The sequence below is a fragment of the Accipiter gentilis genome, chromosome 1 (genome assembly GCF_929443795.1).
Source record: "Accipiter gentilis chromosome 1, bAccGen1.1, whole genome shotgun sequence".
Taxonomy (NCBI): Eukaryota; Metazoa; Chordata; class Aves; order Accipitriformes; family Accipitridae; genus Astur; species Astur gentilis.
The window spans coordinates 48763670-48835758 of record NC_064880.1 but is presented as its reverse complement, the minus strand read 5'-3'; the positions used below and the strand labels follow the sequence as shown (position 1 = coordinate 48835758).

The 72089-nt window shown below is 40.3% G+C and overlaps 1 protein-coding gene across 1 annotated transcript; it reads left to right on the top strand.

The window, feature by feature from the left end:
* Window positions 1-30693: 30693 nt before the first annotated feature.
* Window positions 30694-71136, top strand: NXPH2 (neurexophilin 2). Its single transcript, XM_049801150.1, has 2 exons — window positions 30694-30983; window positions 68391-71136. The coding sequence occupies exons 1-2, from the start codon at window positions 30930-30932 to the stop codon at window positions 69132-69134; spliced, it is 798 nt and encodes a 265-aa protein (XP_049657107.1). The 5' UTR covers window positions 30694-30929; the 3' UTR covers window positions 69135-71136.
* The last annotated feature ends 953 nt before the right edge of the window (window positions 71137-72089 follow it).

Below are 72089 nucleotides of genomic sequence, written 5' to 3'. Positions count from 1 at the left end.
AATAATTTCACTCCATTACCCTCCAGATCTGATTCTCTTTCATAAGTAGTTTAACAGATGCCAAAAATAAAAAATAAAATAAAAAAAAAAAAAAAAGAAAGAAAAAAGAAAGCTTAAGAGTCTTAAGTAATGCAGAAAATGAAGGCTGTTAAAAGACAAGGTTGGGCCAGTCCTGCACCAGTGATTTGGAATTTGTTGCCCACCACCTCCATCTGCTGAAAGTTAGTGTCTATACCAGCAGAAACAGATTAAATCTTGGAGGTACCACTGTTCCCGGACTGATAAAATTGCTTAAACTAGATCAATAGCAGTTTCAAAGGACACATTAGACTGTTAGTTGTGGTGGATAAAGATCTGGTTAATTTTGCCAACTCTGCTAGCCACTCACTCTGCCACAGGAAAAGACATACAGTTGGGGCAACAGCTTCTAAAACTGTACAGTCAGGAATTGCTGGAACTTACCTGCCAATATCCAAATTCATTTGAATTTCAACAAGACTTGGGTCTTTGAAAATGAAATTAAGGTTTTATGAAAAAAAAATTGCCAGTATGCAGATGCTGATTAAAAATGACAATGCATACAAACATTTAACATCTACATACATCCTAACATGCTTCTGTGTATGTACTTCTAGACCAGCCATTACCTGAACAGTGCTAAAATTGACAAGTGTTGAAATGAGCAGGAAGACAAGAGACCATCTTTGTTTATTCCAAATTGAGAAAATGATCAAACTACTGCAGAATAATTTATAGGGGTGAACATCAGCTGAGAAGTGATGAACAGAATGTATGACCTCTACGAGGTTGCTAGCAGCTTACTTCCATGAAGATACTGAAAGAGGTATAGTCCATCCCTGATGAACAGGACAAGCCATGCAGCCAGGTCACAGAGAGGAGTCGGGAAAGAAGATGCTCTGCTGAGTTTGTTTGTTTCTGTTTAGAGTCCAAAGACATACAATTGAAATACACGTTTCAGTAACTTAGCTCAAACCAGCATATTCTGCAGTCTCCACTGAGAGGGTCCCCAAATGCATAACTGCTGTTCTACAATCAAATGTCAGCAGAGCAGCCGAGCAACATACAGGCCTAGAAGAAAAAGGGAGAGCTCAGTGCCAACTGGGGGAAAAATAACAAAAAACCCTTCTGTGTGGCTACTTGATCACATATGGTACATGGTTTGAGCTTTCTTGTGAATCCCTGACAAGTCAATCTGCTAAGTAGAATTGGAATATTATATCAGATAATGTCCAAGTCCCCATTTTTTTCAGCATTGATACTCCATTATGTTCCCATTTCAGGCAAAAATTAAGCCTACAGCTCAGTTTGCCTCAACATTTAAGGGCATGTTTCAGTTTCTAATAACTCTGTGTCACCTTGGAAAATTAAAATAGTACCTCTTGTTCTGATTGTGCATGAAAGTATAGCTAAAACAAATTTCATGGCACTGATTAAGTGTTGTGTTCACTAAACTTTAGAATCCCATCATGGATCTTTCTATATTGGTGTTCACATATGCTGCATGGTGAGTAAGAAAAATCAGATTTCAGGTGCTTACAAGCATGACAAATAGGCACTGAAGTGGCCTTGAGCACTGTGATGTAGTAACGCAGAGGAAATTGAAGCATTCAATATTCTGAGGTGCCTGAGCCCTCTGCAAATGGCTCTTGGATAATTGTAGCAATCTAGCAAAAAAAAAAAAAAGTACCCAGTTTTGTTGGGGCTTGTTTTGTTTGTTTTGGTTTTTATACTGACAAAATAAATAGTTTTAATGCATGCAATATAATGTGAATAATAATAATGTGGACACTAACTTGCAGCTATTACTTTAGGTGTTAATCTCTAACTGAAGTTAATACTTGAGATTTAGCAAGTCCCTTGTACAGTAACAAACCTCCAATTTCATGAGGTTACCATACATGTGTTAATTAGGAACTTTGTGGAATTTAATTCAAGATTGCTGACAGAAAGGCTTGTGATGAGGAGTATTTTAAACTTGTGACTGACAGTAACAGCAGTGCTACGGTCTATTGCCTTAGTTGGACTACGCATTCTGCTCATCTTCATACCCCAACATTTCATTAAATATATAATTAAAATGCAGAAATCACATTATATACTTTTATTTTTGTGCCTGTTTCCATCTGGCAAGTAGACCTGTGGAAAGAAATTAATTCATAGATGAGTAGATGACCTGAAATATTTATATATTATATAATCCATGTAGACATTCACTTTCAGTGAGTGAAGACAATATCAGCAGGTATCTGGTAATTAGGTGCCATTAGCACATGCATAAAGATAAATTTTAATCTGTTCTACTGCAGTGAAACTATGGAGGTTTAATATTTTTAAATTAAGAGCTTCTCTAGTTTAGATTTTTATATATATGGAGGTGTTACAATTCTGAAATAAAGTTAGTGTTAAGAAAGTCCCAAAAGATTAAACTAGTGATACTTCCTCTAAAGATTGTCAAGCACTTGTGAGTCATAGCAAAAATTTCTGATTTCTTAATACAAACCTCCCTAATCTTTCAGCAAGAATAATTCTGTATCTTTAAATAAAATTAACTTAAATTGTTTGGGTTGTAGGTCCGATCAAATGTGTAGAGACCACATAACAGATGAGAACAACAAATTGGCTATTACTCAGTAATACACACAGGTGTGACCCTGCAAAGGTCAATAGCCAACCACTTTGTTCAAGTATGGAAAGTTAAAAATAGACTGAACAAGTGTAGTTTATATAAATTGGTGATGTACAGTAGCCTTTGAAGGCCAATAAGTTAAAAAGTATATTTAATTACCTAAAATTGAATTGATCTGTACATGAGAAAAATATGAAATATGAACAACCCAGCAGATTTATGAAAGAAATGAAGTGGTAGATTATTAGAATTTCTATTGATTTTGTGAATAATTGTGTCCTTGATTATTTTAACTGTCTTTCCACACATTCAGTCATCCCCTACAAATGAAATGTAATTATTGTTTAAACAGAATCTGAGCACATCCTCAAGCAAAATAATGTAACTAGCGATAGCACAATAATTCAGTAGCTCCCTGCAGCAGTACACAGAATCCATCCAAAATTAGATTGTGTCCCAGCATGCTGCAGAACTACACTTTCCTGGCTCTCCTTATGTTATCAGACAAAGCCAAGTCAGCCACAGGATGAAATCAGGTAACTGTTGCTTGAATTCTTATTTCTCCCTTAAAGCCAGCACTCGCATACCTCCAACGCCTTATGACCAAGCCTACAGACCGACTGTACAAGGGCAATGATTCCTGGCTAATGGCCAACCTGATGGTTGTCTCCTTCAGGAGCACAGAGGGAAGAAAGAGGACTCCGTTCTTCCTTACCGAGGAAGAACTGAATTAAACTGACAAAAGAAGAGTAGCACGTAGAGGATCGTTGGTTGGTGGCAACCAGGACAACCCTATAGTGCAGGTTTTGTGTAATGCAGGTCACAACACTGAGTAAATGTTTCAGACTGGGTGAAGACTCAGGCAGATATCACAGCACCAGTTTTGTCTGGATTTGGTCCAAAGTGGTAGAACCAACTTTATTTTGAGATATTCTTCATGACTCCTTTCAGTGGAAGAAGGGTTCTTTGAAATTTGACATCAGTGTAAATATAACCAAACACCATACCCAGCCATGACATTTCTGTAAAGGTTGCAGAATCACAAACAAGATCTGGACTCAGCAGCTGTCTGTCATCTATGCCAGTCATAGTTGCCAACATAGAAGACTGATTTAAAATTGCATGATGCACATCAAAAAAATGAATTTATACAGGCTGGATTCATCACTAATTTTATAAGTACATCTTGTCACATTTTCCATGCAGCTTAACCTTTTGAAAATACTAGCTATTACTGGGCCAAAAACATCTTCTAGGTTTAGAAGGTTCTTAAATTAAAAATATACTTGGCACTTGTGTTTCAAGTAAAGATTAAAAGCTGGTAAAAAGAGCTTCACACTGAGCTAAAATGACCCCAGAATGGTGTTATAAATATGCAGAGGCTACAGGGAATAAAAACAAAAAAAGACCATTCAGCAAAGAAAGCTTCTTCCTTTTCAGGATCAAATGTGATCTCAAGCTCCAAGAGAAAAAGGTGAAAACTATCAAAAACCACACAGAATGAGAATCTGCAGCAAAATTTAGAACAGAAGTGTTATTCAGCAATATGTAAGGGAACAGGGAAATAAGCATCAGGGATGCAATAAACTGTGGTCAGGCATAAATTAAAGCTAATATACCTGTGACTAAAAATTCTAAAAAATATATTTAGATTGTCTGTTAGTTCCTGCCTCTAAATCATATAGGACAGCTATGTTCCCAGTTTAGGCTTCTAGACTGAGACACCCAAGTTAGTCTCTGTGAATACTCACTGAGATGACTACTCTCAAGCTTTCCGTAGAGATGAGACAGCTAACTGCAATGAGGTTGAGGAACAGATGTTACTGAATCCAAAGTAAAAGTAAAGCTTGATGTTCTCAAATTGAATATGCCCAATAGTTACCATTAACAAAGAAAGTCTGATAGCATGATTTGTCCAATAAATCTAAGAAATTCAGGCTTAAAAAGAGAAAATACACTGTGTATGTTTTAAAAGGTTGGATGGAATAACTTGGGAACTACAGATTCATTAGTCTGACCACAATAGTATGTAAGTCTTTAGAGCACACTTTGAAGGATTTTATTTAATGGAAATAAATGGAAACAAAAGTAATGGTCCCATACACTGACCAAAATAGCTTTTGCCATGCCTGTACACTTTCTCAAGAGAGAAAATAGAAAAGTAAAAAAAAAAAAAGAAAACCAGACCAAGACTCTACACCTATTTGTAGGCAAATGAGCATATGCAAGGCAAACATGGAGCCATCATGTTTTCTGTAATATTCCATGTGCAGCTGTGACTGCTTGCATTAATGCCAGTTAATCTGCAGAGCTATGAAGTGAGGGAAGGGAGCATTGGCCACGGTACTGGAGTTATCTACTACTCTTCAAACACTGTAACCGAATCCTTCACATCCTCCTGGACTCTACCAGAACTGAGCAGATGGAGCCTCACTAAGCTGCTCTTTCAAACACAAATGCATAATAAAGCAATAAACATTAAGGGTTTGACATGAGACCAAAGCAGAGGAACAGGAATAGTTTTACTAAAAGTGCTTCTCACTTAAATCTTTCTGTGGTGCTTGTAGTAGAGTGAAGAGTTCATGGCTTAAACCAGGACTAGCAGCATACAATTAAATCTAAGTAAATCTGGTTTACATTAAAAAACAATAAAATGACAACCAAAGAAAAGACCCTTTGCGACAGCACAGTCTGACTCTGCTTTTATGTGATGCATCAACTTCAAGCAGCTCTGCAGTTTTCTGAGTTTTTGCATCCTTGCAATTAAGGCAGAACTTATCCCTTACATCCTGCACTAAAACGATGCCTTTCAGCTTGCTTTTGGGGTTTTTTTGAAAGGCCTGACACTTTTCTCTTTCATTCCTACTCCAGCTGAAGTTTGGATATATTTTTTTTCTCTTTCCAGCAGTCAAAGCTTTAGAGAACAAATAAAGCGAGGATGAAAAACTCTCTTGCTCAGCTTTTTAATTTAAAGATTTTTGTGCTCTCATTTTTTTTCTTTTTTTTAATTCCTTGAAATCTTAGGGTCAGTAGAAAATGTGCCATTTAAATATCTCTTTTTCCTGAAACCATAGCAGAAACCATCCATCCCTTTGGGATAAACAAGCTGAGAGAAGACTTTCTTTTGTTCTCTTTGCCATGACTGAAGCAAAATTGCTTGCACAACTGGGTTATAACTTTGTTTTAAAGGGATTTTCTTAATAAATGGAAAGTAGGAGCCAGACTATATAGAAAGATAGACAGGGGCAGAAAAGGAGAAGAGATCTGCATGAAGAATAAACTTCAAAAGTGTTTTCTCCTGCTTCACGGATATCATATTCTAATTCTCACATATACTTCCTCCTCATAGAGTAATTCTGACTGCAAACTTTTTCATATCAGCTCTTCTGAGTTTAAGAACGTTTTCACATAATTGGTGATCTTGTGCATTCCAGCCCCTTACACATGGCCCTACTGTTTTGTCAGGATGCATTCCTGCCTCATTTTATTAAATACCCTGAGGAAAATATTAGTTGCAACACAGTTAGGCAAGGAAGAGAATGTGAAATGGAGTCTTAATTCTGAATTCCCTGACCAATCTTGTTGTTCAAATAGAAATAAAGAGTACGGAAGAAATCCAAACAGGAGGAGAACACAGTTTTCTGTGCTTATTCAAAGGATAATGATGTCCTAAGGGAACCAATAAAAGAAAATGAAATTGTACAAAGGACACCTCCAGTACATCTAGTAAATCTTGTAGGAAAACACAACAACAGAAATCAATAATAAAAAACTATCCACAAGGATGCTAAATAAAGCAAGCCAGGAACAAGCCCTTTTGAAATGCATATATTGTAAGCTGAGTTCTAAGACTTCAAAATCATTATTCATAATCCAGGTTGAAATTCAATCAAGATATTTACCCAGGGTTTACCTTTTCTTTTATGCAACCTGAGTTTATATAAATTACCAGGGAAAAAAACATGGCAAACCTCTTCAGCATAGTACACACCATGTACAGTTTCTGCTCAAAACCATTTCTGCATTTGCCCAAAAGATGTATGCATGTTTAAGGAAGGTAGTCCATATGCTATTTTGTTCCATTTGCATAGATGGTTACTCCTGTTAAAGCTTGTTGATTTTTATGTAAGAGGAACAGCAAAACAAAAGCATGAGTTCAGAACAACAAGTAGCAAGCTGCACCGCTTCACAAATACACCCACTACACATAGCGCAAGAGTATTCCAAAATCAGCCTGACTATTCTATGTAGCAGGCATAATAGTGTATTTTTTATATTCTACTCATTTAAAAGGGATAATCAGATTTTCATCAAATTATTGCCACAATTACCTGTTTCTATTGAAACTAAGCACAATAAAAATAGAGTCTAAATGGGTTTTGCATAAATTTGGAAAGAGTGGGGGGGAAGTCACTGAGTGAACTGTAATGATGCTTGACAGAATGGCAGGAATGAATCTTCAGATGTGCTATAAAATACATGGGTAAAAAAAAAAAACAACCCACCAGGAAACACACATTCTACTAGCCCAATACTTATGTGCATAAACTAACTTATATTCATTAATGATCACAATACACCTCTGTCTGTTTTAAGAGACAAGTTCCTATATACTTATGCAGTGCTTTGAACTCTGCAGTTTTTTAATTTAATTGTTTTGAAGGAGTCCTGCACACTTCAGCAGTACTTATGTTTTCAGGTAATCCAAAATTCATCTTAAAGTTTGAAGAGAATTCATACATAAAGTATTAGCAATTCAAGTGGCTGACTCTTAATCTGTCAAATGATATATCTTCAAAATTACAGCAAAAGCCTGTTTTTAGAATATTTAAGGTCTGGTCATTCATTCCAGTTTATCAATACCAATGAATCTTGGCAAACATAGAGGCTATGTTTGAAGTTCGTATTAATATAGCACAAGGTCCCAAGGAAGACTTTCCATCTCACTAAAAGCTTTTTTAAAGATTTAACTAGGAAGATGCTAATCATGTTGTAAGATTTCTGTGCTGGACCCACATTTACCCTGGAAGAGTTTCCCACACGTTGTCACAGTTATTAAAAATGAATGCAAATACAGAATATACAGCGAAAAGTCCTTTTTCAGTACTACAATAAGCATGGCATTTACATTTCAGGAACTGCTGAATAATGGGAATGATAATTCTGAAATGATTTGCTGCAATCAAACTTTGTGCCACTAAAATGACTCTTATTCTAAAATATGCAACACTAAAGTACAGGAAAGGTTCAAGGAAAAAGCCCTCAGTACTTACTGCATCATATTTTATAACTTAAAGACTAGCTGTATCCAAGTCTTAGAACATTTAATACTTGCATTTCCACCTTCTGTTTTTCCCTTGAGGTGTGCTTTATCACATGGGTACACAACTGAGTAGGGATGGTCTGACTGACCTCACCCTTCTCTTAAAAGTCCAAGATGAATTCCCACTTACTATAAATGATCAAAGTTTTATGGACTAATGACAGTTTAAAATACTTTTTTTCCCACTTTTACTGCAATCCTGTCATTAAGACTAACAATCTAAAGTAGCTAAGAGAATGAGTAAGCAAGATGATTTACACAGATGATAGTGCAATGGTAAGAAGTGGGGAAAGATTCTTTGAAAATTTTGTAGCTGAACCATTAAAAAGATTTACACCAAGGTCTTTAAGTGAAAAGAGAGCATTGCCAAAGAGGTCTGGCAAGCTCTTCTATCAATAAAATACTCTGCCCCATAAATTTAGCCAAACCCTCAGCTTAAAACCTGATTAAAAGCTAGAAGGAACTTGCTTTGTTACCAAAGATAGCCCACCGACCCAGTGTCCAAAGATACTGCCTATAAAAATCAGACAGGATAGCAACTCTTTTATAAAATCTTCACCACCATTGCATCTCCTATACTTTTCCGTGAGGCCATGTACAAAAACTGAGGAAATATTTAGCATGAGAGAGCACAGGTTCTAATACAGGACAAAGTTGTGTTGAAATTATTTAGGGCTGGGCACAGCATAAAAACCTTGTATGTTTCTCTACCTGGCTGATCCGTACCTTATGGCAAGACTTACAAAAATCTTGCCATACAGAAGACTCATAAAATATGTATGTATCCTTAGAAGGTTTTGGGTTTAACTTATTTCAGAATATTTAGTTAGAGGTTAATTTAGAACAAGCTTGTATCTTTTTCACATGCCACCTCATACCATTTTTGTTTATTAGAGATAGCCTCAAGAGGCAGTCATCAGATATGGATTCAGGTGTAGGGCAGGTTCAGAGTCAAGGCTTGATTTTATGACTGTACCAGAACATACATTTGGAATCTGAAAGCAGCAGTATTTGATATGGTTTGCAACAAAGTTTCAAGACAAAGCAACAGAAAGAAAACAGGAGGTTTTCTGTTACTCTGTATATCAGAATGTTATTATTTGTTTGGTGCTAAAAATGGGCTTAAGGTTATAAACATGAGTGTTTTGACAGTCCTTGCTTCAGGATCAGCTGTTCATGACATTTCCATCAACTTGGATTGCAGCCCATCCAGATCTAGAAAACAGGTGCCATCCAATTTTGGACTTCACCCCAAATCAAGGGATAGATACTTATATGCACTCACCCTCACCCTGAAAGTCTGAGTAAAGTGACAAACTTTATACAGGGTACTCCAACAGTCAAATTCTAGTAGGAAGAAAAGTAAGGAGACAAAGTGGTGGACAAGGAAAAGAGCATGTTGGTTGCTTGGTCTTTTTATGCCATAGTAGTTCACGCATCTCTGCTGTCTGAGGGCAGGAGGTTGCCACCATTTAGACATCCCTGAGCCAAATTCTTTAACTTCCAAACAGAAATACATAGAAAGAAATCCACAGGGATGGTAGCCAGGTTGGCTTGCTGACCACTGCATACATCCTGTGCAATTTTAATCCACAAGCTGATTCCGGACACAGCCTTGGATAAGTGGTCCATCATACTAGCCTTGAGTTTCTATGGAAATGTATAATAAGCAGCTGAATATCATTCAGGAATTGTTGTGCTCCTTTAGCCAAACAAGGATGGAAGAGAAAGACTCTGAAAAGGGGAGAACCCCTGCTGCCACCAGCTCCATAAACAACAACACATTTTTCAGATCATTGCTGCTATTTGGCAGTCTATAAGCAGGCAGAAATGTCAGGAAATTTCAACCACTCTGGTTACACAAAGATTACAAACACTGCTAGCATCGTTTACATACACATCCTTAGAATGAGGCCGATCCCACTCCTCTTTCTGCTCAGCCTTTCCTCAACCGAACTTTGAGCACTTTGAGGTCCAGCTTCTAATTCTCCAGCTTTTGCCCAGGTCTTGGACTACATACTGGACAGTATCAACACCCAGCTGTAAATTAGTGTCACAAAATCCAGTTATCAGCATAGTAAAATAATACAAAAAATTCATAGGGAGCCAACACTGCATCAAAGGAAAGTCTGCCTACAAGTCTTATTGTCAATCTTTTATCTCCATCACAGAATAATCTCCTCTATCCAAACACAAATATTATCTATTGCTTTCTAAAATACATTTAGTGTCTCTGGTAGTATTCTGAATAAGATAGGACAAAACCCACTGAAGATTGCTCATGAAAGTTCTTGTCAATTTTTTCCTCATTTTTTTTGGTCAGAATTCTAAGTTTTAGCAAATAAACTCACTATTTTAAATAAGAAGAGAACCTGTCCCAGCATCACATGCATTCATTCAAAAACATACATTCACATGTGCATAAGGAAGACTCTAAAGATGGGTATGTCCTATAAACAAGAAAGAGGACAGAATGTGAACTTCATGACAACAAAGTTTTAACTGAACACAGAGATTTTGAACTGTTTTAGGAAAGTGCTTGGTTCACATCCATCAAAAAAAGCCATTTATCAACCATCAACAAGGTGGATGAGTCAGGCAAAGCTGGGAAATGGGAGATGACTTCAGGAACAAGAGGATGAGGTGTTTGGGAAGACGTGATGGGAAATAAGTGGAGGCACAGTTTGTACATGTTCAGATAGGTAAGCTCCCAGCACTGGGAACAAGGGCTCACATGAGATGCTTTGGACAGTTTATGTCATTTCACTCCTTAAGAGTCAATACTTGTTTCAAAAAGCTAAGAGGCTTTAGATGTTTCTGCAGTTTGGAGAGGGATACCTCTTCTGTAAATGCAAATACATCAACTCACTAATGGCAGATGGTAAGCTTGGTCATAAACAGAATGATTTTACTCTCTGGCCAACATAAAATCAAGTTGTCAGGATTTTTATATAGGTTCCTTTCTCATGGGAACGAAGGAAGAATTGCATATATTTCTTCATCCATGCACAAAATATTAAGGAAAATTTAGCAGGCAGCTTTCATAGAAACAGTATCTTTCACTCCCTGCCCCTTCCCCGCCCCCCCCCTTAGCATGTTGTATAGCAGTCTGGGAAACCAAAACAGATCATGCATTGAAAAACAGTTTTCAGAACAATTCATTAAAAGCACTGAAGAATGCTTGTTGCTTACATATTCTCCCCAGATGATGTGTTGACTGCACATATACAAGCCCTCATTCCTTACAGACCTGGTCCCAAGAGATTGAGTGAGAGAATTAAAAGTGGTAACACACATTACTCATTCAAGTATGTGAAGTTAGATAGGTTCAGAGGGGATTACAAATGTCATTTTTTCTACTGAATCTCTTTCACACTAAGTACTGTTTACTGCACACATTCACACAACATTCCCCTTTGACTGCACAATCAGTAGCTCTCAGATTTGTAGAACCATTTCAATCCCAAGTATCTTACTTGCGGGAAATGCTGCATATTTCTCTTGTTTTCAGCATGCTGGGAAAGAGATGAAACTTATTCATAATGGTTTCTTTTCTCCCACATTTTCCCTCTAATGTGAAATACAATTTTTACCTACTGCATATTGATGACTTGGGTACTATTGTGATTTACAGTACTTGTTTCACTCATTTTCATTGCAATTTGTTGTTTCTGAGTAAATTTTCTTTTGCTCGACTTTGTCTTTCAATTACTGGGTTGTCTTCTACAGCGTATCCATTTAAAGAAAAAGTTATGAAATAAATTTGATACTATTTACTAGTATTTGTTCCGGAGTACCTATTGTGCCTTTTGCCAGTAGATGGCAGCATGTGGCTGCTGAGCTCGTACGGGCTCTGTGCAAAATGCCTACAGGGGACACAAAACTTCAGTGAGGAACAAGTGGGTCTTTTTAAACTCACATTCCTATATGTTCTCTCACAGCAAAATGCTGTAGTCATGTCTTTTACAAGTCCTTCAGGGGCTGAGTCAAACAGTGAAGTTTTCCTTGATTCTTGGTTTGGTTTTGCAGTTTAATTGTGGGGGTTTTGTTGTTTGTTTTGGTTTGGGTTTTTTTCAAACGAATGTTTCACAGAAATTAAAAGATTTCTGGAAAGCAGAGATAAGCTGGATGAAGTCTCTTGGTACAGATACTTGGAAAGGTTTGTAAATTTGGAATTCCAGCCCTGTGTCTGCAGTTCAGGACATCATTTCTAGCAACAAAACTAGCTCTTCTATTTCTGCCTCTTCAGAATTCTTGACCACACAGACATTTTCCTGCCATCAAACAATATACCACATACATAACAATTTCTCCCTTTCCTATCTGTATAAAAGGCAGCAGCAGTGTATCTATGAGTATACACCGAACAAATTTAAAGTAATGAATTCCAAAATTTTACTACTCTCTTCACTCATTTCCATATGATAATTCTAATAGAAACAAAACCCAAGTAAGTAGCATGTACAGATTTAAGTCATTCTAAATTCCTAATTCTTTGCATTTTCAAAACCAAAATGGGCTTGATGTAATGAGCACTGTTATTTGCACTTGCAGTCTACTGTTTGTTCCTATGAGTAAGCAATTATATTAAATGCTGTGGGCAACATAACAAAAGTGCATTTTTCTCTGCCTTGTGTGCAAGGTTTATTTCAATTCATGTGATGTGGTCCTTTCAGGTTAGGAAGTTTAGAATGTGTTTATAACAGAGTTTTCACAGTGTATAGGCAGTCTTCTCATATATCCTCTTCTACCCTATTAACAGAGCCTGGATATATCCTTTGCACTTTCTGACAATATAGCAGCTTAACAGTATATTTGACTGGTAATTTTATAAAAGTGCAAAGAATCAACAACCAGCTCATGCATCCCCTGTGTCATGTTGATGCTATAGCCAGAATGGCTCAGCCATGTCAAAATACATGCTAAGGAAACAAGAATCTATTTTGGATTGTTAGTGGGTTTTTCTTACCTGAAATGATCTCATTAGCCTTCTTCTGTCCCTCAGAAGCAGCTAAAAATCCACTTCTTCCATGTTGCAAGTAGCAGCTGCTTCAGCACTGTAGTGAAAGAAAGGCCTTCTGTCAAACAATATAGTGCCCTTCTGTCAAACAATTGATCTTAATAAAGCAAGGTCTCAGGAGGGCCTTCTAACATGTGAAAGCATATAGATTTTTTTAAAGCAGCAAGTCCATTTGGTTTGAGCTTGTAAGGGTAGTCTGCATGGCTCCCACGCCAGAGGTATGGTCAGAGCATGCAGCATTGATGGAAACACTGGCTGTGAAGCCTATGCTCCTGGTGGACTCATGTGCTAAAGCCACAGGATCCAAGCCTCTGAGGTCTGGGCACCCAGATCGGGGCCTCTCCCTACCCAGCTCCTGCTGCCCCAGGACTCTCAGCACCTGTCAGGAGGAGCATGTGGTCCCCCAAGCTTCTCCTTGCAGCTCCTTGGATTATATAGTCTCTAAAAGCCCATCTGTCAAGGAGAGAATTTGAAACCAGCTGCTCATTCATGGAGAGTATCACCAGGCAATTATTGCCATAGAATATCTCAAAAAGCCCAAATTTCAATATGCCTTCGAAATTCAGTGTGCTTTGAGTTGAAACAGATGAACTGCAAAGAAAGATGTAAAAATCCTTTGTACTGCTAAGCAGTATTAATGGAGTAAAATGATGATGAGATTTAAAGACCTCTAAGGTAATGACAATTTAAATGGTAACAATTATAGTGATGAGCAGCAGTAAAAGGTCTCCATCAACCCAATACTGTAAACACAGGCAACAGATTTTCCACTTCCCCAGCTTCTAACTCTGCCCGAATATATCCTATTTGCAACTATTGCTTCTCAGTTTCTGAGCACACTTTATATTCAGCATGGCAACTGGTGACACAATTCTTTACCTCTTTGATAAATACTCTTTCTTATCCTCTGATTTCTTTTTTATAACCTCTTTTTCCTTATTACCTTACCATTAATCTCTATTTCCTCCCTGACTTATCTTTCCCAGTATTTCCTCCCCTGTTTCTTCAGGTCTTAATAAATTTGATGTATCATAATATTGGGGGGAGGGAAGAATCTTCTCTGAAGTAGCGTTTAACAAAGATAAGGTTAAAAGAGGGGCAAGAGGACCTAATGTCATTATATATTTAAATACTGCTAATAGTGTATGAGCAGGCACGCCAGAATTCACCAGCTGTCCCTAAAGGTACAAGCCAGCTTTCTGTCTCCTCACATTATAGCTTAGTTTAACCTCTGTTGTAGCATATCTCAGCACAAAAAGATTATAAAATCTGCTCCACTAGGACTAGAGCTCTAATTTATCTGCTTTCAGAAATATGTTGTTCTGTAGAGTTAGAAATGTAAAGATTACATTCAGTGTTACAGATAGCTAACACAGCAGAAGTTTAATAGTTTTATAGTATTTGTTAAAGCAGAGTGGATGAGCTTGCATAACAGGAGAAGATTCTTCAGAGATATCTATATAAAAGATATCTATATAGATATATCTATCTATACAGAAATATGTATATATAAAAATATATATGTATATATAATATACATATATAAATAATATTTTATACGTGGATGAACTATGATACCATAAAAAATAAGCAGCATTTGGCTTAAATTTGAGTCATCCATGGGAAATAGTTCTGGACATAGAAACATGCAAGAAATTAAGCCACAATTTAGCAGAGACAAGAAGATAATTGTGCTGCCTCCAGCTAATAGAACAGCCATTGAGTTGCAGTTAATAATATCTGATCTAGACAGTTTCAAATGTTTAGCTTAATTGGCACCTAAATGCAGTTAGAAAACAACAGACCAAAATTTATGAGGAGCCACATTCTCACTCCCTTCCCCCACTATTAGGAAGCAAAAATAGGTAACAAATTTCTACAAATTAGAAAGAGAATGAAATTCTAGGTAAGTGTGAGGATACAAAGAATCTGGATGCTCAATTTTGGCTATGTTCATCTGGGTGTGCAACTTCTAGTGCTTGCCTTTGGCTTTTCCATGCTACCACATGTACCATTTTTCTTGATTTATTCAGTGTCTGAAAAGGATTTAGTCTTGTCTTGGATACCCATCTGGGACAAAATGCTCTCTGGCAGCCTGCTGTGCCTGTATCTCCCAGGCTTCCTTCAGACCTTCAGCAAAAGCAGTTTTACATCGTAAAAAATTTCTCTGAAATTCTTCTCAGACAAGCTGGTATTTTGTTAGGGCTTTTTTCACCCAAGAGAGATTATGTGACTGCTCACTTATTAGCATCCTTTAGCTACACTGTATTTATAATTTGTCTAGGTTAATAACATATACTGGGTACTACATCTTCAGCGAGCTTCTACAGCTATGCCAAATGCCATCAGTGGAAGATTACAGCAATGAAGTAGGCTTCAGTTCAGCAATTCAACCAGATTCAGTAGTGAGTTCTGTTCTGATGAAGTCTCTGTTACAAACACAGAAGCCCCTGGCAGCAATTAACTTTGGCAAATTTTTGGACATCTGGTTTATGTGGCTGGCTGCCAGAGGTAGAAACATATTTCACACATTATGCAATACATAACCAACATCACCACAGCTAAAAGTTTAGAACTGCTCCACATTAAGAAAATACTTTACTCTTCTGTTTAATCCTTCATAATTTTACTGTTAAATAAAACATCTCAGATTTCATCCAGTCTTTCATATTTTCTAATATTGCCTGTATTAGGCAGCCCTTGTCCTTATGTAAGTTCCTGTATGTACAAAACTGTTTCACTTAACTGTTTATAAAACAACTTCTCAGTTCTAACACTGCCAGAAAAGTTTTGGTTAAAGTGTCTGTCTCTCTCGTTCTTTCCTTGTATGCACCAATGTTTTGGAAATGAAGCCAAGTAACAAAAATTAGACCTAGCTTGCGACGAGACAGTACATCTACAGTAGCCAGCTGTGATGCACAAGTGAAGCTCTGGCTGGTGAAACTACAGCTAAATTTCAAAAGTCTAAGCACAAAAGGTCTGCAGATTTTTTTAATAACCTGGCCTTATTCTGAAGGAGAAGTAGGAATTAGAAAGAAGAAAGAAAGTTGTGGGCACGTGATCAGCTGAGGGTATAAGCCACACTCAGGCAAACCAAAGGCATGATTTGATGTGGTTTCCTCTGCAGGCAAATTCTTGGGTATGTAACACTCCCGCTCTGGGTCACTTTCGGCAACTTCTACCATGGACAAAGAGATTCTGGATGTAGGGTACACACATGTAAAAGTACAAACCAATTCATTATTGTCCAATACACAAAAATGATTGATAGGATTAATGAGCTACCAATCCAATGGTTGAGAAGTTCCCTGCTCCAGAGATGACATTCAACCAACATTTGCCAGCCAGGCAAATCGTGAGAGGAGGCTTTCCTCTATTTGTCCTTGGGACAGGCTGATCTTCAGTGCTGCAGTGTTGCCATCCTCAGTCTCTTCTCCTTAGGAGTGTATATCTTTCCATGTTTGTTTTTCCTTTTGAATCCTTGAGCTGCCAACTACACCCTTCTCACCAACCTTATTCTGCAGTTTCACCTTTCTTGTTTTGCATGGCTCTATTCTATGTAGGCTTTTATAGCTTTCTATCAGGGTTTCTCAGAAGTCTAAGCTGGGGTTACACAAGCATGCTGTGTGCAAGCTGGGTCTTGGATCACAGACAGCTGAACTGCTGGGAGGAGGGTTACAGGTATGACAGGCTATTCTGGAAAAAAACTATTGAAATTATCTTATGAAAAGCCATCTCTTTTACTGTCAGATCATGTTGCTGCGAGGGAGCAGAGAGCAACAACACACACTTAATAAAATAAAAGAACCTCTTTGCATCTCATTCAACTCTGACACAGCAGTGATAGCAGCAGAGGATTCATTGTTTAGGAGCACTGATCACACAAAAGCAGATAGAAGTACATAACAGACCTCTTCATTTGTACTAAGAACTTAAGCAACAATAAGCCTACTTATGCCTGCAGATGGTTCGTTGCCTATAATGTTTGGCTTGGGTTTTAATGCAGAAATATCAAAAGCTGTTAGTGGCAATGCTGAATGACCTCCTGCCTACAGTCAGTGATTTTCTTTTAATACTGAACACATACTACAGAGTGACTGATCATATTTTGAGTCTCATTAGGCAGTCACAAATGGAAGGAAAAGAGGCACTAGATAACTGTCTCTGCCCTGACGAGCAATTGCAGGATACACCACTGTCAGCCCTCATGGATAAGAACTTGCACACTCTGGGAACACATCAGCATAGGAAAGGTTGCTGCGTATAACCAGCCTATGCAACAGTGCCAGATGTGACACTGCAGGAGAAACGCAGGCAGAAACAAAAAGACATAATGGATAAAACAGCCTTACATGTAGCACTCTGTCTCTCTTGTGAGATGAAAAAATTTCCGTATCTTACCACGTAATCACATCTAACTGCATAGACCCACTGCTTTATTAAGTTGAATAGCTAAATCAGTCTTTTCCATCTTTTCTCAGTTGGCAGGCCCTTAAAAATGTTCCAATATTCCAATACTGCAAATGTAAACCAATTTATAATTAGCATGTTTTTCCCAGTTGTTCTTCTTGATCTCTGTAAAGAAATACATTAACCTCAGGACAACAGGTCAGAAAGCCACTGAACTAGACCATTTGGCATAAGCACAGGTCTGCGCTTGGACCATTCCCATTTACACATACGTGGGGCTGCTAAAAGGAGCTTGCAGTAGAAGTAGTTAAGCATTTTCAAAGTCCCTCCAACTGCTGTGAAGAGAAGGAAAAATGACCAATACAGCAGACATAAGCCACCTCACTATAATGCTTTTGCTTTTTTTAACGTCCCAGCATCTTTCCACTCCTTACAGTAAGGTTTGTCTTGCCAAACACATTGTATCAAGCACTAGTATCAATAGATTTCATCTGAATATTGGTCGTCCTAGAAAATTAACGATTAACAACATTGGTAAGTGTTTCTAGAAAACTGTTACAAATGCTGTAAGCTTGTGGACATTGTGGAAATTTATTTATTTACTAAATAAAAATTCCTGGTAACTTAAAGGCTTTCTGAAGTAACCTCAAAGGAGGTTAGATTCCACCTGCCTAAGCTTATGTCCACTGTTGCTTTGAAATGACTGGAAGCATCGCTACTGATGACAAAGCACAGAGCATTATCTGTTTATACCAATGGTTTTGACTCTTAAAATGAATTTTCAGCTGTAGGCCTTCCAATAGGCTCTTCAGTTGAAGATTTCTACTTGCTACACTTAACTATTCACAATCTGGCTACAATGTGCCTTATGTGGTCCGAGAATAAGGAGGGAACTGCATGATTACACAAAATCCCAAGCTATCTTTTATGAATTATTTAATCCTACAAAGCATATTTACCTCGATTCATTACTTTATTGATGATATTTGCTGATTGAAAAGTTACAGTAGTACTTGCCTCCACTAATCATCAGATCAAAGAAGGCTGTTAGGGTTTTAATTTTGGTAACACTTCTGAGGAGTGTCTTCTGATTTGAGAAACCTAACTTTTCTCATCCACCTAAGCATTTTCTTTTCTTCCTCCGTCCTGATTCCACTCTCAAAAGAAAAGAAAAATTAATCTGTCAAACCTTTCTTACTCTACTTCTGAGACTTTTAAAGATGGCAGAAGCTTTCATGGGTCTTTTCAACTTAGTCTTACAACCATAAATTTGACAGAACTCTGCAAGCAAGAAAAATGAGACTGTGATAGATTTGTCAAAGACTCGGCGGATAAAAATAAATGTAACAGGACATATATATGCCTTTTTCTGCTGTAAGTGAAAGAAAACCTCTTCAGAGTCACCAGCAGGAACACTCCGTTCCTCATCTTCCAGTCACACCAGGTTTACGTCTTTGTCTCCCTGTGAGCAGAGGGATGATGTCTCCTATTCAGTCCAGCAGTATCAGACTTGATGATATTGATCATACCTGATGATGCAATTTTAGACTCCTGTAACCTCAATGCCACTGTAGATTAATTGCTACCACACTTCCCAGAACAGGGGAATCTCAGTCTGTTCCAGATCTCTCAAAGGTAATGTAACATTCACTGCTGTATTTCAATTTTCATACAGGTATCTATCCCCTGAGCTGGATGGTAGAGTAAAATCTGAGGTCAACACAAAACAAACCACAGTGTGGCCTTATATAGGAAATGTTAATAGGTCACTCATAAATTATTGCTGCTCTCCTTAGACAAACCAACTTGTCTCAATGTACCATTTTTAGGCAGCTTGTCCTTATTGAGACAGGTTTTTCAGAACAAGAGGCAAAGATAAGCACCATTGACTGGAATATGTAGCAAACTTAACTGCAAACCCATGGCTGTGTCCCTGGGCTTCTGGTCCAACAAACACCATTTTTCCCAGTCAGGCTTCTTTTTCCCCACATTTGTTTGAATTTCAAGCACCTAGTCTCCGGAGGTTACAGATTTTTCAAACAAAATGCCAGCAAATGCAAAACAAAAAGCAACAAAATATACTACCTTTTTTCAGGAAAGACTCCTTAGGCCCTGTTATTTATTCCAGTGCTGAACAAACTGACCACCTTCGCAGCAGGCTTTGCCAGTTATCCAACTGCGCTGGAAATTAGAGTCTGCCTTTCTTACTCTCTTTATCCATAGAGGCAAGCTCTTTCTCCAGAGGGTCAAAGCATAGCTTCATCCAAAGTTCCTCAGTGGTTCTGGTCTGGATTCTAAAGAAAAATAAGAGGCTTGTGTTGGTTTCCCTACTCCTGAACTACCCTTCCCAAGGTACTTCCCGCCTCCCCCAGCAGGTATGAACTCAGCTGGGCCACAATTTAAAAGTGAATGTAGCAGACTGATGCTTGCCCCAGAGGTTACTGTGCCTGAAAAAGGAGAAGATACTTAAAACAACACAGGAAATGAACTATGGGGAAAATAAAAAAAAAAGATAAAAGAAAATTTAAAAAAACAGGGATGCTGTTTTCAGCGCTGAAAATAAGACACTGAAGTCCACAATCACCTTTACAGTGAAAAATAATTTCCATTTTAGATGTTAAGCATGTTAAACACAGTTTTTTGCCTTACTGTTTAAATTGCAAAATCTTGTATTGAATGTGAAAGGAAACTTTTGATTTATGAGCAGAAAAAAGGTACATTTAGAAGTTTGAACTCACAGATGAATGAGTAACTAACTACAGACTGCAATGGTCTACAACACCTGTACCACATTTAGCAGCAGCAGGGCTTGTATTACAGGCTGTAATTCTTTGATCCTGTAACTGTGGCACCGAGTATAGGAAATCAGTGGAAGAAATTGCGCTTACTCTCCACCTCAGCTGCCTAATGACAAGCTTACAGACAGGATCTGGGAAACACAAATTCTTTCGTAGCAGCATGACATGAGGAAAGCTCGAAAGATTCCCAGTTTCCCTGGGATATAAAAATGTCTGGTGAATAATTGCTTTGGCATTGTGGAAAATTATAAAGAAAACAAAGAATTTGTGCTAATTTTCAAAACCAACTAATTATGTACTTAGCCTAAGAGCTTGCATTATTTGTCAACCTGCTATAATTATTCTGATAATATAATGCATGTTCTGGATGTTTTATGAAGAATTTTATCTCACGAGGTACTAAAGACCACTGGGATATGTGCTGCGGTCTAGCCTGGGTAGATATAGAGTAATAAAAAAAAGACTAATACAATTGTTGATAAACAATGTGAAAATAGATGCAGAGCACCCTGTCTTCATCAGTGATTCAAGTCACTGCTTATGTTGGAAATTATGTAAATAAAGAGATATCCATTTTGGTAAATTTGGCCACAGAAATGATCTTTTTAAAAACCACATGGGACCTCTTTAATGAAGAAAAAGATACTTTCTTCTCTATCTTTGAAAAAGTTCACTTGGGCATGTTATCATCTCTTTAAGATATTTATATCCTTGACTTGCTAAAAATCTAAAAAACATTAAAAATATTATATTTGTGTTGTCTTTTAGAACTATCCAGAGTTCACCTTGATACTTAGTAATTGTGCATGTTCTATATAGATTTTTTTCTTATCACTCCTCATCTGAAAGTTGACTGTAAAAAAATTGCATCTTTTTATAGAAGAGATTATGACTTAGAAGTGTAATAAAAGTGAAAGTGAAATGGATTTGGAAGCCTGCACTGAACATTATTTTTTTCAATACCAAATGAATGCAATAGCAAATTCTAATCTCTCAAGTTATCACTTTAGCATGGCTCTGTGACTTTTTTTTTTTCATAATATTAAGTTGGAATTTTTTTAGCAGAATTACACAGCAAATATTTTTGTCATAATGCAGATTTGCTTATTTTGTCTCCTGGATCAAACATAAACCACATGGTACAGATGTGGTGATACGGTTTATTCATATTCTATGGAAAAAAATAGTTAAAAAATTAAAACTCAAAACAAAAATCTTAAAAAAATAAAACAATTTTAGAACTTAGAACCTTAGAGCTAAAGTAAACAGGGTAGCCAGAGCATAAATGAATCTCACAAAAAAGTCCATTCTAAATGATAAAATATTTCTTTGCAAGAAATTAACTGACGAAATAATATATGACGGGGAAAAAGAAAAACCCAAGAGTATTAATGCAGGGACACTCTGCCCTCAAATGCTATGATTGCTCTATGTGAATATTTAGTATTGCAGTAACTCTAGCTAGTATGACTTCTAAAACCAATTTTATTTAATAGCTCTTTCTACCCAGTTACAGATAACTCATTTTCCTTTAAAGCAGAATTTTCATCATTACTTTCTCTCATTATTATATCCTGCAAAATCTTTTCCATGGTTCTGTTTTGACATGTCTAGCCATAGCTTGTAAACTTTGGAAGTTTAACTATTCTAGTAAATTATAATACATCTCATATATTTTAAAATAAGAAATGTGGAGAATTTAAGTGATCTTAACTTTCTACCAAGGGTAAAGCACTATCTTAAATCAGAATTAATCTATGCCTAGAGTATCCCCTGCACTTTGACATAAGAACATATAAAAATATTGTGAGGGATACAGTAGATTAAATAACTTACTTCACCTGACACTGTTACTGATATGACTCCAGTTCAAGAAAGTTTCTCTGTTGAAAATGTTTATAGGTGACTAAAGTCAATGAAGTTGGGCTGATACTGAAATGCTTTCTTGAAAAGGACTTTAATACAGGCTGCAGCACTTCCCTGAATGGGAACTACTCATCATCAAAACCTATTTGATTCACAAAACCAAATACATAAATGAATACATAATTAAAAACAAAACAAAAACCACCACACAAATAACATATATTTCTTGTGACTATTACAGCTGAAATCCTGCAAATTCTTCCTCACGTAATAAAACATTATTATTAATGGGAATAGATATAATCAGAAAGAAAAAAAATGCTGTAATGTTAAGTTTGGTCTAGTCTTTGTAAAAGCAGGAAGATCAGTCACCAAATTGTCTTCTAGGTCCTGTTGTATCAATTCCTTTAATATTTGCTCAGGTATTTTGCCTAGCATTAGACTTTGACTAATGATTACTGATTTCCAGATGTCCCTTTTTATTCATTCATTCATGCTTATAAAAAGGTTTAAAACATATTGATTACCACTACTGCATACCTTTCCATTTTAATTAGTGACCTGCTCTCACCAATCTTCTTCCAGTATCATCAGCACATCTACTAAAAGTTTTGCTTTATCAAAAGGTTGTATTTGCCCATAGAATGAGATCTGTATGTGCCTTTGTATTTACTCACAGATTTCTGCTCGTTGATAAACTGTGTTATACTTCACTTGCTTGGATTCTTAAACTTCTTTGAATATATGTAAATTCTAGGAACTCAGAAGGAGTTAGTAAGTACTGGTGACTCATCTCTCAAATGGTTTTCAAGACCAAAAATCAAGTTGAAGGGTGCAGAATAAAACCAGCTCAATACAGTGATCCCTCTCAGCCTTCTAAAACCAAGCTTTAAATCTAAATGTGTAATGAACTCCTTTGAGGATCCGAACTAGAGTTTGTCAGTGCTACAGCACAGATCCATTACCTGAGTTAAAGCACAAGTAGTAAATAGCAGTAGCAGACTATTATTCTCTATTTAGACTAGTCACTACAGAGAAACCCAGTACACTAGCTGCACTGAGAAAAAGAATTTGTGTGTAACCTAAATTAACCGATGTGATAGACAATTCCAGTGGAGAGGCAATCTCTGTTTCAAGACAACTGAGCTCCTCAGATGAATGAGGAAACAATGAATAAAGAAAAATGAGAAGGTAAAAGGATGGATAGCAAAGAGACAGAAAGTGCTGCTGTTGATGCAGCTGTAGAGAACTTAAGATTTTAAATTTATATGAAAGTCATATGCAGCAAGAGAACAAACTAAAATATTCTGGCAGCAATGCATGGATTCTGGAGAACGGGAGGACCCAGGAGTACTGGCGCAGAGTATGTCAGCTTGCCAAGTCTTGCTTGGGGAAACAATGCTACTAATATTCTTGCACAGACTGGAGGAAAACAATTAGGTATTGGAATACAAAAAAATGGGAAGCTGAAACAGGCTTATTTGCTTGGTGAGTAGCTAGGATATTTAGAGAAATCAATCATAGAAAATCAACTTGGAATGATTTAAAAAAAAAATCACAGAGTTCAAATTAAATTAATGGATAAATAAAAATAGGCTTGCAACTCAGGTTCCTAATGCCTCAGTGTCAAGTGTGCTATGCCTAACTAGATAAAAATTAACTTAATATTTAAAGATAAGCACAGACAACAGAAAAATGGCAAAATATAGATAATCAAAGTAGTGTGTTTATTAGAGGTCAGAAAGAGAACCATAAAAATTCATGTGAAAAAGTAGCCAAGATTCTTCAGCATCCTAGAAAAGTATATAGAAAGAAATAAACCCAAGGCACTCTCTCTTTGGGATGAAGAGAGAACTAAAGATAGTCTAGGTGTGCCCTCCAATGAATCTCATACATATTAGGGCAATTATAGCTAATACAAAGGGAAGGAGAAAATGGAAGTGGAAGTTACCCATGGTAAAACTGAAGTTCAACAGTTGATACATTCAGACAAGCGTAGATGTGGAAGCAATGGCAGCCAATGTTCGCTCCAGAATCTGAAAAACCAACATGGGAAACTGCCAGTCAGGTAGAAGAGTTTTGTAATAAATCTGTAAAATCAGGAATGGTATATATGTAGAACAGCAAATGCAATTCTTATCCTTAAGAATATGGAAAGGAGGAGAAACACAGTATCAGCAAACATGAATTTTAGAAATATGCAAAGCTGCCAAAAGCAATCTGAAGGAGGAAAAAAAAGGCTTGGAAACATGGATAAACAGAAAATGAGATAAATCTGTTTGGTGCTTGGTTTGGGTTGGGTTTGGGTTTTTTTCAGAAAGGTAGATTATTCTAGGTTGATGAATATTTCATTACCTGCCTTTGATTATGTTACTAATTTTCTAGACAAATGAAATAGAGTCATCTATCAGGACTTCAATCAAAATGTGATTGGATGTCATGTGGGAAAGAATTAGATAGGCTGGAGAAGGTGATTAGGAAAAAGTTTTGAAGAGGGTAAAGTATGGTTTAACAGGTTGTATTCAAGGTCTGGAAGGAAATAACTAATAGGATTCATCAAATATTAATCTTGGAAACACTACTATTCAATAAATTAATTAGCAATTCCGGCACAAAATTTAGGACCTTGCTATTGGAATATGCTGCTGACACAGAACTGGTAAGCAGTCAGTGTGTGGATTGTCCAGCTCATAGTTCACAAAGGAGTTTCACCATGTCTAGTGCACACGGGCGACTCAAGCGGGGATACAAAAGTGGCCCAGCCTTGGATTGCCTTGAGGCCCTGGCTCTCTGCAGAGACGACTCACGGGGAGCTGTGTAGACAGCTTAACCCTGGGTTGTCTGATAAACCCTGGGTTGTCTGATAAACCCTAACCTAAACAGGGCGGCGGCTGGGCCATTCAAAGAACCAAAACCTGAACTGAGCCTTGCAATCCCTTAACAAATAGTATGCCGAGTCTCAATCCAACCACTATTCAGTTGCCTGAGGAAGCAAGGTGAAAAAAAAGAACGGGAGGGTTTCAGCTTCAGTTTCAAATGACAACCTTGTGTATTCAAACAATCACAGACCAGCAAAGGAAAGATAAGGGGAAACTCCACTCAGATATACATAATCCATTTAGGCATACATCCTAATCCACTCAGACATAGTCATACACACTGTTCCACAAGTCAGGGGATAAAAACTCTAAGATTCAGGTTGGAAATGGGGGAGTCGCTTCTCCAACCATACAGTTGGCTTGTGAAGGAAACCCTTCCCCCCCTTGATCGGAACACCGGTCGAGGTAGCTTCCCTGGGATTGAGAGCCCTTACCTGGAGGGATAAGTGAATATTGTTTATGCTTTAATTTGTAAACACGTGTGTGCTTGTGGTTGTCTGTGAATCACTTGTGGTTGTAATAGTGTCCTACTTTTGCCTTAAAAGTTGCAATAGTGCATTCCTCCATTGTATGTGTAAAACCTGCAATAGTGGCGTGTTAAGTCTGTAAGTGAAGTTCAAATAAATCATTTGCTTGAACCTTGCAGTTAAGTCTGTGAGTGAAGTTCAAGTCATTTGCTTGAAGCTGGCAGTTAAGTCTTTTTCTGTCACAGTCAGTAGTGTGAAGGATCTGGATAACATATTGGAACAACTGGAACAATAGAGAGAAAATATAATTGTGATGTATTCTTGAAAAGAAAAATACAATAACACCATGTATCAGTGTATTTGGTTTGTGTGGCAAAGTTTTGGTAGTGTGGGGGCTACAGGGGTGGCTTGTATGAGAAGCTGCTAGAAGCTTCCCCTGTGTCCGACAGAGCCAATGCCTGCCAGCTCCAAGACAGACCTGCTGCTGGCCAAGGCCGAGCCCATCAGCAACAGTGGTAGTGCCTCTGGGATAACATTTAAGAAGGGAGGAAAAGAAAACTGTGCTAGTGCAGCCAAGAGAGGAGTGATAATATGTGAGAGAAACAGCCCTGCAGACCCCCAGGTCAGTGAAGAAGGAGGTGGAGGAGGTGCTCCAGGTGCCAGACCAGAGATTCCCCTGCAGCCCGTGGGGAAGACCCTGGTGAGGCAGGCTGTCCCCCTGCAGCCCAGGGAGGTCCACAGTGGAGCAGATCTCCACCTGCAGGCCAGGGAGGACCCCACGCCGGAGCAGGGGGATGCCCGAAGGAGGCTGTGACCCCATGGAAAGCCCAAGATCGAGCAGGCTCCAGGCAGCACCTGGGGCCCGTGGAGAGAGGAGCCCAGGCTGGAGCAGGTTTGCTGGCAGGACTTGTGACCCTACGGGGGACCCACGCTGGAGCAGTGTGTGCCTGAAGGACTGCAGCCCGTGGGAGGGACCCACGCTGGAGCAGTTCATGAAGAACTGCAGCCTGTGGGAAGGACTCATGTTAGAGAAGTTCATGGAGGACTGTCTCCCATGGGAAGGACCCAATGCCGGAGCAGGGCAAAAGTGAGGAGTCCTCCCTCTGAGGAGGAAGGAGCGGCAGAGACAATGTGTGACAAACTGACCACAACCCCCATTCCCCATCCCCCTGTGCTGCTGGTGGGGAGGAGGTAGAAAAAATCAGGAGTGGAGTTGAGCCTGGGTAGAAGGGAGGGGTTGGGGGAAGTTGTTTTAAGATTTGGTTTTATTTCTCGTTACCGTACTCTGGTTGGTTGGTAATAAATTAAGTTAATTTTCTGCAAGTCGAGTCTGTTTTGACCATGATAGTAATTGGTGAGTGATCTCTTCCTGTCCTTATCTTGACCTACAAGCCTTTTGTTATATTTTCTCTCCCCTGTCCAGCTGAGGAAGGGAATGATAGAACAGCTTTGGTGGGCACCTGGCATCCAGCCAGGGTCAACCCACCACAATTAGAGAATATATTTTGAACAGAGATAGATTAGGCATTAATGATTTCTACTAGACTACAAACATCTAAATTTAGATGTTCACTCACATTCAAAAAAGATTAATTCCAATGAGAATAGACAAAAGAAAAGTTTTACTAGGCTAACACAGGAAATTGAATGCTATTGCCTGAGAGAGACTGCCTGGCTCACATAATTAATAAAATTTGAGAAGCAATCTGTACTTTATAAATGTTTTTGGCTACACATTGTCAGAAGAAGGAAGAAGAGCTCATTAAGATAAAGCAGTGACTGCAAAAGGACAAGTGTGCATAAAACCAGGTATCAAATACAGTAAATCTGGAAACTAGAAGTTAGAAGGAGGTTTTCAAATGCCAGAGGAGTGAACTTTTGGAACAGCTTCCTGATGCAGCACGGGATTCCCCCCACTCCTAACTAGCTAATTTAAAGACAGATCTTGAAGAGTTTCCAAAAAGAACCTAACACTTCACTGTCTGCAGTCAAGGGAGATGGACTGAATGACACAGACTGTTCTTTCCAGTCCAGTGTTCCTGATATTTGGAAACAGAGTGAGGAGTCTTAGGACTAAGAAGAGCAAAAGTTGATGCCAGCATTTTAAATTAACTTTGAAGAATGAGATTTGAGAATTGAATTGAGCTTGAATGACAGATGGGTCTAATGCTAACTACAGGTTTTACTTGTTTGTGCTTATAAATTACTTGATAAAGGAATAAAAATTACTATTGACTTCGTGCATGAGCATTAGAGACCATGTGTTAATCAGATATTTTTCACTGCCTTGTAGCAGCCAAGATGGTTTAGTAGGACCCTGGGCTCTTAGTTTAGTTTTTCCACAGCTCATTCATCAATCCATTTCTAGAGAGATTAGGATTACTTCCTGCAGTATACAACTGTTATTTCGTGAGATGAACAAACTATTTGTTATTGTGCCTTAAAATTAGACCAGAAAATTTTCTTTTCCCCATTTAAATGATCTTTGAAGATCATGCTGACATGCCAAAGCAAGGGAATGCAAAGCTCAGGCCTTATATTCTGTTCTTAACAAACACTGCCGTGACTTTTCCGGGAAGCAATACAAATAACAATAGTACTTATCACTTACTGTGTACGGTGCTTTTCATCTTCAAAGCGCTTTACAAATATTTACTGCTAGTTAATCTAGAAAAAGTATGATTTAAGGCCAGCTTCTGATAGCTTATGTGACAAAGTTAATGTCATTTAAATCGAGTCTGTTTGTATTTAATAGGATAGAACTACAGTACTTCAGTTTAAACACTATGGTTCCATTAAAAGCCAATTACAGAAATTCAGCTTTCTTTAAATTTATAGAGCACAGCTTTTCATTTTAAAAAAAATCTATCTAAATACTTCATCCGAATTTCGTCTTCATAATTCTAACTAATTGCATAACAGTCTTTTCACCCAGCTGCATAATGCAATTCGTCATGAGAAAATAAAATCTTCACGTCGCACTTGCAAGCAGTACCGCCTGCGAGCAGTAGATAGCGCTCAAGATGTTTCCATTTATTATAAGGACCCGAGGCCGGGCCACCACCTCCGTCCGAGCCCGGCGCAGGTAAATTCTTACCTGCCTGGCTCATCCCGGCACAGGGTGCTCAGCACAAGAGCCTTGGTCAGCCCAACACAGCGATTCCTTACGGCTAAGCCCATAACTGGCTCGTTTACTTGTGCAAAAATATAATTTCAGTACCATAGAAAATATCATTTTTCAATACTAAACATACGCATGGTGGCATTTAACTATTTTCCATCCAGGAAGTGAAGGCAACTTTGGGGTTTAAATTCTAATAGGTAAATCCGAACATATTTTATGCTTATCATTCTATATTAAAAATAAAATCAAAGGGGAGCACAAGAGGTTGAAGGCCACTAAAATAAACACTTTAAAAATAACTTTTAAGTACTGCTACAAAAAGTAACCATGTGAATTACATTATAATAGATTGACTCACTGGCCATCACCATGTCAGTTTTTTCTCTCAGTCTTTGCATCTGCTGCAAATGAACCCATTTTAGAGTTGTTCAGTTTATATGTAGTTTCCTTTGCTATAGATCAAGCATCTTTTCTGAACCCAAATGAGAGAACGTGATCTGTGGCTCGATTGCATCCACATGATACGTTTTAGGAGACACCTAGCAGCAGATCTAAGAAAAGAACCAGTGGGCTATAACAACTAAATAACCACAATCATTATTGGGTAAAATCACGGCTGCTCTCAAGTACAATGAAAGGTCTTGCAAAGCTGTTTCTACTGGCAAGAATTTTAGGGGTTGAAAATACAAAGGTAGTCAAAATGTAACCTGAATGCAGACCTAGTAAGAAGATGAGATGGGGCAACCGAGAATTAAGAGGAAACTAATCTGCAAATGACAGGCAAGGTTTGGAAGCTGAAACCACTACCTCCACTTCAGCCCACTGGCAGAGAGCTTGCGTATCACATCACATAATGAATTACCAATTCGCAAATGCCGGCACTGCCAGACTTGACACGGGTGTTTCCGTTATGGGTAATGGTGCGACCACTTCAGTCCCAGGCCACGTGGGAGGCAGGTGTGCCGATCGCGGCCGGGGTTTCCATCCCACCCCAGCCTGCCATGCTCAAAACTTCATTTCCCCTTTCCAGGTTGCCGCGTTACAAGGTTGTCACTCCTGCAGCTCGGAAGCACAGCAACCAAATTTTCAGGCTGCTCATGCCCACCTCAAAAGCTGGTCTGGAGCGTATTCATTAATTTATGTTATTAAATGGAAATAAGCTCAGAGAGACTCCTTTGGAGACGGATCCTCCAGCCCTCCGGGCTCCCAGCACGCCTGGGCGCCATGACCGAAGCCCCGCTTGCCCCACGGCTCCAGCAGCACCGCTCTTCCCCGCTCCCCTGCGCAGCCCGAGCCCCACGCAAGGAGCCCACTTGAACTTGACCCCGTCCCCACGCCCACTCGAGGGGACGCTGTGCCCAGCTGACGGACGCGTGGTGTCCCCAGGGCAGGCCAAGGGTCCCAGCCGGGCAGGCGGATGCAGGGCAGGCTGCAGGGCCCAGCCATGCCGCCATGTCTCCCCTCACAGCTGGGGAGAGGAAACGCGTTGAGCTTCCCCACACGGACCACGGCTGCCCACCCGTGTGTGGGTGCCGGGGGGGGGGGGGGGGGGCAGATCTACCCGAGAGAAATGGAGCTGTGATGGTGCGTTTCCTATAAAAACGGGACCGGGGTGTGGGGTGAGGGTCGAGTCAAACCCTTCACCTGTCTCTCCTTTTACACCAGAGCCGGAGGCCAACGGCAGGGCCGGGCGGCGGAGGTTCCCTGAGGGAAGGCAGCGCCGGGATCGCTTCCCCCGCCGGTGAAGCCAGGCTCTGGCCCCCAGGGCCGCCTTTCCCCTCCGGGCAGGGCGGCGGGGGGTGACTGCGGGGCGGAGGAGGGGCCGCCGCGGCTTTCAACTTTGCCGGCGGAGGGCCGCCCCGCCCGGGGCAGCGGGGTCTCCTCAGCGCCCGGCGGGAACGCGCCGCCCCCCCCCCTTTTCACGACGGCTCTCCTCAACTTCGGCCCGGCCGGGCGGCTCCTCCACCCCGGCAGCACCATGACAGGCGGCGGGGCGGCGGGCTCCGGCCGGCGGCGAGCCGCCAAGCCGCCGTTCCTCGGCGGCGGTCTGTGAGAGGGTTTCCCCTCCTCCCCGCGGGGGGTTGCCGCGGCCGCCCGACCCGGTTGCGCCGCCGCCTCCCGCCTTCTTCTTCCCGCCTTCCCGCCTCCCGCTCGCCATGGCCGCCCGCGGAGCCGAGAGGCGCGGCGCGGAGCGGAGCGGCAGTGCCGGGGTCTCGCCGCTGCCTGCCAGCGCCCCGTGAGGGGGGACAAGCGGGGCGGTGTGTCCCTACGCTCAGTCCTGCCCGCCCCCCCCCCCTCCACCACCACCAACCACCCCCCCCAACTCCCCTCCTCCCCGGAGCGGAGATGTGCGAGACCCGTGTGAGGGGAGTCTCCTCCTAGACCGGCAGCCAGGATGGTGCACCTGCAGCCCCTGCCCCTCGTCGTGGTCCAGGGCGTCCTCCAGCTCGTAAGTCTCCTTCCCCGAGCCCCTCCGGTACCCTCTGCCGCAAGACTTTTTGGGGAGCGGGCCCCCTTCCCACCGGGGAGGGCGGCAGGCGCGGTCTCCCGTGGAGGCAAAAGGCAGGGTTGACTCCGAGCAGCCCGCCACCACACCAGCGGGCAGCCTCCCACAGCCCCGACGCCTGGTTTTATTGCTTTTTAATTTTTTTTTTGTTATTATTTTAAGCGGGTCTGTGCTTTTTGTGGTGTTTTTTTTTTTTTTTCCGCGCGTTTGCCGCTCGGCGGGCTCGTTCGGGATGTCGGGGTACTCCGGTTGGCCGAGCGAAGAGGGGGAGCCGGGGGTGCCCCGGGATGCGCCGGCAGCCGCCGCGGAGCCGGGGACGGCGGGCCGGTGGGTGGGTGCCGAGGACCGTCCTACCCCCCCCCCCCCTACACACACCCCCCGAAACTGTCCGTTCCCTAAAAGTTTTGCGCTGTCCTCAGTGTTTCGTGGGCACGACATAGCGGGTTGCGTGGGTAAGAGTCACCTGCGCTTTGAAAGCTCCCTCCGTAGAGTTTCGGCTTGCTGCAGCGCACGCCGGGGTGTTGGTTAATTTTTATCGTAGGCTGTCGCACATGCCTGTGCTGTGCTACGTATCCCTTTGCATGCGGAGGGGGGAATTTGGGGACTGACAAGGCGAAATGCAGACTTCAAAACTGGGAGCTGGGCAGGGGAGGGAAGCGGAGCGAGGTGGGCGGCTGGAGACCGGTACGCGACGAGCGCAACTTCTCCCGAAGCCAGAAAATTGCCCTGGTTGTGGGGATGTCGCGGTGGAAAACAAATGGTCTTCATGTTCGCGTTAACGTGCCGGGAGAGGTTAAAAGGAGGGAAAATTGCATTGGCAAAAGAGTTTGGCAATCTTCGCTTTAACAAGTATTATTAAAATGGTATTTCGAACTTGGGGGGAGGGGGGGGGAGTTTTGTTTTTACTCCCGTAATTACCTCTGATCCGTGCTGCAAAAGTTATGCCTCTCTTCCCCAGATGCCTCGTATCTGAAAGTTTGTCACTGTAGTCAATAGGGAGTGTGTAATAAACCTTGAAGGGATTAAACACCCTCCTTAAGAGCCGGAGTCTAATATTACAGCATGAGTTGATTGATTAGTTTTTGAGGAAGCTTATGTCAAATTCTAATCCGGTTTTGGATTGTGCTTGTCGTGTAATGTTTTTTGCTCCAGCACTTTATCATAGCAATGAAGTAGCGAGCTGCAGTCCTGCGATAAGGCACACATTTCTTTCACACTCCTATCCTTTTGGACAATAAAAGACTGTTTACATTCTTCACATTCTTGCAGCCCAGTTTCCAGCCAAACAACTGCGCAGGGGTGAGAGATGAGAAAAGAGAGCGGTAAATGGATTACAAAGTTGCTGAGCGGAAGGGAACCAAATAAAACCGCTCCTTCCTCACACCTACAACCTCTCTCGCTCACTCACGCCCTCCTTTTTATTTTTTTAAACAGATACCAAAGGGATTGATTGAAACTTGTATCAACAGGGATTGCGTTTGTTACCCAAGGTTTTATGGATCATGTTGGGAAGTTGCTTGCTGTGGTCTTACATGCCTTGAGTGAAGGCTGACTGAAGAAGCAAAGTTGCTGTCTTGAATTAAACAAAAATCATGCATAGTCGGTGCAGGTTTTCAGGTGGATGTGGCACTCAGCTCACCCAGGAGTATTCGTTTCTTCTGCATTCTTTATATACAAACCAGCAAAATTTTGGAGTCAATTAGTTTTACAGCTCACATAAATTAGTTTAAATAATAAATTAAAGCAAAATGAGAATGTGTGATATTTTTGAGGTATCTTTAGGTATACCTTTTAATGCTAATCTATTACTAAAAAGTTGTGTAAATACATTTTGGCATACTATTACCAGAACATCTGGTTAAAGTTACAGCTTATTGTAAATTGAGTTGAGAAATATTTGACGCTGGTGGTAATGCATTGAATACAAGTCACTGTGCTATTCTTTGTTCTCTGGGCAGTATTTGGAGGGACTGGTGGCTTCCTGGAATCTAATTAGCAGTTTTAGCAGGCAGGCATTGGTGGTACTAATTCTTGACTTTTTTTTTTTTTTTTTTTTTCCAAACCAAACATCAACATGGTTAATATTAATACAACACTAAAGGCTCAGCATTTCAGCCAAGAGAGAAAAAAATGTGGGTTTCATTGTTTCAATACAGCAGCATTCTAGTAACCCAGAAATGCTGGCATCAAATCCTTCCTGATGGTGTAATCTTAATTCTTTGTGAAATCAGAGATGCTAGAATGCAAAATATTTTGCCACTGTATTTTAGTGAAAGTAGAAGTACTTGTTTTATTAGATTTAACTTCAAAAGCTTGCTTGGCTTTCAAATACCAAAGTGTGGTATCTACTTAGCTACTTCTTAAAGATGTGTAAATGTAGGATAAAAGCTGTGTAAAACTTCACAAATTTGAGGAGATGCTAAGGATTATGGCAGACCATCTTGCTGAATTTCTGAAAGCAATGTTAGTTAGGTGATTATTTATATGCTGTATCTAATATTGTTCAGTCAGAAGTTCATGTTTAGCACTTCCTTAATAGAGTGTGGATGTATTTTTTGTAGCATGTTCCTGGATTATTGTGTTGATTAATAGATGGTGTACCAGTATGCATGCAGCATGAGCACAAATATATTTCTTAAACTACTTTGCATATTTGGGTATATTAAACAGTAAGGAAGCCTGCTATTCATTCACGTTAAGGTGCCAACTTGCTTCTGTATAAATGCGTTCATTTTAAAAGTCAGGTTTACCTTATATTGTCAATATAGATCAAAATAATAATTTGCAATGCACAGTCACTACATGTCTGGCTGTTATTGATAAGAAGACCAAAAATTATTGTATTGTATTATCATTAGCAGGTACTCTTGCTTTACTATAAGCTTTTTTCAATTGTCACATAATTGCTGAATGCCCTCTTAGTTATCTCTTTATAAGTAACAGAGTTCTACATATTGGAAATTGAAAAGACTGTAGTATTAGGTTTATATGGTTTATAGTATGCCTGCTAGTGTTTTGTTAAGTTAGCTTTAAATGCCTTAAAGGGAGGGGGGCTTCTGCTACTTCCCTGGGAATACATACTACTTGTCATTTTAAAGTAATCTTGTTTAAAAAAATTAAAAATGCTGTCAGTATCCAGTGTTTTCTTTTCATGTTATTAATATGCACCTTTAAAATACCATGTTTCATAACATTGTTTAAAATAGCTTATATGAGGTCTTCAAAATGTATGACATTCCCCCCTTTAAGAAAGAAAGAGGGAAAAAAACATAAGGGCTGTACATAGGTTTTGAAAAAGCTGAGTTTGCTTCAGCTGTAGATAGCTAGTATAGCCACTACTTTCCCTTTGTCTTGGCAAGCTATAGTTACAGTCAAACACTCACAGACAGGACCTGGGTAATCAGGCACCTTAACTATTTGTTTATTATGGCATCTCTGCGGTCTGAAATTAAGAAAGGATTACAGCAGCATTTTCTAGTGCCTGTAGTTAAAGTTGCATCAGCATTTCTATCAAGAAACTCTCTTCTAACATTGTCATTGGGCAGAGCTGTCACCATGTTAGAATCCTAGGAATCAATTATTTACAAACACTTAAAAGCAGATAAGTTTTTCCCAATAGTGTTTGTATAGATGAGAAATAATTAGGAAAAAAGGCAAAGTATGTTATTTCAAGATTCTTTTCCACCAAGATTGAAGTATAGCATTTGATATGAGTGAAATTCAGTGACAGGTTGGTTGTCTTGGACTTTTCAAGGGGCTAAAATTTTTAACCATAACAAAAAACAATTTGTCAGACAATGAAGCCAAAATTTTTGGAGTTTTTTTTTTTTTTTAAAAGAGAATTTAAGATTCTTAACAACTTGAGCTAGAAAGAATATTTATAACTTGCTATAGTGCAAGACATTGGTTCATAAGCAGAAATAGCTTGAAAACTGAGATAAAGCTGCATTTCCATTTAAAATATGTATGCTATGTGAGGCATAGAAACACAGAGGTGTGTTCCTCCTGGCTACTTTAATTTTATCTCCGTAGCCTTGCAAACATGGTCTACATAACATGCCCTTGCAGTGAGAATCAGAAATAGGGACCATGCAAAACTCTCAACTCTGTTTCAGAAAGGTAAACGCTTCCCTCCAGTCATCTTGAAGTGCACAGATGAAATTCCATCCCTCTTAATTTCAGGGAGATCTTTCTCATGAAATATATTGGTCGCAACGTTTCATTTGGTTTATTTTGGTATTTTTCTCGATGCTGTAGGCATTGTAAGCCTACATCTCATTCTTGTGTAATAAAGTAATATAAGTAACCCAAGGAATGCAGGCAGTTTGAAGTTGAAGACAGCTCAACAAATGCTGGTTCTCAGCAGTTCGAGAATTTATTATCCTGAACGAGGAGTTATGTGTTACGGTGGATGGGGCTAGGTTTAGTGAGGAAGTTAACATGCAACAGTAAACTCAACTTGTCCTTACGCCACATCTTTTGACCCAGTTCTGTAGAACTGGTGACTGATATTTTTCAGTTTATTTGTAGGTTGACTAGGGCACAGAAATTTTATAGATCCTATTTAAAATCTGTACAGCAAGTCTGTTTGATTTATGTCCAGTAGACCGCAAGATACCTCAGGCTTCCCTAGCACAAGGCATGTAAAATCCAAGTCTCAATCTTTCCATCTGTAACATGGAGAGTATTTTTCTGCCATTGTAAAGCACTTTGAGAGCTACATGTCAGAGATGTGCCGTAAGTACTTCTCCCTACTGGTACCGCAGTGTAACCAACAGGCAAGCGAAACAAAGATCGGTGGAGCCCAAACACTAAATTGGGATGCACTGATCGGTCCCACCTTTCTGTTTCGCTTCCTAAGCCTTGGATTCTGCAAGAAGGGAACTCGAGCACGGGGATCGAAAGGGAGCAGCAGAAACCACTTGCTGGTCTGGACATTCAGGGCATCAGAGATGTGCCGCTCTGCTCTAGGTGCACCAAATTCCTCCTGTAGTGTTGAAAATTTTACCCTTAATCAACATTTCATAAATAAAATGTATGAGGAGAAGCAAGAGCTGCTCAGCATGGCACAGCATGGGACTCTGCCAGTGATTCCTAGCCTGTGAGGTGTTAACCTGTGTCTGGCTCAAGTATTGAGTAAGACATGGTAATTCTTGGGCACTTCTGGTAAATAGCTGCAATAAGGAAGGATCAGTGTTAGTCTGTGCTGAATGGTTTTAAGACAAAAGCTGTAATTCCATAGGTGTGGCTTGCATCTTGAAACAGAGAGCTGTTCTGGTGCTCAGGGAAGACTGTCCAGAAGGCTGTCTCTTTGAGCCTTTGACACGTACTTGTCAATGTATTGAAACCAAATGCAGTGAGGAAAAAGGAAGAGATTTTTGCCTTTATCACAAAATTGCTGTGTTAAGTGACTGTTTGAAAGCCTGTGTATTTGCTCTGTGAATCTGTCTGCTAGTCCTGATTTTTGCCCACCTCTTTAACTGACCACTTCGCTATACCTATTATAAAACAAAAATACTGGCCTTGAAATTTTTACTAGCTCAAAACTTGCAGAACTGGAAAGGAGGAAAGTGAAAGTTCCATTCACATGACTACTACAAATTTATCCTGAACTTGATTTCCAAACATCCTATTTTGGGAAAGCTTTGGCCTTTCACATCAAATCTTAAATATACTTGTGTGTATTTCCCCAACCCCATTCATTGTTTCCATTCCGTTTTCATTCTCTCAATTTCCTACCATGTAGCTGTAGTTTATGTAGTTTGTTTAGGTAGTTAAAGAATCGGAGTTAAAGAAAATAATGGGTGGACCTGCTAGGTAGGTTCTGCTTCCAGCAGAGCATCAGTACTGTTAAGTAAGGCCATGAGAGTCATGTTTCACACTCTTAGAGTCCCTTTCCCCCACTTTAGCACTTTTCACACTTGCAGGTTTTCTCTGATGCACTTATCTATATTCATCCGTTTTATCAGTTGTTTCCTTCTGGCACATGTTTCAGAAACTACTGTGGTACCACTGTAGCACTGAAAATATTCTAGCATCTGTGCAGAGTCAGGCAACACAATCATGCCCACACATCGAGTCACGCACTTGGGATACACTCTGCATTAAATGAACCGATGGAGGAGCCTCAACATCAGGCTGCAGCCCGCGAGCCTGCACCTCGCAGCTTGGAGCACGGGCTGGAGCCCTAACATTCACCTGCTCTCAGACTCCACATACCAGGCACTTGGGGTGCTGGAAAAGCTATGCGTCCTGTGCAGAAATACCAGATTTGTCAGTACTCTGCCAGGTGAGCAAGAGATGGGATGGGGGGCAGGTGGATCAGTTTCTGGATGAATCTCACAAAACCTATGAGGTTTGCAGGTCAGGACTTGGAAAACACCATTAATCCCTTTTCTGCAGGGAGTCTCCTTGTAGGCTGGCGCTCTGTGTCAGCTATAAGCTCAGTTGCAGTTAACAAAGAGGTTATTTCGGGATTGGAAGGACAAGGAAACAAATTAAGAGTGGAGAGGAAATAAAGGGCTATGGCGATGGGTTCACAGTTAAGACTACGTAGTTTTGTCCTTGCAGCAGAGATTTCAATGCTGGTACCATGCTCTGCTGTCCCTGCAATGGCAGCGCTTACTGTAAATACAGAATTTGAATGACTTGGTTGTAATTTAAGGTAGAGTTAAAAAGCTGTAAGAGCTGTAGTTCTTGAGATAGGTTTTCTCTTTGTTCCCAACGATTGTTAGTAATAGAAGCTATTATTAGCAGGGAAGTGAAAATGAAAGAATAGGGCGAAATAAAAAATAAAACTAAGAATCTAATGTCTCTAAAATCAGTTTTTTATGTGCGTTGGGACCAATTTTTGTTATTGTGTCATTACAGTGCAAAGTTGAGGCTACTTTGAATGCTCTAATTCTGCTTCTCCAGCTCCAGCATGTTTGTTTTATGTTTATGATCAGTTGAGAATTTCCTGACTTTATAGTACGTGCTTTTGGTGATGACCAGGTATTTCTAATGCCATAAATCACCAGTATAAACACAACCCTAATTTCACCTTACTGTATCCATTATCTAGGAAAATAAAACACTGTGCATAGAAGTGCTTCTATATTTGTTCTGTTATGTAGATTTAAGGGCTTTTTATGGTTCTGATGGAGAAGGAGCTGGCTGTGCTTGAGGCTGACCTGAAGAAAAAAAGCACTGGGACTTTGGTGAGGAAGTAAGATGTGAATATGAGAGAGAGGAAGATGATGGAACTAAAACAGCCCTGTGGACAGGTGGAGTGAGCCTAAGCAGTTACGGCAGGAGGAGAGGAACAGACAGACCAACAGTAACAAGGAATATTCATTCCCACAGTAACATCAAGCTCTGCGTATGAGAGGCCGTGGTGGGTCCTTTCTGCCTGTTACTCTTCCCACTGGAGAGAATTTGGGAGTGGGATTTTTCCAACCAGCCCCTCAGTAGGGGAAAACAAAGAAGGAAGATTTGAGCTCTCTGACTTACTCCATCTGTTTGATTGCACAAGTGCAAGAATTTGGTGATTGCCATGAGTAGTTCTGGGTACTGTTGCTGTTTTCATCCCATGAAGGGGGATGGGGAACCACAACGCTTAGCAGCCCAGGAGGGTAAAATATGGGACCTTGAAGTTTTTTTCCTGTAAGGCTGCTTGGCTCTTTCCTCCTTGCAAGCACCTGATGATTGCTTCTGTTGTTAATTACATGTGTTTGGAAAGTTGGAACTGATGTTCCCCAAGGGGCTTAGAGGGTCTCATGGCCAGTGATTTGTTCTCAAGCCTTCAGCTGTAGCTGTTACAAGTGAGTGTGTTCCTCCACCACTGGCAGCCTTAACCATACAAGGTATTCCCACGTTGAATCCTCTCCTTACTCCGAGCAGTTGGGTGGCTCTTAGAAGAAGAAACCTTCAGAAAATGTAGTGCAGTATAGGTACGTAACAGTAATTTTATAGTACTCTGTAGCTGGACTTCATGGTACTTTTATAGTCGAGATGTGTTACATGTGTGCCGTCATTATTTTGGGAAACTGAAGGAACAAAAGCTGGTTGAGCGTAACAAAATAGAGCCTCAGGCCACAATTGTCACCTTCACCTCCAGCAGACCAGAAGAATATTCTGCACAGTAGAATAGACCCTCTCCTTCACTGGCCTGACTTGATACAAAGACAGAAGCAGGGATGAACTTTGTCAGAGGAGAAGCTGTGGTGTGTTTGCATCCATGGTGAATGACCATATGTTGATTAATGTGGCTCATTGCTTAGGATTTTAACCCCTTACTTCTTAGGTGGCACTGCATGCATTTTCCAAGTTGGATGTTAGTGCTGTCCCACATGCTTTCCTCAGATAAAATTCTAATGTGTCTACATTTTTAATGCAGTAACACGATAGTTTGGTATTTTTTGTCTCCAAAAGACAAGAGAATGTATGATGAAGTATACGTATTTAAAGTACAATAAACTGTAAGTGGGTTCTAGTAATCTCAGAGCCACGTATTTGGAAATTGAGGAAATTCAGTGATTGTACTAAAGAGAATGTGTGAGTGACAAAGAAACAGCTTTATCCCTACCTTTAAGTGACACTTTGAGGAGGAAAACCTAAAATATATTAAACACCCCCCCCCGAATATCTTTACAGTATATTTTAATATAATATATTTATTTCATATGCTACAGGGCAGAGGTTGCATTATGAGGTCATGGTCTACATGAGCACATGGAAACCCCACTGTACTCCTTGGTTCATGAGGTTCAGCCCAACTCCAGTCTGGAAGTCAAATACGGTATCACAAGTCAGTGCCACTGTATCTTGCTGAGAGGCCAGATTGGCAAGGTTTAAACCTAAATATGTCTAAACAGCCTCTAGATTTAAATGCAGATTAAAGTGCAGGAGAAACAACTGTACGACTGCTGGTTGTAGGCCACATAGTCATGTGTTCCCATGTGTCAGGAAGATAGTACTGCTAAACTCTTAATTTTTCAGATTTTAATGTTTAATTTGGGGATAATTACAAAATCCTTCTCTTACACTTTATTCTGTTATGGACTCTTAAAATATGCTTTTAATTTGGAGCCTCCCTGGTTTAAGAGCAAGTAAAAATGCCTGTAAGATATTCAGAAACAATAAAAAAGCCAGGAAGCAATATCTTAAGTAAGTTAAAGCAATATCTTAAGTAAGTTAAAGATGAAACTTCAATCTTAAAACTTTTTTTTTTTTCTTTTTTTTTTTTTTTAAGATTAAAGCACTGTAGCAGCTGAAAAGACCTGTGGAATCTGATTCTTAATTGGCCAGCACAGGGACATTTTTGGAGTGACATAATGTGGATCAAGGGAGGAGGGAAGCCCAGTCCTTCAGTTTCTTAAGCAAACAGTGTGCCAGGGAGAAGGCTAAAGCTTGTGTTGTTTTCCACTCATTAAACTAACAAAATGCTAATCAGCTTTGCGGAAAGATTCATAGTAGATAATGTTACTTCTGTCGCTGTGGCACCACTGAAGAGTTATCAGGTGTGTTAGCCTGGGTCACTTCAAATTAGATGATTGAAACACTTATATGTGACAATCACTCACTAAATTGCACCTCACTTTCTTTTAAAACAGATTAAATTTTGTCCATTGGCTAATTGTAATTCTGTCACCATTCAAGGCAGGGAAAAGACTGATATCCTTATCGGGACAAATCTTGTGATACAGCTGCACTTGTGTGCCAGACGCTGCTTCATCCCACTGCTGAACCACTGTGTAGTTTACAGTCTTTGAATTAGTCTTCCAGTACTGGAAACATCCATTTTTTAATTAATTTTGAATCAAACTGCACGGTCTTCTGTGCTGAATGACAAATCCATCAGTCTTCTTCATGTTCCCCTGGCTTGGGTCTCCTCTCTGCTGTAAGAAGGTCTCTGGCCCTCCAGGGAGCTTTTCTAAGCTGCACTCTGCCATGAGCTGCCTGCTTGCCACCTCTTTTTCTCTCTCCCTCTCCCCTCCGTCCTCCTAAAGTTTTTTCCAAGCAGAGGATGCTTAGTTCCTCTGGGAGAAGCAGCAGCTTCCTTGCTTTCCTCTTCTTCCTGGAGATTCCCGCCTGATCCAAAGTACAGTAGCCAGGAGCAGGCAAAAAGACTATCTTCCTTTCTACTGCCCAGCTTCGATATTTTTTTAGTATTATTATTATTGAAAGCAAAACATACTGTATTTGTACAGGAAACAAATTAAATAGTTAAAGTCACCTTTCTGGGATCTTGTTAGTAGTCATTAGTTCACCCGTTGCTGAAAGCTGTCTGTCCCAACTCTCTGGTAGCAGATCAATCCAAATGCTTTATCAGTTTTGAGTTCTAGCTTATATTATATACTTCTAGAATGTTTCCATCTAAAATTGTCCATTTTTTGACTTGCTTGTTACAAGGCAAAATCTGAGTGGATAGTCACTGTTAAAACAAAAGACTGGAACATGATGTGAGGGCTGTCATACTTTTGTTTTTTGAGAAGCAAATTTTACAGAACTGCAGGTGCTATAGACACTGTACTATTTCTCTAAACCCCATATTTTTCCCTTCTGACACTTTCTCCCTATCAAGGTCTTGCTGTGGCAGTGAGCTGTGGTGTGTAAAATTTAGATCAAGACCAAGAGATACAACAAACTGCATTTCCACCACATTAGCATTCTGGGGGCACAGGCGGCTTTCTGTTTCTTTACGCTTTTCTCCTTCCCCCTAGAACCCAAAATCCCAGATATTTATTTTTTTTCCTACAGGAGTTCTGGTGAAATCACAGCTGATGTTTTTCCTTAAAGCTCTTTAAAAGTGGGAGAGCCATTCTCATCCATCTCACTCCTTGAGCCTCTTCTTATTTTTCTTCTCACTAAAACTCAGTATCCAGTTCCTGGCACCTAACTGAAGCTAGCTTAAAATAATACCAAGGTAGCTGAGTGTCTGACAGGAGAATAAATTCATTGTTGACTTAGGACCTATTTGATTTAAGTAAATGAAATGCCTCTAAATGTAAGAATGAAAAAACATTACATACCTCATACTCAGATCCAGTTTATGGTATTCACCCCATAATCCTTTTATTCAGCTATGCATGACCTATGTATTATCAGCAATGGACAGCCTAACACTGCTGTGACTAGGGAATTTAAACTCCACATTTTATTTAACAAAACATTTTTGTGGCTATTGGATGGGATCTGTTACTCTGCTTGCTTAGACTGAAGGTTCAGTGTTGCTGGTTTTAATACTTAATGTTGAACAATGGGGGAAGGAATGAATTTAAAATAGCTAACTTTGTATTTATGATGACTAAGAATACCATTCTGCAGAAATTTGCCTTCTGGTGAGTTTGCAATATTCTTTCAATGAGCAGCACAGTTATATTTTTAGTGGAATAACAAGATTAATATGGTGAAAAATACAAATATAATAGGTATTGTATCTTTCTTGGGTTTTGATGGATTGGATTCTCTTGTCCAGTTCAGATTGACTACTAGATTTGTTTTTAATTGATATCAATAAAGCTGGTAATGGTGAAGGAGAGTCAACTTTATGTTCTATTTAGATATTAAAACTGTAGTCCTGATAACACAAACCAGTAGTCACTTAACTAACTTGTCCTATACCAGTGTTATTAATATCCTTCTGTGCATTCAGGGAATATTGAGATAAACTGGTCTGTGTGCAGGTATTAATAAAGCCTGCTCTACTATGACTATGTGCCCCATGTCCTGATTTCTGTCTTACCCACTACAATTATTTAATAGAAATCTAATTATCCTTGAGATCACCAGCTTGTCAGATCCAATTGAACTGCAAAGCATGGCTGAACAGTTATTTGAGTGGGACTGACACACAGCTGACGTGCAACAGCATCATAGGAAGCTTGATTTTCTTAGGAAATGGGCTAAAATAATATTTGAAACGGAAACTAGTCTGAAATCCAAAACACACCTGCATCCCAATCAGAAGTTCACCAGGCCACACTTCAGGGTTTTGGTTGTTATTGTATAGACACATAGAGGCTACAAAAGACATTTTAATCTTTCCTTGGCTGTAAATGAAAGCATGGGCTACTGTATAATTCATTTGGTTCAGGCTCCTCTTCAAAATACTCAACTGGAAAAGAAGTAGTAATTAATTTTAGTGGGGTAAGAAAACCTACACAAATAACAGGGGGGGAATTTCTTCAGTTTGAGAATAACAACTAACTAAGGTCAGGAACTTTTCTACTTTTCTGAAAAATTCAAAGTCATTAAAAGACAGAACAGAAGTTATCTATATCACAGCTCTGAATTAAAAACCTGCAGTTTGCATACAGTGCCTGAGAATGAGATGCAGCAAGCTCCCCACACAGAAGGGAGATACCTACACGGTCCCACGAAGAAAGGAGCAGTAGCTTAAAATGTATCCCTTTTAGAAACTTCAGAGCCTTCCTCTGGGTTGCAAGGATGTCTTTCTTTCACTTAGACTAGCAGGCTTTTTAAGGGAATTTGGTTAGCCTAAGGTAGAACAGCTTTTAATGACTAATGAATAAATAGGTGATAACATCTCCATTCTCTCTGTGCAAATAAGTCAGTGCTTATCCCCTAATTAGGGTAGCAGAAGGGAAAGTGAGCCTGCATCTCTCAAGACAGTATCATATTTATCAAGGTAGGCAGTATTCTCCAGGAGGGTGCTCAGTCCCTGCCCTCAAAGGGACTGAAAGCTGCTTGGATCTACCTTTTGGGGGAAGAAAGAGAATAAGTACAAATTTGGTCTTCTTTTTTTTTTTTTTTTTTTTTTTTTTGGTGGGAAGTGGGATATGTATGCTCAAATTCAGTGAGAGCAGGAAAGTGACTTTCCTCTCACGCCTACCAGAAGATGTACTTGCTCCTACAAGGAGCCACTGGATTAAAAAAACTAAAAACTAAACTAAAATAAAAAGCGGTGGAGGCATCATTGCAAGTATTTTTATCTCTTTCTGTGACCTTAGTCAAACGTGAGTGAAAACCACATCCTGGATCGGATCCTTCAACAGAAATCGATGAAGAAATGCCTAGACTTGTATCCCAGGAGAGCCCATACATGGATTAGAAGCTCAGGTGCTCCAAAACAAACTAAAGGGAATTTGCATTCTGAAAACATAAGGACTACTTGGGTCATGTGTCTTACAGTGTGGTTTTAGAGGTTATAGATTTAGGACCTAGGCATCTGTTATGAACCTGTGGAAAAACTGTACTTGTTGTCTCTCAAGCTCTCCGTGCTCTTTCGTTGTTTTCTTTAGCAGATGGATACCAGGAAAATCTACCCAATATTTTCCTGTGATGTAGGATTGCTCATACTGAACACTTCCCTGTATTCTTCCTTAGCTTTTTTTAGAGGGTCCCATGATAATCCCTAGGAAGTTTCACAGCTGGTGGTATCGTATTGTTTAGTAAGTTTTTCCTAATACTATACACAAAGTTTTTCTAATTCCTTCCTGTTATGCTTAGCTATCTTCTCTTCTATGACTCTTGAGACACTTTGCTTTAGGCTGCATTATTTGCCTGTTCCTGGGGGCCTTTTCCTCAAAGAGCTACAATGTTAGCATTGTGAGTCACAGCAAGTTTTGCCTCTTTATTGATCTTTTCTACTGGTCATGTGTATTTGGAGTAACTTACATCTTTTCTTCTTCCCTCTTTCCTGTTGGTTTTCACAGAACATCTTTATGGGAAGATATCTGCAGCGCTCACCCAACTTGCTAGGGTTAAAAGATACCATTTAAGCATAGAGGACTGTTGGTGAATTTGGCAATTTTGCAGATGAAGAAAATGGGCTAGATTCAGGAGGAAGACGTTCTCCTGGAATATTTTTTCTACTTCAAACTGCAATGGTTTCACTACCAAATATTTTTTTATCCATCTCTGGGCACATTATCTAGGCAGTTTGGGTTTTTTTCTGGACATCAGCAGTCAGCCCGTGAGGACAGGATAATCTATGCATGCTATGCATATATTCTGAAGATGTGAACTACGTGACTATATTAGCACTATGCACAAGTTAACAAGCACAACACCAAAAGGTAGGAGTACAGTTAATGTGGTTTTGATCAGCTCAGAGCTCAGGGAGAACATTCTTGTATCTAGCCAGAAACATTACCAATCTCCCCAGTGTATTGCTTCCATTGCAAGCTCTTCAGGGGTGCCTTCTGCTTCATCTACAATGCTCAGACTAAGTACAGTAGTGGCTCAAAAGAAAAATAGCAGCAGGAATTGCACATAAACAGATTGTATACCTAAATATTTTGCTCAGTCTCTAATTTCTGATTAAAGTAATAGCCCACAAATTCCTGAGGGACACGTTTCTTTGTAAGCAGTGACAACCTTTGTAGCTGTCTGTGTAAGAAAAGCTTCTGCTGAAACATGCTATAAAAAAAATAAAATCGCATGTTCTGTTGATACAAACCTAATATTGCTTCAAATTTCCTATTCCTGAAAGAAATACGTTTGGAGTAGTCTGTAAAATAGTCCTTTTACCTGGAACCACCTCCTGTTTCTCATACAAGTCATCATCTTTAATAGATAAACTTTCCATTAAGAGCTAGACAAGCTGCTATTTTTTCTTGCAGTAGTCAGAAATAAGAACAATAAATGCGTGGGAGAAATTCATCAATTTGGTTAGAAACATCAAGGTGCATGCCTATCTGAAATATAGACAAATCAGTTCAGCGGAAGGCTCCAAGTGTAGAATTATTGACTCTGGAGGATAAGATACAGAATAACCTTCTTAGGGTCTACTTTGTCAATTTTAAGTAGTGTTTGCAAGGTGAGTAGTTTAACAGCACAAATTTAATAGTAGATGCATCAGAGCTTTTCCAAAAAAATTTTTCCCTTTAAAAATAACACTGCTGTAAAAGTATATTAATGTTCTATTCATTTATTAATGTTCTGTAGGATAGTATAAATAAGCACAACTGATTGATATAACTTATAAAAGTACATAAATGTGTCTCTTTTTTTCGATCTGGCTGCTCATTTGCTGATTGCGGTATCAATTCTGTGACCAACTGGTTGAGCCCTCTCTATGGTGTGTCACAATCCTGGAAGCGATGGGGTCTGCGATACTAACATGCATGTGTAGCGTGAAAGATTTAAGTCAGTAGGTCACAATGAATCTTTTTTTATCTTTGTAAATATAAACACAATTCTCGAAAGTTAACTTTTGAGATAAATGCTTCTTTCACATGGTGCTAATCGTATGTCTGCACTGGGATTTTTTTAAGTCTATCAGGCAAAAAATAATTGTTTTCTTCGAAACACATTTGAGCCATCTATTCAAGAAGTGCACTATCTTTCAGACAATTCAAATAGGAAGCAGTCCGTGTCTAGCTATATTACCAAGCAAGGAAGAACATCTCATCCTATGACACATTCAATTATATATGTAAGACAACGTCCTGGGAAGTTAGCAGATGAAAGCTGTCCTTTAAGTCTACCACACGATACAAATATGACTTTTGTTTCATGGAATGTGTACAATTGAAACAAGGAAAAAAAATTGCTAAATTCACTTATATGCTGCCATTCAAAGCTTATAATTGAGATAATCAACTTTGAGTCATTGTGTTTAAAAAATAAAGCTGCTAGGAATTTTTCTTTTTTTTTTTTTAAATGGATCATATCCAGCATTTTGGCACAAGCATTTCTCTGATGAAAGAAAGCCAATGTACTGGAAGAGTGGGAGGAAGGTGGCGGCAGTGCCTTTTCTGGTAGCCATGCTTGCTTAACCTGGTGAAGGAAGTCCACCGTCCCAGTGATATTGCACTGCTGGCAAAAATATGGGCCTTAGGGGTTAAAAGCATACTACTAATACTGAGAGGAAGAAGCTAACTTAAATACTCAGCACCCATCAGTTGAAAGTTACATTTTCATTAATACAGAAATTCTTCTTGTTTAATAACACCTCTCCTTCAGATTCTTCAAACCCCACAGCAACAATTTTCAACAGTATCTTTTGAAAATAACCTTATAATGAAATTTGAAGCAAACAAGATTGTTAAATCATCTTCTTTGGGAAGATTAGTTTTCGGGGGGTTTATTTTGTTTATACTGTTTTTTCCAGCAAACTACGTCAAAACTTTTCAGTAACGATAGTGATTATGAAAATTTAAGCCTACAAAATCCCTCTGTGAATTCATTCTATAGTCTTACAGAAGAATGGGACTCCATTTATTACTGACCTCCAGTTAGGGTTAACCAGTACCTCCTGCGCCTGAGTCCATCTGCTTTTTCACCCAAACAGTATTCCACTTGTCCAGGCAGTAACATACCAGCTTGGAGACAGAGATGCTTGGGAGACTGTGCCAAAAACCTTGATAAAGTAGATGACATTCCTCTGCTCTCTTCTCATGCACAGATCTAGTCTTTTGATAAATATTTGGCAATCAGTTTAGTCAAGCATGGTAAATTTAGTAAATCCGTGGTAAATCTATGCTGGCTATTCCCAGTCATCATCTTCCCCTTTGTGTGCACAGATATGACTTTAGAAAGGATTTGCTCCATGATTTCCTCAGGGGCTGAAGTGAGTCTGAGCAGCTGGTAATCTCCTGGATTGTTTTTAGCCTTTTTTGAAAATGGTCACTACATTTGGGTTTTTCCTGATCATCAGAGACCTCCCCCAATCTCCAAAACCTTTCAAACGTGATAGTGAACAGCCTCATAATATCACCAACCAGCAATTTCAGCGCACTTGAATGATACCCATCCATCCCTGTGGACTATGTATGTGTTCAGATTACTCAGGGGATCCCTGATTGAATTGTCTTCTGTGACTGATAGTAAGGATTATGTAGGAAATAGAATCAAAACTTCAGAGGGCTTGAATTAGTTGCACTTAGTTCTGCAAGAGTCAAATGCATCCCATGGAGTTCAATACTATATCACTGAGATAGGCACCACTGGTTTTGTTTAGTGATGGATGCTAAATGATCATTAAGCCAAAATTTAAACAATCTGCTGCAAAGGAATAGTTGTCATTCACAATTTTTTCTCTAAATTAACTAGAAAGACATGATGGTTCACTTCAAGTCTCTTTAGGAGATCTAAGCTTTTCTTACAAGGGTAGGTCTTGAGGTTGGTCTTCCAATATTGCGGCAGAGAATGGCCTTGTAGACGCAGAAGGAAATGTGCTTCTGGAGTATTGGAAATGTTCCTTGTGGATGAGGATGCTCCAGGGGGGAGCAGCAATGTGTGCTTTCTTGATGACTCTGGAGCACCAGTCCTGTAAGAACTGCTTCATTCTCCCATCTTTCTCTGTCCCTATACAGTTTGAACACAATATAATTTTACCTGAAGTCTACATCAGCAGTGTGTAAGATTCAGCAAAAATGTTGGTAACAGCATTAGTGTGGGTTAGGCCCATTTTTTGAGTAAAAACTCAAGACCAGTTTGCTTAAAATACTGATTATTGTATTCTTTGGTGTGTTACATTTTAGCAATACCCACAGATATAGAAATAATGTATGCTTCAGGCAGACACAGGAAGATGATTTGTAATTCTTTGTAAATCTCATCTTTCTGAATTCAGCCCGTGTTTTACGGATAGCAAGCGCAGAGGTAGAACTGCCAGCCTATGCTTCGAGTCAGACTAACAACTTTTGCTCCTGCAGAAACGATTTGCATTTTTAATCATCTGTTAGTTTGTGTCCTACATATTAAGGGCTTGGAGATAAATTATTAAATTGAGAAAATCTAGATAGGCAAATGAACCTCAAAGCAATTATAACACCTGAAAATTTATCAAGTGAAGTGATATTTTTCAGCTATGGAAAGAAATTATCGTTAACCATTGTCAAGCACTTGGCAGTTTTCTACCATACGGGAACTTCATTCTTCCCTCAGTTTGCTAGCTGATGTAGTGACAAGCTGCGGAGAGATGACAGATTTAGCTAAGGATTTGGAGTCTGAACACCTGTGCAGTGTCATGCATTTAAAAATAGAACGTGACAGCAAAACACATCAACCCTCTAATGTCCAAATGGAAACCACAGGGGTTTTTCCTTCAACTTTTATCCAGAGAAATAGCTTTCAATCATCACTGTCCAAGTAAAAATACAAAGCAAAAGCTGTTTTGTTAAGGTTGCAAATAAACAGGAACAAATCGGAGTGGTAGGCACAGGTGCACCAGAAGTATTCAGTAATCACCATTTCTTTCTTCTCAACGATGTTCGGATGGCCTGCATCTTTGAGGAGTGCAGATTATTAATGTTCAGTAGCAATTTCTCCAGGAAGCACTTGCTGGCAGGTTAGAAGAGGACTGTCGACTAAAACTACTTTGCATACCTTGACTTCTGTATGACTCATTCAACCCTCCAATGAGGCTATCAAAAAACAACCAAAACATTTTTTGTTTTGTATAATCTTCTCTATGGCAGAAAAAAGCATAAACCAAGGGCAGAAAGATAAAAACAGCCTTGCTTGATTACTGGGTTAGACGCGTGCATTATGCTCTCCTCTGGAGGAGCCTACGTCATTGACAGTATTTGAAGGGAACATCTCTACTTCCCATCTCCTTTAATAGTATCCTCGAAATGTTAATCAAAACTAAAGCATGTAATCTTTTTTTTTTTTTTTTTTACAGAGGGAACTAGGTTTCCCAGTCTGTCTGAGGCTTTAAGCCCACTGCAGTCCCCACCAGCTGCCAGCATGCTCTGCTCTCCTCTAGGGCTGAGCACAATTACCGGGCAGCACCGCAGGCTGGCAATGAACCCACCAGTCCATCCCCCTTTTCCCATTACAGAGTGCTAACCTTCCAGCATATGCTATTTCTTCAGCAAAACCTTTGTTTTCAAAGGTTGTATGTTTTTTCTTCATATTAGGTGCAATAATTTCGAGAGGGATTTTTGGCCTCTTTTCTATTGCAATCCTATTAATTGTGTTAAAGAGGATGTTTATTCAGTGTTTTGGGACAACAGTTTTATGTGATTGTGTTGTGGGGAATTAAAGAGGTCCATATTTACCTCTTCTGTGTTCTCATTTATGTATGAGAAAGACAGAAATCTACTTTAAACTCAGATAAGAGTTAGCTTTTTGGATGATAAAAGCTATCACACATGAATGGGTTGCTTCTTAAAATCAATGAAATAAATTAGACTCCCTGTTTAGGAGCATCTGGCACCCTAGAACCTAGTTCATATAATGATATCTCTGTTTATTAAAAAGAATTATGTAACAATATGGTTGATTTATTTCAAGATGATTGGCTTAGCAACTTAATTGGACTATGCAGTACACCAGAGCAAAAAAAATAATTTAATTAGCTCATTCATTTGTGGATGACTGGAAGCACTGCGCCTCATGCTTAGCTTCTTTAAAGGTGTGCAGCCATTTCATCCTGCAAGGAACTGAACCTTTTTAACTTCCACAGAAACCATCTTCACACCTACAGGACCATCAGCACCAAGCTGATGGTCAGGCATTGGGTCCCAGTCAAAGCCCGTGGAAACCAGCAAGGCGTTTCCTTTGAATCCAAAGAGCACTCCATGACTCCTTGCAGGCAAAGGAACCTTCCTGGAGAAACAGAAAGACAAAAATGTGCCTTGAAGAGTAAAGCTTGCTTTCCCCCACTGTGGTCTCTCTTTTCCCTTGAGCTGAAACTCTCACTTTCCAACTCCCAAATACTATTAGCATACCAGAAAATTAGCATGCCGTATCCAAGTTTTATATTCATCCTGGTGCAAAGTTTTATTTCCTCTATTTCCAGGATGACTACTTATATATGAAAAACATGCTCTTGCACACCATTTCACTGCTTTATGAGTTTACCACCTCTCAGCTGAGACAAAAGAGTAATATTTATTATTATTATTATTAAATGTCTTACTAACACAAAAGTAATGGAGTTATTTATTGAAATGTGTTCAAGTCATGTAATATCCAAATAGTATTTTCAGAACAGCATTTGACGGTGGTTCAAATAACTTTCAAGATCTCTCCACTTTATTTCAGTTCCAAATGCAGCTTGTTGTGTCAGCCAAGAGACTGCTGTCTTGGGGGCAAATTCCACTTAAGTGGAGTTAATCACATCAGCATAAGTTGTTTCTATACTCTAGTTTCACACCAATTTAAATAAAATTAGAGGTTTGGATGTTGATTTCTCTTGTGATACTTAAGATAATCTGAGGCCCAGATGATTTCTTCTTCCATTTCTATAACTGAACACCAAACTCCACATTTCTCTCCCACCCCCCAAAGCACATAGAAAACAAGACAAAAACCTAAATTAAAATCAGAGTAAGGATTTGACTTAAAACATAAAAGAAGAAATAGGGCTGAAATTCCATACTTATCACACCCTGTTGTACCTAGATACTGCTGCACATCTGGTATGTGAGATAATGCACTGTTTAGAGACCGTGTTACGAACACAGAAAATTGGAAATGAGTTTCAAGTCTTAACGCTACATTTCTTCACTACTGGGAGCATGTAAGGCCCTATTTTTCACTCTTTTTGTAGGTTGTGTGATTTGATTCCCTCTGTTTGCTCTGTAAATAATATAAGCATGAAGGAAATTAGAAAAGGAATGGTTCTGTAAGAAATATTTTGCGCTGCACAGCTGATACATTTTTTTTATAAATTCCCAGACTGCATATCAAGGTTTAATTGTAATATTAGCCACAGCAAAAAATAAGAGATGCTCGGTTGAAGCCATGGGTGGAGCAATAAAACACACGTGTATCTTGTTCGTTCATTTATCACGTAATATAAATAATTAAAACCAAAGGCAGTGGTTAGCCATTTTTGCCCTGCGACAAGTATATTCTCTCAGGACTACCTGCTGTTATAATTCGCTTTTGTCCCGATCACACATATCAGTTATTTGCATGAGTCTAGCCTGTAGCTATCAGACAGAAGTTAAATCTGCAGCCGACATGCTTTCCAGTTACTTCTTACTGAAACTTGTGGATGGCTGCATGGGTCTGTCTTCTGGTAGGGAATGTTTTCCTCACACAGTCATGCAAAATGCAAGATTTTTGTTCCAAAAAATGTCCCAGGTGTAGTACATTTAGCTTTGGACTTCACGTACAGGAAATCAAGTATGTCTCTAAATGCAGAACATCAGACTTGATCTGACCTTTTAGTACTTACATTCTTCTAAATTAAATGCTTTCTCTCGGTTTTGCGTGTGCATGCCTGAATGCCTGTTCACCAATAGTGGGGAAGGAGCGGGTTGCCATAACAAGCCAGGACACAGAAGAGGAGACTGGCTGTCTTTAACGTAAAGTGGTATTAGTGACCTGCTCCCAACATACAGCACCAGGCGGGATGGCGCCGGGGAGGAATACAACGAGCAGGGAAACTGTCGGCGTGTGGCCAACCTCCTGTTCCTGAATCCAAACCTGAGCAGGAGCAGCTCTCGTACCTTGAGAAGAGACGAACAGTGGTGGGAGCATCTTGGTCTGGCTACGAGGCGAGGAAATTAGCATCCCAAACCAGAAAGAGGAGCAAACCAGCAGCATAGTGACTTTTTCTCCCCCGTCCAATCTGTGCTATGTTTATCCTGTGTAGTGACTGTGAAGACAGGGGGGAAAAAAGCAGCGAAGTGAAGCATGCTGTTGGCACCCTGGAGAAAACATCTCCTCCTGAGTATTGAGCAGCGATGAAGTGCACATCAAAATTGTTTAGACATTTTGATCCATATTCAGCTATCAGAATTTTGGCTGAAATTCAGCTGAGCCCTAAGCAAAGTCAAACACAAGCCACATACATCTTATCTACACTAATGAGGTGTTGCCCTTTGCTGACTGGAAGGAGATCTGCCAAGATTTTCTTTTCTGGAGCGTGATTTGGAAATACCAACTCTCTGTTCAGTAAAGTAATGTATTCAAGCTTCTTGTTCTCTGAATGTAGGTGATAACAATCCTTGTTCCTTACTGCTAGTCCAGCCATCCTGCTCTCCTTTGTGGATGACTTGTGGATGGAAGGAGCTGCTATACCTCGAACAGGAGCTAGAAGGTTCCCTGCTTCAACCCCAGCCAAGATGAACAGGGAAACCAGATTTATTTACAAATTTCTGAACTAAAATCTGTAGCACACTAGCATGCATATACTTTGCCTAATTTGATGGTCATGCCTGGTCCAGGTTAAGTTTGTACTGGTGGGTGATGCAGGCACGCAGGGAACTGGCACGGGGCTGTGCTTCCTTCATCCTTACCCCTGCAGCATTGTGGGCAGGTAGGACAGACAAACAAGCCCTTCCTGAAATGGTTCATCACAAGCCACTGTCACTTCCGTAGATATCAGAAGTTGGAGTTATTTCATGTAACACAGTTTATTGGCCTGATCATGGAGACTCAGATTTATAAAATCACATTTTTGTTACTGATTCAGTCATGCATATACATATTTATAGACTATAGAAAATCTTTGTAATTGATCAAGTAGCACATTCAATTTTAATACAAGGGATTCCTTGTTGTCCCTGCAGAACCACCTTTTTGTATCCACAGGAGGCAGTTTAAAACATGTGCAACAGAGTTGCTTGCCTGTCATATGCTTATTATCAGCTTTGGTCTAGGCAGCAGTTACATGTAGATTCGTTTCCTTCTTTGATCTTCACAATCTGTGTGAAAACATGCATTGGAAACAAGAAGGAATGTGTGGCTTTTTAAGCCTGATTTCACTTAGACATCATCAGTCTTTGTACTTTCTGCTTATCAGCTCACATCTCATATCTCTTGCTTTAAAAAGTTGTTCTTCCTAACCCCAATTTGTTTGAGTTTTGAGATTACTCATGCCACTTGTTAACATTCAGTCCCAAACCCATTCATAAATTGTGGTTAGGTTTCTCATACAGACTTACTTAGAATTTGGCTATTTAATGAAAAAGACCTTATTTCGTATTAAACCCTTTCAGACAGTGTGTGAATTAAGCAGTTACCTGTAAGTCTTAATTGCAATTATGGATTCTACTGAACTGGCTTGTTTCACTTTTTAAAAAGTAGTGAGAACTGATTACTGCAGAGTGGCTATTTTCAGAGTAAATCTTAAATTAGCAAACTCCGTTGTTTCGGAAACAAATTCACTATCTGCCAGAGAGCTCAAGACTATGATCAACTGAAAAAGAAAAATCCCAAAAGAAATTTGAACACCGAGGTGCAAAAGGAACACTTTGGTTTTGTTACCGTGCTTGGTCAAGTCCAGGAGCAGGAAATAGAGTCAAAGGGGTTGTTAGCAGAGGAATGTGGATAACTTAGGCGTTACCTAAGCTTTTGGGGAAAAAAATGTATGCTGTGAGTGAAGACAAACAAGTCAACAGAGCTGAGATTTCTCATTGAATGCTTATCTAAACTGACCTCATATTCAGGCCTTTCGAGGTTTTGCAGTCAAAGATTTGGGTTCAGTTGGCTATTACAGCACACATATCTACGGATATTTGCATTCCAATTTGCAGTATTCATGCTAACACAGGAAAGACTTTTTACGGTTATGCTTTTATACAGCCTTTCCTCTAAAACACCTTCAGTATGTACCTGAAGAGAATGCTTCCTACTGTCTTGTTTCTAGGATTGTACATTTTCTAGGATATATGTTTTAGACGTGTGCCTTAAAAGCAATGTGCTAGAGTCCCATTTCCCCCACCCCCGGTCCTCCCACGGGTGATTTATCTGCCATTAGTGCTTGTTTCACCAACTGCAAGCACCCTGCTAGCACAGTTCTTTCATACAACCTGAAAATGTTATTCTTTATATGCCAATAGAAATACATCAAATGCATCGTGGGATGAGACCAAATTAATACTTGGGGTTATGTGCACAGTAATTCACGGTAAAAGAAAGATTGAAAGATGTAAAGATGTGTTGAACGTATTCCTTTTTTGTTTGATACATATACAGCATATGTGGAGCAAATAGGTTTGAAAGTGTATTTTTATATGCAAATGACAGCAATTTGTATTAACTACTATTGTGCTAGAACGTAACATTTCATCTGATGTAAGCCTTTCTTTCTTCAGATTCTCTTTCTGTTCTTACAGTGCATGTACAAAGATCTTTCTCAGATATTAAATATCTCAGTAAATTACTGAAAGGGAACAAGCCAGGTACGTGTTGCGACATTCTTCCAGTCGAACTAGATATCAAACACATCTCTTCTCCGTTTTTTAAACCCAAGTAATGGATTTATTATATCAGGACAGATGACTAACCAACTTCTAATTAAGCCCTGTTAAAACTTACATGGTGACTGGATTTCAGATCTGGACCTTGTCATTTTTTAAGTGTCTCAAACCTATCGTTTCATTTTGGAGTTAACATTCCTTGTACCTAGCACTGGTCTTGAATGGGACTAATTGTACTTTGTTTGTCTGTTTGTTTTAAAAACTAATCAAAAAAGCCCACTTTTTATATTGATAAATAGCTTAAAAAGTGCTAAGGAAAATGTTTCTATTTTAGAAAGCTTTTAATTTAGAAAAGATTTGACCAGCTAATCTCAAACTGTTCCCCAAATCTTCAAAGTGCAAACAAATTCAGGCTGAAAGGAATTCTGGTTTTCTTCTTCTTGGGGACATAAAAGATGGCTGAATAAATTAAAAGGGATTAAAATTGTGTTTCAATAGGACCTTACGGTATGAAGTCACTGTTACTATACCATTATGCAGTGCACAATGGCTGCAGGCGTGGCTGGCTGCTGCGAGGCAAAGGCTAATATTGTTTCACCTTAAAACTTAATAATAAGGCAGCTTCAGTCAATGATTTTCTTTTCTTTAAGAGAGTAATTCATTTAGGAAAGCAGCATGCATGCATGTGTGTAGGCAGCAATAAAATATCTCAAAGTGCCCCAATGTGCTACCTCATGCTAAGTGGTTTGAAAAGGAAAAAGATTTTAATTTAATTTAGAAAACTGCCGTGGTCTTCCACGCATACTGTGGGGAGGAGAGAAGCGGTGAGGCAGCATGCCACAGCTCCCTCGGCAGGCATGAAGACAGGCAGCTCCCAGCCCAAATCCAGCTTCCACACCCGGACACACGGTGGGGAGGACGGTGGGGAGGAAGACAAACCTCAGCCCTGCCTTCATCCCGAATCGGTGCGACAGTGTCGTCTCTGCTGGAGCAGGCGGGGAAGGGCAGCGAGAAGGGGCTGCTCGGTACCCCCCAGCAAGGGATGGGTGTTCGGCGCAGTCTTGGGAAGGCTGGGCTAGCCAGGCTTTTCCCAAAGGGCCTCTATTTCATTGGAAAGACATAAGTGGAGGGGCTTCTCCCCAACGGGTGACCCTCACATCTCCCTGCCGCGCTGCCGAAGGAGCCTCGGCCCCAGCTTTGTACCCCAGGCAGCCTAACCCACAACACGCAGCATTTCTTGTTGAGCTGTAGATCACCATTTTCCTCTGTATCCGTAGCAATCCAGCATACTCTTGTAATTCCCACGTGTTTCTATCACAAAGCTTCTAAGCAGAAACGTTTTTCTTTGGGACACACCAAGAATGTACTGAGCAGCTCCCACAGTTGCAGCGGCTTGTGTCCGACTGTCCCTCCCCACCACCCCGGTGTGTTAACAAAAGCGTGCATGGGAAGTAGGGTTTCCAGGAAGGAACGTCGTGCTTGAAGTAAACAACAAAATGTGTTTTCTGGAAGAAAGCTTTGAACTTGAGAGTACCGGTCATTCCCCCCATCCCTGCCCGGCTGATGGACTCTTGGATACATCCACACAAGTTCTTCAAATAGCAGGAGGATTCAGGAGGAATCGCCAAAAGTCACTGAATAACCCCAGTTAACAGGTTCTTTAGCAGAGGGGTATTGCCCAGAGACTTGGGATGACCACAGCTTTCCCAGGATGTCGGCACAGAAAGCACTTGTGGCAGCTCTTTTCACCCGGGAGCTTTGCACACCAAGCCCTGTGGTTAAAGCGCGGTGTGAAAGCGATGCGAGTTGTGCTCAGCCAAGGACCTGGCACAGGTACCACCTCCAGCCAGCTCAGCACCGCACGGCACTGCGGCCACGCAGCCTGTCCTACCATCCCTCCGGCGGGACCCTGTCCGAGCCAGGAAAATATCTGCTTTTTTTTTTTTTTTTTTTTTTTTATTCTTTAAACTGAGCGTTTCCTCCCTAACCCGACAGAGAGTTATGCACCTTCTGACAAGATGCACTTAACAGTGAAAGCTGAGATAAAGTTCAGAAACTTGGAATTTGTTTCAGCTCGCTCTCCCCTCACTACAGTTGTCTCCCATTAAAGGCAGCAGAGTTTGCAAGCACATGGTATCTTCCAGGAATGGGCTCTTTATCTCTATCACGTCAGTGACAGGTTGTTAGGAAATGCAACACAAAAGTCTTATGCCTTATTTAAATAATGGTGTTCATTGCCTATTAAAATGTAACTTCTTGCTTTAAAATAGGATTAATTAAAATGTACAAGAATGCAATTCAGTTACATTTTATGCTTCAGCCCAGTGCATGCTTTTCATAACTCATTCCCAGAAGTAATATTCAGGGCAGCACGGCATTCTCAGTTCTACCGTTAAAAGCACAAATGACTATAAAACCTGTTCTTTTCAAAAACTTGGCTCAAGTGTCGCCATTGTTAGATTTTTCATAACATATTACTTTGGTCATTACTGTTTTGCAAGATAATTGTATCAGCGATCTAACTTTTGACAGTATCCAAAGTGGCTGAAAATAGTTCGCTGCAGCACCTTTGTCTTTTAAAGGCCATTTGGGGCTTGTTATTTTAATCCTTGTGCAGCCTGATTTATCACTTCAAACATCTGTCAGCTGTGCTTTGTCTTGAAATTGATAGTGATAGTGTTACTGATTTTTCAACAGCAGCTGTTAGAGGTTCATTAGTTAGACTCTCAAAGGGAGTAGATAACTGTAATATTTTTCTTTGTTAATCATCTCGTACGCATTGTAATAATACAGAGCTTGAAATCCGCTAGAAATGCACAGCTTCTCTCTGTTTCTAACTTGTCAGAAGCATCCTTTTATTCATTTAATCTGGCTCGATTATTAAAACTCTCCTTCATAATGCAGTAAAAAATTGAATAATGGCACGTGAGTAGGAAGATAGAAAAATCAGCCTTTGCTGTGTAGTACTTAGCGCAGAGGGAGGTCACTCAGGGTCTCAGAGTTTGCATCCAAATATGAATCAACTGCAACGAGGAGATTAAGGGCTGTTCCGTAATTGATTTTTAATTTAAAATTTACAGGGCATACAAAACCTCGATGACAACTTCAGTAAAATCAGGTTCCTTTCTAACAGATACAGCAGTTTTCTGTTAATGCATTTTTCCCTACCACATAAAATAGTCTTAATGGTTAACCATGATTCTTAAAACATTTCCCCCAAAAAATCCTTGCAAGCCTGCCTCTAGCCGAGTGCCACAGTGACTCCTGCTAGGAGCTTCCAGGGACCCGAGCATCTGTGAACTCTCCTGTAGCTGAGAGCGTATCAGTGCTACCGCTGGTACAACCGGCAATGCTCACCAACAGATAATTACAGTTTGAAATTAGTATTTTAATGAACTGATCTCAGCAAATGTAAAGCGAAATCTCCCAGGCATTAAAGAAATAAGCAGGAGGGAAAATTATTAACTGTGAAGTTCAACAGACGGGTGGTCAGCAGGTGCTATCTTGGCAAAGGAGTTGAGTGTTCCCGTTTCAATTTGCGGTAAGAGGAGGCTTGTTCAGGTTTTGGTCCTGCAAGCTGCTGCTGTTCTTAGGGACATGGTTCAGTGGGACTTTGGCGGTGTTAGGTTTACGGTTGGACTCGATGATCTTAAAGGTCTTTTCCAACCTAAATGATTCTATGAGCAGCATCTGCAAGTGGCACGGTGACTTTGGTGGAGATTGAAAACATCTGAGACATCTCACAAGCTTTCCAGGTGAATAGGAATGGCTTCTAAAAATAACAAAAGGCCAGATCTCCATCCTAAAAGCACAAGTCTCAGTCTCATAAGACAATGCATGTGTCCATAGCACCAGTGGAGCTTGGTGCAAAATAGATTGCAAGAGTGCAGCCTGAATTTCAAGGAAATGTACAAAGTGCCTCAAAAAGTACCTGAAAATCGGTTCCTTTTTATATGTTGTCAGAGCATGAATTGTGTTTTCTTCTTAAAGGTGGACAAGTACCTTGATCTGGTTTCCATCAGGCACCATGGTCATGCCAAGTCTAGGGAGAGGGTTGATTAGAGAGCAGAAACAAAGAGCTAGAGGTACCCGCTTGAAGACCCCAGCCGAAAGAAATGTCCCCCACACCACAACCTCGACATGCACTCGGATGGTCAGGAGACACAGGCCATCACCCAACAGGAACCCAGACGCTCAGCTCATGTTTCTTCTTCTCCCTTCCAGTTCCCAGGGTTAGAAACTATTCTTGAAATAAAAGCACATTGATTTTTGAAGTCAGAGTTTCAGCTTTCAGCCATCTATCTTCAGAAGTCCTTCAGAATTCCCACCTAGCTAGATTATTCCATTAGTATGTCATAGACTCAATGACCTTTTTATTTTATTTTCTGAAGGACAGTTGATCCCTAGCACAGCTCAAGAGACTGTGTAGCCAGTCAGGTGGATCACTGACCCACCCCATGACAGCATTTCCTTATCTGTCCTGTTATGAACCAAAAATTCTTCTTGAACGTTTAATGTATTTTTACATATATATATATATAATCTAAGTTTTCTATATCTACCATAACTGAATTAGATATTTTTGTACAAGACTTTTTTTCAGATCATTCACGGAATGGTTTACATTTATGTTACTTCTCCACCCTTCAAGAAGAGCTGGATGCTTCATATATAGTAAAGAGAAAAACTACTTAGTAATATCAGACAAAATTATAAGAGTCGCATACAAATAAGATACCTATTTTTTATCTCAGAGATCTCTATTTTAGATCGAAGGGAAAAAAACAAGTAGGTGAAGTCTCCAAGAGCAGAATTGGTGCACATTTTTTTGGCAAGAAGCATTTCTTAGAACAAATTTTCTGTTCTCTCAGCAAAAAGGTAGATCAATTCAATGAATGGATATAATTCAAAAGCTATCTATGCTCTAAGCAACTTATCCGATTGAGGCTGGAGGGAACACTTCAGATAACCTTAAACTACTCATCAGGGTTGTGGGAAAGACAGCACATGCTTTCCACAAATACATTTTTGTAAAAGGAAATCTTTTCAGGCTTTATTTTTAATTTTCACTCTTTTTTTCTTCTGCTTCTTATTCCTCCCAATTTTGTTTCTTGACTGAAGTGCTGTTTTAGTAAAGTACTATTTTCCTTTTTCACACAAATTGGAGAATTTTAAAGTGGGTTTTTGTTTTTTTAAAATGATACTGAGTTTGAATTATCTGTTTTGTTTAAAAATACACAATGAAGTCATCATATCCTGAATTGGAACTTCTCTCAACATACCCCTTCCTTTTAGATCGTATTTTTGTCTGTGTGTTATTTGGATGTTATCACCTCATATTCTCATTAAACTAAAGATTTCTACCTGTTACCTTCCCTAGCCTTTAGGTGTATACAGACGTAGAGAGAGATCTTTCTCTCTCAGATCTTTTGAGGAAAAAATGGCAAAGCACCTTTCAGCGGTGCGCCGTGAACCACACTTCATTAGCTTCCCGCACGCCTGCCGTGTGAGCAGAAGAACCATCCGTATTATAGGATGGAAAAATAGTGCTGAGTCGCACCCTGGCTTTCATGTTTCCAATTTATGTTTTCTGACTTACCTTCTGTGACGGTCTGAAACTCCTGAAAGGCAAAGCTAAAAAGTGAGAGAAAGCTTCAGGCTTACCCTTATTATCATGTCTCTTTCAGGTATTTAGGTGTGTCCTTGCGTTTAGCTGTATTAGTTGACTTTCAGGCAACGGTATGTCAGGAAGTATTAATATTCACAATTAATATATTGGTATATAGTTTTAGTGTGCCATTCCTCCTTGCGTTTCCATCACTTTCCTATTGCGCCGCTCGGACGCTTTCCCAGCGATGCTGAAGAGCGATGGCTTTGGCGAAAGCCCCATCACCAGTCACTGACAGCAGGATGCGGTACAGCAACCATTGCTTCCCTTCTGTCGGCGGGGATGCTAGTACAGCATCCCTCTGCAGGGGGGGAATTTCTTTGTTGCATTCGTTTACAAGCGGAAAATTTAATGGGCTGCAAGGTTCGATCACAAAGGCTTTTTTTCCTTCTGAAGCAGCTTGTCATTTTAGTTTTAACTACAGGAGACAGGACAAAATTGTTAAAGCAATCCAATTATATTAGCTATTGAACAGGGGATTTCTGTCCACCTTTCCTGCGTGAAAGAAAGTAGCAACAGCTGTATGAGCCTTTAAAACTTCCCACATTGCAACCTCCCTAACGTGACGGGGGGATTTTGAGACGTCTGGGTACTCTGCCGCTGTCCAGCTAGAGATGAGTGCTTCTGACAATCTACTCTCTGCTCTGCACTTTCACCCCCCAAAGGATATCTTTGCTGAAAGCAGCATGCTGAACCCCATAATCCCTCTTTATGATCTGTTTTAAAATGAGATAGAAATCAAGCAGGTGAACTCTGAATTTCCCACTTAATTTTATCTTTGCACCAAAGTATTTCAAAGAGTCTGTCATCACCCACAGGAGAGAGAAAGCTAGTCACAACAACTAGCTGGTATTTATTTACAGTTTAGCAAGGGAGAGGTTCTACAAGCGTAGGCAAGCATTTCGGGTGCCTGGAGAGCAAGTGCATCCTCAGTTACAAGGTACGGCCTCTCTTCTGAATATTCACATCCTACCACCCCCATTAGCATGGGTAAATGGTGACTGCAATTTCTATGGAGTCTCTTCATTTACAGGGCGAAATAATAAACTCCCAGCTTTTGACAAATGCGTAACAGAACCGGGGTTGCTCAACTAATTGAGTTAACTGGCAGGACATTCAGTAATATTCAGGTCCTACTTTTGCCGGTGTGCTGTTTGCACCTCTCCTTTCTTCCAGGCTGCAAATTGCAAGCGCTGCTTTCAGAGCCACATAGGACACAAAGACCCCGCTCTCGACCTCCAGTTGAGATTTGTCATTTCTCTTGGTTTTTGAAGTTTGACAAAAGTAAATCCCTGCTCACTCTGTTCCTTCCCACCAGCTCAGTGCTCGGAGGAGAGTTGCCCTGAGCACCTCGGGGTCCCTCATCAACGGCACAAAAACCACAGCAGAAGAACGCAGCTCAGGAAGTAAAGCAAGCAGCCAAATACGTGGCTGTGTTTTAGCAGCCCCTTCATCTCAAATATTACAAGCTCATTTTTGTACTTTCTTCACAGCCAAACTAAAATACGGAAGTTGGTTGTGTTTCTTTGGAGCTCTCTTGTTATTTTCCCAGTATGAAAGCGACATACCCTGCTGTCAGGCCCTCAGGTATTCGCATACACTTTTTTAACTTACAAAACCAATTTCTAGTAAGTAGCTTATATCAACTCCTCTACACTTATCTAATTTAAAACACGCCTTCTGAAAAAAACCCACAAACTCCAAACTGTGGCAGGATGTTACATGCTGCCTACAAAGCAGAGTGTACACTCAATTTTCACCTGCTGTAGCTACTGTTGTCTAATTCACGTTGGCATGGGGGCTAGTCGGCTGGGAGCCGCAGCTGATTGCAAAGTCAGGAGCAGGAGGAATCAGTGTGGATTTCAGGACCTGTCTGAAAACAAAAGAGTTTTGGTTCAGTGCAAAGCAACTCCGTGTTTCTTGGGGCAGACTGACCTGCACAATTTTTTTTTCTCAAGGGAAATCCAAAAGCTCCCCAGAAGAATTTTTGGGAGAAGGCATCAAAAATTTCCAAGCAAAAATCTGAGCATGCGTTTGGCCAGCTGAAGATCGAGGCATCCTTAAGGATTTTCCTATGTGGTAGCCCAAGTTGTTAATTCACAGCTTTCATTCCTAACAAAAGCTGCAGTGGTAAATGAAAGTTAATCCACCTTACAATTATGTAAGCACGTGGGCTTATAATATCCTGAAGAATAAGGCTGTGACTAGGTGGAACAAACATGGCTTTTTTATACAGCCCTGCTGAAAGAAGATGTTGCTTAATTCCTGAATTCCTTGAAGCATTCCTGACAGCAATCACATCTGCTGCCATAAAACCCATCACGGCCTCTGCCTTTGGGAAAAATGTATTTAATAATCAGTAAAGTTCAAGCTCAGCTTGTTGTGATGAATTATTAGAACCCGTCATCATTTTCTTGGGGGAAAAAAAAAAAAAAAGGCTATAATGGAACACAATTTTATGTTTTTCCATTTAATTGATGACAGGCTGAGTTTTTATTAATCTTTCTGGGCTCCGGTGTAAGATGCTGAAAAAGCTAATATGAGATCATTGTATCTGGTTAATGTGTGTGCTTTGCAAAATTGATAAGGCCTGTCAAGACATAAATTATTTAAAATTTGATAAATGTGTTGAAATCATTGAATTTTCAAACAGACAAAGCAGAGCTATTTCTCTTCCCCACCCCCCCACCCCCCCCCCTTCAAAATGAGGGTTTTGTGCAGCCACTCAATGATGCTGCACTATCCTTGCAGCACACGGCTTGTAAGGTACTGAAATTAGCACGAGGAAGCCAGAGAAGTATCCTGTGCTGCTGCGGCAGTGACACGAATATGAGATACAGCCTCAGGGATGGAAGTAGCAGAGAGAGAGGAGACCACTGGAAGCCTCCCCCAGTATGAGTTTTTCACTGGTGAAACCGGGGGCAGGTTACTGAGTACCACCTCCCTGCTACCACCCCTTCCTCTCCATCGGTGGGATAAAAAGCTCACAGCAGCACCAGTGAGCGGCCAAATGGTTCTTCAGAGCTGTTTATCCCAACAGACCTATTTATTTCAGCTAATTGCCGAGAGTTTTTAAATGATTCCTGGCAGGAGTGAAGCTATAGAAATGATTGCTGGTGATTGATGAATAACCTGGATAAAATTCCCAAAGCATCACAACAATTAACTCTTGCACGGGTACACCTGCTTTTATTTAGTGCCTTGCCCACAGAGGAAGGTGTGGGAGCAAGTTCCAGATGAACCCAAATTTATTTGGGCAAATAGAGAAAATACAGCATTTACCAATACCAGTATCTCATCCATGCAGGCTCATTTCTCAAAAATAGTTCACGGGGAACATTATTTAACCCTGTGCTGCTCTACCATAGTCAGGATCATTCATGGAAGAGAAAGGTTTTGAAGAGCAATCACTGTCTTTCACAGAAGCGCACAGGAAGAAGCAATGGATTGAAGTTTAAAACTCCATAAATACAGACCACATCATCCTTGGTTTGAGCTGTTCTTGTGGTTAATGTAGCAAAAGAAAACAGCAAGGCATGTTGTGGATTCTGTACATCTCGATGGGTCCAAGATTATGTTTCTTACTGGAAAATATCTACAGTCTGATGGAAATGTTAGGGTAACTGGGTGACATTTTACAGCCTCTGTAATATGGAAAAAGATTAGGTGATATCTTCTGTTTGGAAACTGATGGTTTGAAGGGAATGGGAAAATGCAGGTGCAGCAGAGGAGAACTACAGCAATAGCCATCTATTTAAATGTATACACTAACTTCCCTAAGCGTATTTTTCAAATACCCTACTAGCAATATTTTCCACTATAAGAGAGAAGCATTATAGTGAAATGGGAAGATGCTGAGGAAGTCATTTTTTCCAGCATGTGCTGCATTCTTTTAATACAGATTTTTTTATTTCCCGGAAATTGCTAACCAATGTGAATAAACAGCCAAACAAAGAGCATCGGCCCATCTTTGCTAATAGCAAAAAGCTGTCATCAAGCGAAGGGCCTTTGCGCTGTATAGGTGAAAACGAAGCGCTAAGAGGTTGGTTCTCTCATATTGCGGAAAGCTTTATGCAAAATAGAAAAAAAATTACGCACACACAAAAAAGGCTTTACATTAAAAAAGCACGAATATTATTCACGTTTCTGAACAATGCACCCTCATTCCTGCTCCTGCGCTGGGCACCGAGCAGAACCAGTCGGTTCTTTGTTAGACGCCGTTTTACTGAATGTTTGCAAAATACAACAAATGTACTACCCGGAGCCTGCAAAGTCCCCTTCCCTGCAAGTGACTGAGCTGACAACTGTCAGCCTCTGAATCTCATTCCTATAATGAAATCGGCGAAACAAGACAGCAGTAGGATAAATCAGGGTCAAGAATTAAGGCTGCACGAGATTGTCGAATCCTACAGTCTGCAAACTATTTCAAAGAGGAGGAGGAAAAAATTACTCGGGTTAAGTGTAAGGTACAACTTTGAACAGTGGCTAGTGATTGCTATCTAGGCCTTAAACAAGAACATTATTACATCCTTATAATTCAACATATTAATGATTTCGTGTTCCCATATTAAGAAAGCTTTCATTGTGAAATAGTCGACGTCACATAGCTCTGGGGACATGTTTCATTATCTTATGAGTACACCTCATTCCGTGTAACATGTAGATAATTAAACGTAGCAGTAGTTTAGCATGACGCAACTCTGCAATTCCACCATCGTGGTTTTGAAATAATTGTGCCCTAATACCTTATCAATGTGACAAACCCACCCGCCTTTAGCGTGCATTAATGTTTCTCACCCTTCAGCCATCCTGAACCATATACCTACATATTTCTTCTTTTTATATCAGAGCCTTCTGAAAAAAGCAGTTCAGAAAGCAATGCTCTGCTATCTCATTTGAAGTGAGAGCCCCCTGAAGAGACATACGTTGAGTATTACCAGTAACACATGACTCAATGCCCTCTAGATCTCTTCATAAAAGGAGAGGGGAGAAAAGCCAAAGAGCCATTGCACGGATTTCAATAAACATTGCAAAAGAAAAGTAGCCCAGAAGGACAATTGCGTGTGTTCCAGTGCCCTTGCCGGAGGACAGTCAGAGCTGGGTGCAGACACAAGCAAAGTTAGAACCTCCTGCGAACCAAGCGGCTTCATTTCTAGGTATTTCTCCTTAAAATTTCCAACCACAGTTCCCTCTGGCTCACTTGCTAAAAGCAATACCAACTCTAGGTGGCTGCGGTTTTGAGTGGTCATTAGCATTTTAAGTAGCAGATCATTTAGCCGTGCAAAAACAGAGAGAAGTTTCTGGTATTTCAGCACTGCCAGACCCCTGGTCCCCTCTGGGATCTGGAAATGCAGCGGAAAAGCCTCTTTTTTTGTGCTTCTAAAGGCCTCGGGTTAGTTTTGGGGTGAAGGATGGGTGAACGTGTTCATCAGTTCTTGTTTCATCTGAACAGAGTCACTTCTCCGCAGCAGGGAAGTTATTTCCCTGGCAGTAGTGATGGCCAGCTGTTCTCAGCATCACCCGGCTGATTTTGAGCTTGCGAGCAGGCTTAAAAATGGCTGAGGAACCATGCATAAACATGACATTGCTTCACCAGGAGCTTTCCATCACAGTGGAAACGATGCTTCCCCAAGCATCGTTATGACAGCGCTATTTGTGCTGGTACAGATAAGCATCTGTCACTGTTTCCATTAGAATCTCCTATTTTCCTGGGTTCATAGCTCAGCCATAAAAAATGTAGCGTAGAGGCAGAAAGTTGACATACAAGGTCTCCGGCTGAGAGTGATCATTGTTGTCTCCCCCCTCCTTTTCTAATCTGTAGAAGAAAATAACATATTTCTGCAGAGACACACCTGACCACTACCTTTGGATCCAGCCATAGATTTATTTAGCAATAGCTGCCTTTCAACATTCAAGTTGCAAACGTTGCCGTGATGGCCGCCTTTCAACATTCAATCTTAATTACTGCATTAGGGATGATCAGGAAGAACATGTGGTAAGTGGGTTTGGGCTCTCATGTAGAGCCTATTGCTAGAGAACAGGCCCCAGTGAAGATTAAGGGCTTTGGAGTTTCTGATCTTGGCCAGATGATGAAATGAAAAATTGAAGATTATAGAAACAACAATTGAGTATTATAGAAACTGAATACTGCTAGGAACTAAAGGCATAGAAGACCCCTTTGGGATCAGTAGCAGAGGGAAAAACAAGCCCAGCATTGCAGTTTCCCTAGCGAGACAGGCAGCACAAAATCCCACCCCGTGAATTCAGCATCAGCGCTCAGTGCTTTGACTGCTTTAGGCAAACTTCCACCCCGCAATCTCACTGTGGTTGCCTCCTGGACAGGGAAGACCCCATCCTGCATGGTAGCAATGCTGGGAGCCCACCACCCCGATCCCGGCATTGCAAGATGGGTGCTGAAGCACGAGCGGCATTTTGCCAGGAGGAGGCGGCAGCAGCATTTTAAGGATGAGGACGGTGCAACGCTGTTCCTTCTTTGTTTCCATTTTAAGCGCCTTTTCTTTCTGTTCACACATTTTGTAAGCATAATTACACCAGAAAAAGTTTTTCTTTATACATTCGGATGATGCTGTAAGACAGTCCTGAAGAGAACAAATCCCGAAAACGCATTCTCCAAAACTTACATTCAAGGTTTAAAGGACCTAAAAAGTTAGATGGTAATTTCTAGCTTGTTGAAACACAGATCCTGCTTCTGTCCTCTTGACAACAGGACTTCTCTCTCTGCGCGTACAGGAAGAACGTACCCGGGCGATGTGTCCCTACGTTAAATTGGCAATCTTCTATTTACTGAGACCTGCGTGTTTGACTGAAATCGAACACCGTTCTGTTGCTACCAGCAGTAGTTATTAGCTTTTCGATTGCAGACAATTTCACATTAGACTTAGCGTGGCCTAGTCACGTTTCTGAAAAATGATGAGATGTGCTCTATGGCTGGGATTGCTCAGCACTTCTTGAAGGTTAGGCATCGCTAAATACAGGCAGTTTAGCACCTGAAACCAACACACCCCAAAATAATGCGATTTTTGCGATCTGTCTCAAACTAAGAGCACAAATGGGCATGCTAAGTTTGGAAAAAATGGAAGAGGCAACACCAGAAAAGACAAATGCACAATAAACATTTTAGTATACAATTCCAACACCAGAAGCAGCTAAGGAAGGATTTTAAGCCTAAACCAGTTGGGGGGTTAAGTGGGGAGAAAAACAAAAGGGAATGGAAAATTCTGCTATTCTATTTCACTCCACCTTTTAGCAGAGGTGCCACTTTGCTGTTCAGGTTTTCCAGCACTCTTAGGTATATTTTTATCTAACAACTCTATGAGCACAGGGTGTCTGCATGCTCTTGCACATCACAGCCCTGGGCCTGTCCAGCGATTTATCCTTTTCTCCCAGTGGACGGCTGCCGTTGAGCTTTTTGCATTTTCTGTAAGCTATTTGGAGTAAAATCCTTGAGCTTTCATAGGGCAGCAGCAATTATTCCATTAGAGTAGTGCACGTGACTGGACTGGCTCAGACCTTATTGGTGTAAAAATAAAAATTAATGCCTCCTTTTGTATCTTGACAGTTCTATTTTCACACTTCATACAACTCTTTCTTTCTGTTTTGAAACAGGTATTTTGTGATGCTAATCAAGTCGTACAAGCCACAGACGTGCTGGACTGGGAAGACAAGGATGCTGCAGAGACATTGGTTGACAACGTGGTCCACTCCAGGATCATCAATCCTTTACGCCTGTTTGTTAAGCCATCTCCAGTACTGAAACATGGCCAGGTGTCCTACTCAGACAGCATAGAAAACTTTTGGGATTGGTTGTCCAACATCACGGAGGTTCAGGAATCTCTCGCACGAACTAAACGCAGACCTATAGTAAAAACCGGGAAATTCAAGAAAATGTTTGGATGGGGCGACTTCCACTCTAACATCAAAACTGTTAAGCTCAACCTCCTGATCACAGGGAAAATCGTTGATCACGGCAATGGGACCTTCAGTGTTTATTTCCGACATAACTCCACGGGTCTGGGCAATGTTTCTGTAAGCCTGGTGCCACCTTCCAAGGTGGTTGAGTTTGAATCATCTCCACAGTCAACACTGGAGACCAAGGAATCCAAGTCCTTCAACTGCCGGATCGAGTATGAAAAAACAGACCGCGCTAAAAAAACTGCCTTGTGCAATTTCGACCCTTCAAAGATCTGCTATCAAGAGCAGACTCAAAGCCATGTCTCCTGGTTGTGTTCCAAACCATTTAAAGTTATCTGCATTTACATTGCTTTTTACAGCGTAGATTACAAACTGGTGCAAAAGGTCTGTCCTGATTATAATTACCATAGTGAGACTCCGTACTTGTCCTCTGGCTGATACAATCATGGGTAACCGTAGAGATACAGCATCAGTCACAAAAATAAGCATTTCCATTAACCTTTTGGAGAAGAATATGTTTTCCTATCAGGTTAAAAAGTCTTTAAAAACTGTAGCTGTGTTTGTGCTGTATCGTAAATAATCAAACTACTTATATAACAATCATTTTCATTTGAGACCATCGTATTTTAGCTCTCTCATCGTTAATAAGGGAACTACCAGGCAGATACATGACAAAAATCAAACAAAATTATGTCTGTAATGAACATCAATCTTGAAAATTGTTTTTTTAAACTAGACTCGATGGCAGAGAGGTTGTCTTTTACTTGAATTGGACAGCACTTAGCAGGATCCTATTTCTCACTGGGAACTTTAGATGACAATATAAAGAAAAAAATGATGAAGCAGACTCCCAGCTGCTTATATACTAAATCCAAATAAACAGCTCTGCCACTCATTTCATAAAGAATGTTACACACACACAACTCAAGGAATCAAGTCCAAATACTAAGAGAAAGTTCTATTTCTAGGACAAAAAAAAAAGGGGGGGATCTGCATTTTTATGAGTTGTAGGAGTGGTACGTATTCATTGAAAATTGAGTACTTCTTCCCTCAAACTTCTTACCCGTGGATATACAATGATGTAATTAGACATCGATGAGCTTTAGTTTATTAGATCCACCAGGTGTGCAGGTTTAGCATACACCTCTTCCTTCCGTGGTCACCATTGGGTTTTATTCTTCTGAAATGTTTACATATACACCAGTACTAGTTTTACGGTGATAGAGGATATACGTACCTCGGAAAAAGATAATCTCTGTTTAAGTCTGACAGTGGCGATGGGGGCTGGCTTCCACATAAAGGAAGCCATTATCTTGCTATCTAGCCCTCTTAGCACCGTATTGCAGCAAGGAAAATACATCACAGCATAAGGACAATACACAAATAACACAAACTTTCTGCTTAATGCCACCCAGTTGTCTTCCTGAGTATTGCACTGCATACTTCAAGTCAAAATACAAGCAATGACAAATAAAGAGGACAACAAAAATCTATGCATCTTCACCTCATAAAGCAGGTTTTACACAACTGCTATCAATATCAAAATATTCAGCCAGACTTTCCCCTAGTACAGAATAGCATCACTCCGCTACTGTTAAATATAAGAACAGAGGGTCCAGCTGTGGTTTTGCTTCAACAGGACAGATGTTGCTTCCACCGCAGCCAATAGCGGTCAGCTCCAGCGATGCAGCTTCAAGCATCAATCCCCTGCACTTCTGGTGGGTATTGATTTTACTGCTGCTGCCACTTTGCTGTCATAGGTCTTTGTAACAGTTCAATGTCACAGGTCCCATGGCAGAAGCTTGCTGAGGAAATGCTTTTTATTGCCTCTAATCAAACTTACATGCAGGGTCCAAGAAGTTACATACAGCTTAAATGAAGTACTATTAAAATACTCTGTTCAAGTGGTATGCACTCAGACAAACAACCGACAGGTCAGACTCACTCATGAGATTAATTCCGATTTCCTTGGTTAAGCCTCATACAAAAAAATTACTCTTAAAAATATACTACAAGTAACTGGCTAATCTGTTTTTCTCTTTCAATGACAAATTTAAATGTGTTATTTAGTTTGATCAATAATCTAAATGTTTTCCTTCATCTTATTTCATACAGAGTCTCTCCCGGTCTAAATGATGGGTTTTAGTTTGTCTATTACTGTTGATTCCTACAAGATGGTCTACTTTGTATTCTGTATAGCGTGTCCTCGTCCTGGCTGTACATAAGCTTGGATTTATTGCTATGAGTTCAGTGGTTGGTGCTTTTGTAACTTAGCTGTAAGCCATGATTTTATTGCCATGTATTTTTACTCAGCACTGTAGGCAATTAAAAGAAAATCCTACATGCTATTTATTGTAGAGTATGTGGAAATCATGTATGTATATACACTTAAATATGTGTACATATACGGAATATATGTGTACATGTATTTGTATGTAAATAAAGACAGTTTGCTAAATCTGGCACTTGCTTGCAGCATATTTGATTTTTTTCAAAATGTTGCTTTGTGTCTTTATATATACACAAAACTAAGGCACTGCAACACATCGCCAAACGTTTTTCCCCAGCTGGAATTTGTTTTTCTAGGAGATATTGAAGTATGCGCTACAGTGAACTGTGCTACAAGCCTAGGCAGAGCAGGTTCAATAGCGTTTCGTAATATTCGAGAAATGAAGTGCATGTTTTGACGGAGACAATCTCAAACTGTTACGTAATTGTGCAAGGTACATTAAAAGTAAAGGGGTTACTCTAAATTAGAAAAGACGCGGGCTCCTCCCAAGCAGGAAGGCACTGGGAGAGGCAGCAGCCCGCTGCCGCTGCAGCCCTTGCTCAGAGTTTCTCATTGAATCGGGAGCTGGACTCGACATCTCCCTGCGGCACAGCCACGTCCCGCGTTGAGGTTTCCAGACCTCGGGAAGACAAACCAGGGCCTTGAGCAAAGAAACATCACTCTGGAAACACCCGGAGCGCCTGGGCCACCTGGGGATTCACACGGAAAGGCTATTGTGAATAAAGGGACAGGTATTTTAACAGGTTTAACACCTGGGCTGCCTGAACACTGAGGAGACGTGCATCCAACCAGCGGCTTTTGCTTAAAACGACTCTCGGGCTCTTCAAGCGAGGCTCGGGCTGGTGCCACGCCATTGGAGCGGCACTGGGCACAGGGAGCGGCAGAGAAACAGAGCCCGTGACAGCAGGGGGAGAGGGTCCTGCCACCCCGGGACCCACCTGCAGCCCGTCCTCCAGCAGAGCCATGGGAAGAGCTGTCCTCTCTCACCTCTAGGTCCCACCAAGGAGCTTTCCTGCCCCCAAACCTCCTAATGATAGAGGAGCCACCACCACCCAACCCGCCCGATTCCCTCTGCACCTAGCAGACACAAAACGGTTCAGCAA

What these genes read in the sequence shown, in the direction of transcription:
- NXPH2 (XM_049801150.1), top strand. Translation starts at nt 30,930, where the DNA reads ATGGTGCACCTGCAGCCCCTGCCCCTCGTCGTGGTCCAGGGCGTCCTC. An exon ending in TCCAGGGCGTCCTCCAGCTC is followed by an intron (nt 30,984 to 68,390) that starts GTAAGTCTCCTT and finishes GTTTTGAAACAG; the next exon opens with GTATTTTGTGATGCTAATCA.